This window comes from Pan troglodytes, chromosome 22, assembly GCF_028858775.2.
Source record: "Pan troglodytes isolate AG18354 chromosome 22, NHGRI_mPanTro3-v2.0_pri, whole genome shotgun sequence".
NCBI classification, from domain to species: Eukaryota; Metazoa; Chordata; class Mammalia; order Primates; family Hominidae; genus Pan; species Pan troglodytes.
Window position 1 is genome coordinate 29,055,437 of NC_072420.2, and position 72,089 is coordinate 29,127,525.

Genomic DNA, 72,089 nt, shown 5'->3' on the forward strand with positions numbered 1-72,089 from the left:
TATATAAAGCTTAATGTAACTATTAAACAATGGATTTCAGGTTTATTTTAGAATTTGATATGATAAAAGCACTGCAAAAAGGGCAGTTAAAATGTAGCCTACATATTCTCACTCCGGATACTATAAGAAATGAAAAATACCTTGTAAATTACAAGGTAACCCTTGATATATTTGTTTAGTATGCATTTATTTATAATAATTGTATAAACACCTATTTTTTAATTAAAACGCTTATTGAAGACACTATGAACCATGGCATGCAAAAGGCATCAGGATACAACAATGAGACAGAGATTAAACTCTCAAGGGTTCATAGTGAGAGGGCAGACAGACAAATATCATTATAATTCAATGTTGAAATTGGGTCAGAGCTATGTGCTCATGGAGAGTTCTATGCCAAAGTCTATAAAACACAGTTCCAGTCCAAAGAACTTAAAAATGTAACGACAAAGTGAAATCCATATCAACTTTAAAAACAAAATTCCACATTAATTTCTATAAAACTTGTAATTCATGGTAACTAAAGTTTAAATGTCCTATATTTTAAATTTGGTATAATCAATTCATTGCAGTCTCTGTATTGTTATCTCAGTGTGTATGTGTGTGTGTATATTAAATGCAAAACAATCCAAATGAAAGGCACGAGAAAGATAATATTTTTGTCATATATTTTCTACTCTCAAACTTCCCAAATAAATGCCTGTTAATGATTTCAGGTTTAAAGGGCCTCTTTTCCAAATGCCAGTGAGCATGACAAGTGGCCCACACTTCAAGACTTTATAGCCCTCTGATATACTTGCTCTCAGACACAAACCAGATACTTCACCATCTGCTTTTCTTCTTGCTGATCACTCATGTTTTAGGTTAGATAGCATCCACAGAAAACCATAAACACATCATATATTACATGATAATTATCCTTCCTTAAAGATAACAGAAAAGGAAACCCATTTTCTGATGTCACTTACTCCAAAAAGCTTTAAATCCAAAAGATGAGCAATATCTGTTCCACTGAGAAATAAATTAGAACATAAATGTTGAACACTCAAGAAACCAGAGATAAATTCACATACAATAACTCTGCTGAAATTGTCTTTGTTTGTAGCACAATATTAAATGAGCCCAAAGTGAAGGAAGATAAATAACATTTTTAATTTGTTAGACTATCCCACAGATGCACTGGAGAATGCCGGAATATATAGCACATTAGAAGTGCTTTGTCTGCATCATGATATTGATTCCTCTGATCATAACGGGATATTTTAGCTCAAAATGTGATTTTTATGGTGAGAATACGGAGAAAACACTTATTGATGAGCCCACTATTTGCCAAACATAGTATATTAAGAAGGAAGATGTTATATTAGTCCGTTTTCAGCCTGCTTATATAAAGACATACCCAAAACCGGGTAATATATAAATAAATTAGGTTTAATGAACTCACAGTTTCACGTGGCTGTGGAGGCCTCACAATCATGGCAGAAGGCAAAAGGCACATCTTACATGGCAGCAGGCAAGAGAGAGAATGAGAACCAAGTGAACGGGGTTTCCCCTTATACAACCATCAGATCTCGTGAGACTTACTCACTACCACGAGAACAGTATGGGGGAAATTGCCCTCATGATTCAATTATCTCCCACTAGTTTCCTCCTACAACACGTGGGAATTATGGGAGCTGCAATTCAAATGATATTTGGGTCGGCACACAGCCAAACCATATCAGATACCCTGAACTATATAAGTCTAAAAGCGAAAAATTCAGGTTTTGCAGTCTGTCCATTCAGTGACCATTTTTAGATAACTAGAGTGATTTGCTGCCTTTATGCTACTTCCCCCACTCATTCTCTAATTTCAAAGGTGTCTTAGACTTTATCATGAATCACACTATAAATTGTTTTATAAAACTATATTGTTCTTCACTTTTTAAAGATGTCTTCAACCTTTACTCCCCCATAGTCATACAGATATGGTAACAAGATCCTACAACAAAAATTACCAGATGTCAAGCTCTGCATTTGACTCTGTGCATTTTGAGATCATCAAGTATGTCTTATTCAGCTTCAGTTTCCCAGCCTGACAGAGAACCGAGGACTCAAAAATCTATTGGTTGAATGAAGGAAACCATAATTAGGAGTGCATTAGTCCCCTGGAAGAAACTCATTTATAATTGTATGGTACAGTGTGCTCCCACATGAAAAGGATTAAGAAAAACAATGCCTACATATTCGCCTCATTTCTCTCCAGTTACAGTTTTACAGCTTTAACTTTCCCTTTACATCAAATTTCTGGAAAGCTTTGTCTAATTTCTGTATGAATTATGATGTCTTGGATTTCACCCTAGCTGGCTATTTTTTCTGTCTCTTTTAAAAGCATCTACTCTTCCTGTCACTAAACTCATGGCCCCAATCTAAGCCCTCTTTCCTTTCCACTCCACACTTTCAAAAGAGTTAATTTCACCCATGTCCAAATCTTCAATAATAACGTTCACAGATAACTTATGTGTGAAATAATTTATCTATACAACAATTACTTAATATCTCACAAACACATAAACAAACTTGATCTTGTTATTTTATCTTCCAATGTTCCAATGCTAGCTAATTCATCATCACCCATCCAATAATGAAAAACAGAGAATTAAGAGTTTCCCTGTTCAATACAAGAAAGAGCTACTACATAGTGTGGGGGTTCTGAGAAGGTAGCAGGGGCTAGGACCTCAAGCACAGGGTGCAAGTGGCCTCAAACACAAGGTATATGGGAAATCTTTTTATTATAGTAACAGAGTCAGGTTTGATATCAGAAAAATGAGAAATTCTCTACTGAATGGCTTTTGTTTTCAGTGTAAATTACAACATGAATTCATCTACCAAAAATGAATAGGAAAAGTTGGTTGAATTTTTATGAGACACAAGAGAAACTTGATAGAAATGCCAGGTGGTTTCAAGGTCTCCTTTGAGCATCATGATTATTGACATATAATCAAACCATTTGCCCTGTGGTTGCAGCTTTCTCCATCAGCACTCAGTTTCTTATGAAAATAAGTGAGGGAAGAAAAATGGGACAGAAGTAGGTTTACAATTCCTTATCCATGATTCCAAACTCCAAAATGTCCTGAAAACCATTTTTTTCCAAATTATTTTGGCTGCAAACCAATTTTCTGATAAGAACTCATGTATAGTCTATATTTATTTAAATTAGAGTACATGTAATACATTTTGCTAAATATATCTATTGTTTTATATTATGGGGTACTATCTCAGACTGTTAGAGGTGTTATGTAATGTTTTAAAAATTTGAATTCTGAATCATGTTTAGTTTTAAGGGCTTTTTGACAAAGGTTTGTAGATTCAGCATAAGCATCCATTCAGATTTGACATTTTGCCAGAGGGCTTAATTTTTCCATAACTTTTTGACAACCTTACCTCAGGAATAATGCCATGTGTGTGCTGAAAATTAAAAGGTAAATTATTAAGTTATGCATTTATATTTGATCTACTATTAATTTTATGAGAAAATAAAGCACTTTTCTGAAGTTTCCCAGAATGCAATGTGACCAAAACCTTTATGGGAAAAGTTTTTAAAGTGATAATTTGGCTCTGAAATTCCCTTTTGTGTTTTTATGGAGAATGGATTTATATAATGGCAATGTAATTTTTCATTTAACATATTTTTCAATATGTTACATGAGAACTGCTTACCTCATGTTTTGATTACTATTCCTGTATGAAATACTTTAATGGCTTAAAACATAACACTTATTTTATTAATATCAGCTCTCAAGGATTTTGTGGGTCAGGAGAAAGGCTGCAGCTGAGCGCTTCTGGCTTGGAGTCTCTCATGATGTTCACTCAGATGGTAGCTGGGCCTGGTGCAGTAGGCCTAGAAATATCTTTCTTTCTATGTTTTCTCAAGCCATCTTCATATGGTCTCTCTATGTGAGCTATTTGGGCTTCCTCACAGCATAACAGCTCAAGGCTCTTGCACAACGGTTCCAGCAACTAAAGTGAAACTAATCTTTTTTGAACTAACCACAAAAGTCACACAGCATCCCTTCTACCACTTTTATTTGTTATAAGCAAGTCATAAGCCTGACATTACAAGAAGGGAATAATAATCAGAGAGGTACTTTGCTACACCTTAATTTCTGTTAAACTCTCCTGTCTTATACCTAGAGGAGCTTTAATATGATCCATATAGCTAAACTTGTGAATCACTACTTAGAGCCCCATTACTTCATAGTTCGGCAGCTTTTGATACAGCTGCCAACTTTCTCCTTTCTGAAGCATTTCCTTCCCTTGGCTTCCATGACACCACACTTCTCCTTCTTCTCTGTTTATATCTTGTTTCTTCATCAATTCAACCTCCCATAGAGGGCTTGATATGTTGAAGTTTCTCAAGAACCCAGGCCCTCTTGCCTTCTCACCTTGAAATTTCATCCTAGACATTTGTGTTGATTTCCTGAAGTTGCTATAACAAATCAGCACAAATTTGCTAGCTTAAAACACGAAATGAATTCTCTCACAGCTCTGGAGGACGGAAGCCTGGAATACTTCCTCCAGAGGATCAAAGGGAGCTTCTGTTTCTTGTTTGTTCCAGCCTTTGGTGGCTCCAGATATTCCTGGGCTTTTGGCTGCATTACTCCAATCTCTGCTTCCATCTTCATATGGCCTTCTTCTCTGGGTCTAGGTATTTTATAAAGTTACTTGGCATTAGTTTTAGGGCCCACCTGGATAATCCTAGATGATCTTATTTTGAGATCCTTCACTTAGTTATACCTAAAAAACCAATTTTCCAAATAAGTTAACATTCACAAGTCCTAGGGATAAGGACACAGACATATTTGGTTTGGGGTGGTGACCGTAAACACCATTCAGTCCACTTCAGCATACTGAGCCTATTCTGTGGATTTAATTGCCATCTACTTAGAAATTCATATCTCCAGCTTTCTGGGTATCTCTTCTGAGTTCTACATCTATATATTTATAAACATGAAAACCTGTTTCACATCTCCTTTAGATATCAGAAAGATTCCTAACACAGTTGTTCAAAATGAATCTCCCTGTAGATGCCCCTGAATCTGCTCCTCCAGTTCTTATCTCAAAAATGGCATCATAATTCACCTTGTTTTGCATGTGTTTACGGATGTTAATTATTTTATTCACAATCTGCATATACAAAGATGTCCTGTATTTAATACTTCTTAAATATTTCACCAGTTTCCCCACTTCTAACCATTCTCAATGCTATCACTCTACTAGAACACGAAATCACCCACTAAGAGTAAAGGAGAACATTGCAACTTTAAGGATGAAGTGTCCATTATCAGAAGTCTGGATCCCATCACCGCCATCCACTCTGAAAAATAAGGCTGGCCTTCACTACCTTCAATGACCTCTCAAGTCTTTCCACTTCCATTAGTTTCCACTGTCACTGTTCTAGTGCAGTCACCATTATTTTTCCCCTGAATGATTGTAGAAGCGCCTAAGTGAATCCCAGCCTCACCATCAATCACCCCTCAAGCTACCCTCCACCTTGCAAAAACAGTGAGCTTACAAAACACAAAACTAGTTTGATCACACAAGTGCCTAAAGCCTTTATGGCTTTTCAATGACTTCACAATAAAGTCCAAAATACATAACATGGCCTTTCAGCAAGCGACCACTCTCTACCTCTCTAGGCTCATTGCCCAACACAGCCCTACTTGCTCTAGACCATGACACCTTCTTTCATATGGGCCTCTACACAGAATGCTTCTCTGGCTTGCAATGACCACCCGCTCTACTTCATCAGTAAGTGAAACCCTGATTATCTGTAAAGTTTTGTCTATAACGCTACTTAATTTTATCTTAATGCCACTTCTTCTGGATAGCTCTCTCTAAATTATAGGCCTAAATTTATCTCTCCATTTTTTACTTTCATTCCATTTCGTACTTCTTTATATCGCAAATGCAATTGTGCTAATTATCACTACACTTCATCAAATCTAAGTCTACGTTATTTAATAAAACTATTGCCAATCAAACTGTGACATTCACATTCTTATTAGTTAGAATTTTTGTTTTATCTTAAAGAATGAGCTGTTTAGCCCTATCTACTTGTATTTTATAATATTACATTCTTTTGTACTTTGCATTCTTTGTTCGAAAAACAAAAATGTTGATTAAAGTATTTATAAAATATCTTCATTATCCCTCAGAGCCCAAATAATCTGCACTACTTTTCCAGTCAGAATGGTTGATGCCTGTGCTTGCTCATACAATAATATCTGCTGTGTCATCAGGAGTATTGATAGTGTAGTACTTCTTAAAAGTGTTTTCCACTTTTGTCTCTGGGAAATTGCTGTCATCCATTCTGAAAATTTTCATGCTTATGCATGGGCAATTAATCGCAACTACCATGGCACAACTACTGGCAAGCCATCAATAATTGTGAGATGCAATACTATTACAGAGATGTTAAAAGAGAAGAAAGAATAATGTAAATTTTAGAATCTAGCAATTTGATACATATTTATATAATTATTTGATTAATTCCTATCCCTACTGATAAATTTTCACATCTGCCCAAGCAGATTTTGTATGTTTATGGAGCCTTCCATTTCATTGCGTCAATCTTCACCAAGAATATTACAAAAAATCTGTATCTAGCAGACCTTCCTCTAGAACTCTCTCCTGTTGGGGAGTTTCTGATTACATGCCTGCTTGGAGGACAGGTATAAGAAATCAGCTAACACCTCCAAGGACTTACTGTGAGTCAGAGAAGAGCAAAGAAAAACTCCTTTCAATTGTGCCCTTCTGAGCAGGTGAAGGTGCTGCCTGAGTCCACCACCACACACAGTGCAAGAAATTGCTCATGAAATTGCACAAGCCTGTTGTTTTCACCTCACCTGGTTCACGGCATCAAATGGAATACCTGTATCTCCCTCAGCACACCACTGTGTTCCCTCTTTGGGCTCCTTCATTCGTTGCTGCCTATGTGGACACCTCTTCCTCCCTAATATTTCTTTCCAATGTTTTCAGCTCTTAGACTGCATTACTAAATCACCAGTGTTTTTAATTGTTGGCCTATCTCTTTGCATATATCAAAACAAGACTCCAGCCCCCGACAATGAGGGATGAGGCAGGACCTCCTGATGAGTGCTGAGCTGGTAATGCTAGGGGAGCGCTCCAGCATCCTGCTATCCAAATTAAGCCTGAAGCCACTCTTAGTCAAAGAGCCATCTGAGGCATGGGAAATGCTTACATTCCTCCAGACCAAGCAAGGTACACGGATGAAAGCAGTGAGGAACCAAGCTCTGGAAAAGAGAGTTTTGAAAATGGGAGACCAGTGAAGGACATGATAAATCTCAAGAAGAAAGGTGCAATCTGAAATAACTCGGCTTTGGAAAACTTAGGGACCCAGCATAGGGCACTAGCTTCTAATCCAGCACTGGTACTAACTGGATACCTGAGCTCAGACTTTGTTGTAACAAAAGATCACCATAGACTGGGTGGCCTGTGAACAATATAAATTTATTTATTATAGTCCTGGAGGCTGAAAGCCTGAGATCAGAATGTCTGCATGGTTGAGTTCTGATAAGGGCCCTCTTTCAGGTTGCAGATCACCAACTTCTCATTGCATCCTCCTATGACAGAGAGAGAGCTAGCTCTCTGCACTACATATAATGGCACTAACCCATTCATGAGAGCTGCACCCTCAAGACCTAATTACTTCTCAAAGGCCCCACCTCTAAATATCATCACATTGGGATTAGGGTTTCAATATATGAATTTGGAGTAGGAGGGAGATACAAACATTCAATCATTTGATTTGGTCAATAATTGTTTGTTGAATAAATAAAAGCCTGAAATATGATGATTCAACATAGTGAGACATATAAGAAGAAAGCAAGAAATAAAATATTCTGAGACAATGCAAAACAAATAAGGCATCACCGCACAGACTCATAAAATAATTACGTGGAATTGAATACCCTCTATATGCCAGGTTGTATGTTAAGAGCTTATTTCAATGCTAGACTGAGGCACTAATTATGACTCCCATTTTATACATGATGAAAAGGAGACTTAGAGTGTATAGTACACAGAATAATGTTCTCTCAAAGACATGCCTGTCCTGATCAGCAGAATTTGTGAATATATTACTTTACATGGCAAAATGGATATTGCAGGCATGATTTAAGTTAAGGGTCTTGAGATAGAAAAGTTATTTTGAATTATCCAGGTGTGCCAATGTTATCACAAAATCCCTTATAAGGTAATGAGAGGAGGAAGAAGATGTGATGAGAGGAGCAGAGTTCAGAGAGAAAGAGTAAGAGAGAGTTAAAGTTGCTATGCTGCTGATCTTGAAGACAGAGAGTGGGGCTGTGAGCCAAGGAATGTAGGTGGCCTCCAGAAGCTGGAAAAGGCAAGGGAACAGATGTTGCCCTGGTGCCTTCAAAAGCAACGCCAGCCCTGACAATATCTGGATTTTAGGGCTCTGACCTCCACAAACATAATACAATGAATTTGTATTGTTTTATATTTCAAAGTTTATAGTAATTTGTTACAGCAACAATAGGAAATTAATTCCTTAATACAGAAGGATTAAGGAATTTTCTCAATGATCTCATTTTCTCAGTGAGGGTCAGCTGAAACCCAGGCATCTCTGACACTGAGTTTTGTCATTTCTCCCATCTTAGTAGCAGGAAAGTCACTCAGAAAATAGATAAATCCACACTTGTAAAATGGAAGTGTCTCAACCTACTTAACAGGAATTAGGCATTTTTAACATGCTGCCAATAATGGTGAAAAAAATGAACCAGATAAATCTATATGACTGAAAAACTGCTACCTGTTTCTAAGTACCGAGAGAAAAACTGTTCATCCAATTTTGTTAAGCTTAAATTCTCACCAGACATATATCCTTTTACTGTGGACTCAAATTTGATCACTATTCAAGTCTTTTTCAATGTCTTCTCTATGGTTGGCTTACCTCCTAAGCAGATAAAAATTGATTTTCTAATTCTGTATGACTTGTTGCACAATATATCTTTTTGTATGTACACAAAACTCTGAAAGCTTACTTAAACTCTGTTAGCTCATGGTTAGCCTCAAATTTACACCAACTTAAGAATTATTTTTTCTACTAAATGTTGTTTAATAATCATTGTTTTATTTTTATTGCCAAATTCTAGTTTTAAAAATGCTTGGTAGGAATGTAAATTAGTTCAACCCCTATGAAACACAGTATAGAGAAATCGCAAAGCACTAAAAATAGAACTACCATTCCACCAGCAATTACATTACTTGGCATCTCCCCAAAGAAAAAGAAAGCATTATATAAAAAAAGACAACTGCATTTGGATGTTTATTGCAGCACTATTCACAATAGAGAAGTCATGGAACCACCCTAAGTGCCCATCAATGGTTGCTTGGATAATGGAATATCATACAGCCATAATAAACAATAAGATCATATCCTTTGCAGCAGCATGAATGGAGCTAGAGGCCATTATCCTGAGTAAACTAACTCAGAAGCAGAAGATCAAATATCATGTATTCTCCCTTATAAGTAGAAGCTTAGCAATGGGCAGACATGAACATCAAGATGGAGATAATAGACACTGGGAACTCCAAAAGCGTAGACAATAAGAGGTGAGTGAGGATTGAAAAATTGCCTATTTGGTACAATGTTTAATACTTGGGTGATGGGCACACTAGAAGTGCGTTCCCCACAATTACCCATGTAATACCCATATAAGAAACAAGTACATGTAGCCCCTGAGCCTAAAATAAAATAAAATTTTTAAGTCCTCAATATAATCTATTTCTGAGTTAAATAAAATATTTTAAGAGAGATAAATGTTTCAACAAAAATATATTTGTACATATCAGCATTTTTATTAATAAAAATATTTGCCTTATTTTGACTTAATAATGTATATAATATCAGAGATATTAAAATGTACAATATACAATTAAGATATACAATATAAAATTAAGATATACAATATCTGAGATACTTTCTCAGATTTTACTGGGGCTTGGAGTGAGTGAAGAATCCAATCCATAGCCCTTGTTTTCAAGGAGTTTGGTTAGGAAATCAGAATATATTGTCGAAATACAATTCATAAACAAATCCCTGAATCCAAAATATCCTAAAGGTACTATACCCTCTCTTGAAACCATTCTCCAAACTGCAATCATAACAAGTCAGATTCCAGTTTTGTTTTACTTCCGTATCTTTTTTGGAAGAGTCAGCTTAAGGTTTCATTGCACAACTGGGAGCTGAAATGTTGAAGAAAAGGATGTTGAGTCCCTGAATATGGAATACGGGCAATGGTATAAGGCACACGACTCGGTCAGTGGGTGACAGACTTTAGTAAATGCAGTGTATAAGGGGAAAGGGACCTGTGATTGGACAGGGGGGTCAAGATCACAGAAAAGCCTGAACACTGCACTCTGTGATTAGTATTTGATTCTTCTATGTTTAAGACATTATTTTCTCAAAAATGTTTAGCACGATATAGAACTTAAGAGTACAGGGAGGAAAGCCAGCTTGCTTGGTTCTTTGCCTTAATTTCCTCATCTTGAAAATGGGATTATATATAGATCTTATCCTAATACAGTGGCTGTGAAGATAAAATGTGTTAATATAGAAAAGTGTCTAGAAGAATGACTGGCACATAAAAAGTGCTAAAGAAATGTTTTTTACTATTCCACACAACACAGATGTTGAAAAGAGTTCAGGCAAAGCTATATGTGATTTCCCTTTACAGATTATTATTTCAACAGCTTTGAGAAATTTAGTAGGGAAAATTTGTTTTCCATGTTTATTTTAGTACTATTCACAATAGCTGAGATATGGAATCAAACTAGGTGCTCAACAGCAGATAAATGGATAAAGAAAATGGATAAAAAAGTACTACTGAGCCATAAAAAGAATAAAATACTGTCATTGTGGCAACATGAATGGAACTGGAGGATGTTATATTAAGTGAATTAAGCCAGGAACAGAAAGTTAAATACCACATGCTCTGTCATACGTGGAAGTTAAAAAAAAAAAAAAAAGGTTGATTTCATAGAAGTAAAAAGTAGAACAGAGGATACCAGAGGCTGGGAAAGATAGAAGGAAAGGAAGAGATTTGTTAAAGGGTACAAAATTACAGTTAGATAGGAGGAATATATTCTAGTATTCTATACCACTGTAAGATGACTATAATTGACAACAATATATTACTATATATTATATAGAGTCAAATGGCTAAAACGAGGAATGCATTGAACATTCCCAACATAAAGAAATGATAAATGTTTGATATAATAGGTATGCTAATTACCCTAATCTGATTACTATACATTATATATATTGAAACAATGTTAGGTACCTTCCATGAATATGCACAATTATTATTATTTGTCAATTGAAAAATTAAAGGAAAAAAAAGAAAGAATAGGTAAGTGTGGTGGCTCATGTCTGTAATCCCCGCGCTTTGAGAGGCCACAGGAGAGGATAGCTTGAGGCTAGCAGTTTAAGACCAGTCTGCAACATAGTGAGACCCCATCTCTACAGGAAAATAAATATATTAGCTTGGTGTGATGTTGCATGCCTGTAGTCCCAGTTACTCTGGAGGTTGAGATAGGAAGATCGCTTGAGCCCAGGAGTTGAGGCTGGAGTGAACTATGATCGCACCACTGTACTCCAGCTGGGATGGCAGCAAAACCCTGTTTCTCAAAATAAAAATCCAGAAGAAAGAAAGAAAAAGTAATTTAATTTTACTTTAGCCAGCGTTTTACAAAATTATGGGATTTCAGATTTTTGTTATTATTTATTTCTTTATTATTTGATTGAAGAACTAAGAATTTTAATAGCACTTATTAATATTCTGTGATACAGTTTGGGAAATCTGCTTTGGAGAATAGAGAGTATTTCTTTCATATCTAAGACAAATACAGTCAATTCTTACTATTTGCTGTAATGGGTTCTATAAAGCCACCATGAACACTGAATTAGAAAATACTAAACTACTGCTCCTAGGGTAATCCAGAGTTATTTTCCCACAAGCCTCTGCTCAAGACATTTTCCTCAACCTAAACACCATTTGTAGTATAAATATTTGTTTGTCAACATCCTCCTAAAACTAGTCAGTCTCATAAGAACAGAAAACCTGCTCTCCCACCTAATCCTATTTCTGTATCCCATTTAGCAGGTATTCTTAAAATTCTTCCACAGCATCCTAAGCTGCAGAACCTGCCTCACCTGAAAATTTAACATATTCATGATACATTGCCTTTCAAAATATGTAAACTTCTCAGCGTGAGCCACAAAGAGCTTAACATTGTCCTGACCCTGGGTTACATGACCATAGTTTTTTGACTTTCAGCCTCACAACAAAACTGTCCCCTACACATTTTTACTGGTTGTCATCTCATGAGCCCACAAATTTAGCCAGTTTTCCATCTTTTCTATAGTTTCATTATGAACTATAAATGTTAACTTTAGCTCTTTCCAGAGTAACCTCTTATCGAGATAAGAAAATTTTCTCTTCCTTTTTCTGGATGTACTATGCTGTTGATTCATTAACATTGAACTGACAGCCAAGGGTACTATAACACATGCCTGAATGAAGCCTTTTTAACACACATATATTCTCCAGAAGGCACACCTTTTGCACTTAGAAACACTAGATAGCAGTTCAGCATTACATTTGAGGGGCCAATTTAAACAGACAAATTACCGACAAAAAGCACAAAAATGTGAAAAACATGACGCTAAAAAAGATCAGGAAAAAGACACTCATTTACTAAAAGCAGGGCTGCAAAGAGGTGGCAGAGCATCACCTTTTTCAACATCAGCTGGGAACCTGTGAAACCTGTGGAGTGACTTAATTTTTCTCTCTGTGTATGTCCACAAATGCCTATGAAAGCACTGCAAGTGTTGATTTTGGGGTTGCAAATACATTTTAACAAGTAGGCTTCCAGCTTCATCCATGTCCCTACAAAGGACATGAACTCAACCTTTTTCATGGCTGCATAGTATTCCATGGTGTATATGTGCCACATTTTCTTAACCCAGTCTATCATTGATCGACATTTGGGTTGGTTCCAAGTCTTTGCTATCGTGGGGTGGGGGCAGTGGGGAGGGAAAGCATTAGGAGATATACCTAATGTAAATGATGAGTTAATGGGTGAAGTACATGAACATGGCACATGTATACATATGTAACAAACCTGCACGTTGTGCACATGTACCCTAGAACTTAAAGTATAATAAAAATCAATAAATAAATAAAATAAAGTAACAAGTAGGCAAATTCAGGAATAATGAAGATTAACTGTATACCGACGACATTGTGTGCAAGAGACTTTTTGAATGGAGGAAGAAGATACTGCCCAGTAAGAATATAGATGAAGAGATTGTGACCTCTTTACACGTCTCTGATTTCCGTAAAGACTACAAGATCAATATTACACAAGACTAATCTCAGTAGCCTGTATTTGCATGCGTTACAATCGTATGGTCACTTTATAAGGGAATGACTTATTAACGTCCTTGGTTCCTTCAGGGGAGATCTAATAAAGAGAAATAGCTGATGGCTGGACTAATACAATAGCATTATCTGTGATGCTAGTCACTTTCGTAAAGGGCTGTGTTCATTAAGAGTGGTATCATCAAGACACATCAGGTGGTGTGTAGCCTAATCTAACATTCAGTTTGTCTAAAGCAGAAATCCAGTCCCAGTATAGTTTGGTCATAAAATCTATATATTTACAGAACAATTCAATATTTATTATAAAATCATATAGTTTAAATATGAATGGAAGCTATTTATGAAAAACAAACTTATGAGTCATATGAATATAAATCATTGGAAATTATACCTGTCAATCTCATATCATCCATCCATAAGATATTTCCCAAAAAGGAATAGATGATGGATACTTACTTTTCGGTAAGTCTCAAATATTGTTTCTAAAACATTTTTCAAATCAGTCTCTCATTTTAATCCTGCTACCACTTCCCTGGTATAGATTTTCTTTAGCCCTATTCTGATCTTATTCAATAGCTTATCACAAGTTGGTAAAAAACCTCCAAGATCGAGCAACACCGGCAGACGGAGCTGGCAGCTGAAGGGCCAGAGAAAGCCAGCTCTCGCTTGGACAGACACCAACCTGCAAAGACACTTATATGCCTCCACTTTACATACTGAGAAAGGGGTTTCTGATGGTTAAGGGTCTCTGAATTTATCTTCTTTATTAAACAAGTTATGATCATATTCCCTAAAATCTAAAACATTTAATGTTTGGACTTGGGCAACATAGTTAACCTCATTAAGTCTGGGCTTTTCTCATCTGTAAAGCAAGTATAGTAATATGGGCCCAGCCTGCTCTCTGTCCTTTTCTGTGCTTAAAATGGGGAAAGTAAATGTAAAAATCAAGTTAATGAGATGAGTTATGGCATGGGATTCACTTGTAGGATTTACATTGGCTTTCAAGTCAGGGCTTTGCAATGTTAATTTTGGCTATTCAAATACTTTTCGCTCCTGGATTTCAAGCTCCTGGCAGTGCTACATAGAGATTTTTAGATCTCTGTGCCTCAAATATGTGGGATATTAATTATGCTCTGGTCATGCCTGCATGGAAAGGCAGTTACACTTCAGTGTGCGGCAGTCAAGACCCCTACTTGATCATTAGCATCAAAAATCAATTCGCATTTGAGATAAATATTTCATGTTTTAAATATTTAGAAGAGGTACGTTTATTTATCTTTTTTAAAATAATACCATAAGTGGTAAAGTTTTTTAGTAAACACCTTTGGTTTGTACACTTCTGAACAAAAATCATTTTAAACATAATGGAAATTGGATCAGTTTAACTGCAACAAAAGCTTCCTCCTTGTTTGATTTTAAAGGGAATGCATCTCGTTATGCGTTCTGTCCAATGCAAGTTTCTTCTCACTCCACCAAGTCTTTGTAACCTTTCATCTCTAATGTTTTCTTCAAAGCAGGAAATTTCTTTAACAAAAGGAGGAACTATTTAGATATCGGACAAATTGACCCAGTAGCTGAGAAGTTGCAAAATAGCTTTTGGATGTGATTTTTCATGATTGGCTAGAGAGTGTGTGCCCCTTAAGTGCTTTCATATCTGTCTTTCTGAGGAAAGATAAACTGTTCTCTGGCCCAAAGATGAGATAACACTCCTGGTTGTGAACAATAGGCGAGGAGCTCCGGCAGGATTGCTAAATAATTCTTCAGTAACTTTGAACAGACTCCACAGGCTTGCTTTGATTAGCAGGAAGGATCATGAAGCAGAGTGGAACTATGTGACAATGTGATGTTAGAACTGGCGAGGCAGAATCTACTCTGACCTTTTGACCTTACACACAGGCAGTCTGGGAGACGGGAAAGAAAAAGCTCTTGGCAAATTTCCTATAATAACTTATTTAAAGGCATATCTAATTTTGGCTGTGTTTTTTACTATATTTATTTACTTGGCAAGGCATTGAATTCCATAAAGGCAGAAGTCAGCCAGTCTGCCAGCACATTTGACATGATGGATTGTCTGTCTACTGTACAATACTCTGAACATCAGCATTTTGGGGGAGGTTGGGCAGAAGATAAAAAGATCTAGATTTAGTAGTTATTGTTGTATTGTTACAAGAAAAAGTGGTGCCAGCTCCTAAAGATATAAATAGTAAAGGAATTGAGGCCTGAGGGCCAGGGGTGAATGGTTGTCTAAGCTGAAGCCCTGTCAGTGTTGTATTGTAGCTATTTATATGATGAAATTAATCACTTGAAAACAGGTCAAGGTGAAGTCAGAGTGCTTGAATCAATTGTTTGTACTTTATCAAAGACAGGTTTTTCTTCTTCCATCAGTCAACATCCACATGAAAGCCATTGAGATTTGAAAGAAATCTCACCTGTGCCACTAGCCGCTGCTAGCTAAGTCTCAGGTTTTCCTAGTAGTCTGTAATTCTAGAAATATCAAATAGAAAACAGTGTTACTTAGATAATGATATTTTGGCAGGGTATAAATTTGTTTGGATCTTCCAAGTATTTCTCTTTCCTTTTTGTGTACCTATTTAGACTGCAGATTTTCAGTGAAAATGCCATATTTGTGTTGATATTGTTGAAATCCTTTTTTACCTAAACATAATTGTAATCAACTTTGAATTCTGAAAGGGTTTGTACTATAAATAGGAAAAACCTAGATTTCTACATAACATGATACACACCTACACACACACACACGTGTACACTACGTCAATTAAAAACCATAAAATTTCTAGAGAAAATGTAATAGAATATCTTTGTAGCAGGATCTTAGAATGGTATCTTAAACAAAAATACCAAAAACACAAATATAAGACAAAAAAGATAATTTTCAATATGCCGAAATGCAGATTTATAGTCTATGAATCATAACATAGACAAAAGTTAAGAAACAGATGGAAAAATGGAAGAAGATATTTAATTCAAAAAAGAAACAAAAAGGAAGATTATATAAGTCTATAAATCAACAAGAATAAAGATGCTCCTGAAGAAAAAAAGCAAAAATCATGAAAAAGAAATTAACAGCACATAAAGACACACTCAAAATCACTAGATCATTAGTAATGAGAGAAATGTCAATTAAAACAAGGTGTTACTTTGCACCTTTTAAACAAAGATTAGTAATGAGAGAAATGTCAATTAAAACAAGGTGTTACTTTGCACCTTTTAAACAAAGATTAGGAAGCTAGAATGTCATGTATTGGTGGAAATTCAAGGACATAGGAGCCCTCAAGCACTGTTAGTGAAAAATGCTATTTTGGAGAGCAAATCTATTTCTCTCTAGATATGCAGGATAGAAAGGATATAGCCCGCACAGCTCTGCAATTCTCCTGCTGGATACATGACTCAAAGATAGTCTCACACAGGTTCACAGGGGATACTTGTAAGGTGTTCATTGTAGTGTTAGAATTGGGAGGCAACCTGGGAGTCTAACCCTGGGAGAATGACCAGGTAAAACGTGATGAATGGACACCATGCAATGTCAATCAGTAGTTATGCACAATGGATTCATTACTCAAAACACTATGATTGAATTTTAAAATATAGTTTTTAGTGAAAAAAGCATGAAAATAATAGTATATATGAACACAATACATTTATATAAATTAAAATTTCATGTACACAAAGCATGCACATTTTGCAAAAGCACTTATACAAAACATGGTGCACATTAAACACGTTACAAAGGAAGTTTATGGAAAATTGGAGCCAGGATTGAAGAAAAAAAGGTGAAAGGGGCAAAACAAATCAATGAATTAATTTTTAAGATATATGAGCAGGAGAAAATGGGGGATGAGCATGAATTCTGGAAGGTTGAATAGAAAATATTCATCTTCCTTCTTGGTTTGTCATGTTGGCGCATTCTTGTACATTGTGGGGCACACAAGACTCCAGCGCGGTTATTACATAAACCAAAAACTCGGCAGGAATTTGTCCTTTGGAACATAGGTACTCTCTTTTCATTTGGTCTTTATGTGTGTCTTTTATTCACATATCCAAACTCAGGGATCAGCCACAGAAGTAAGATGAGATGGATGAATTGTTGCTATTGTGGAGGAAAGCCACACGGTATTAAATATCTGTAAATTAGTACAACCACTATGAAAAACAGTATGGTTTCCAAAAATATTTAAAACATAACTACCACATCATTCAGCAATCCCACTACTGAGTATATATACAAAGGAAAATAAGTCAGTATGTCAAAAAAAATCTGTACACCCGTGCTTATTACAGCACTATTCACAATAGCCAAGATATGCAACCAACCTATCCATCAGTGGATAAATGAATAAAGAAAATGTGGTATGTTTATACAATAGAATACTACTCAGCCATAAAAAGTAGGAAATTCTGTCATTTGTGGCAACATGGATGGAACTAGAAGACCTTATGTTAAGTAAATCAGACACATAAACGTGAATACTGCATGTTCTCCCTCATTTGTTGGAATTACAAATGTTGATCTCAAAGAAGAAAAGAATAGAATAGTGGTTACCAGTGATTACAAAAGGTAAAGGAAGGCTAGGAAAAAGTTGGCTTACAGATAAAAAAAATACAGCAAGATAGGAGGAATAAGTTCTAGTGACTAACAGCATTATAGGGTGACTATAGTTAACAATAATTTATTGTATAATTTCAAATAAAGGAGAGGATTTTGAGTGTTTCTGGCATGAAGAAATAATACATATTTGAGGTGATGGATATGCTATTTTTGGGGTATTGGATATACCCCAATTTTATCATTACACATAGTATATATGTATTGAAATATCACACCTTACCCCAAAAATATGGACAATTACGGTGTCCATATTTGGACACAATGCAATATTCTTTTTCTGTTGGCAGTGCATCTTCTTACATGTATGGTTCCTCAGTAATTTTCAAATGCTCCATTAACCAGAGGGCAGTATGTGGCATTTTTCACTTACCAAATATAATTCAGATATCTGAATATCCTCAATCTTTAAGTGTTCTTGTCCAAAAAGCATCTCACATGTTTTATGCCCTCTGAGTTAAGACTATGTCCAGGTAGATGGAGATCAATGGGGTGTTGGGGAATTTTGGAAAGCTGTTAGCTCGAGATTGTAGTACCAAGTGGGAGCCTGCAGGTCAGCTACCCTAAACATCCTTGGGGTTCACTCTATTCTCTCATTAAACCTAAGCCTGTAATCAAGAGGAAGGAGGGCCACTGTCACATCCTGCATAAAAAATGTAGCTACTAATTTTAGTCCACTTCTGCCTGATGGAACCTTAAGATCAAAGTCCCATAATTGAAAGAAGCAAGATTGTAAATAGATTGTTGTTTTGCTTGCCCAAGGACTGTGAGAACAGTTAAAGAGAGAGAGAGAAAAGTAAGAGAGAATGCTTTCTTTTTTCTTTTGGAAAAAAGAGGGAGAAAAGAAAGAGAGAATGCTTTCTTTTTTTCCTCTTGGAAAAAAGAGAGGCTGTTTTTGCTCTCTTTGAAAATCCTCACGGACTCATTCAAACTAGAATCCTCAAACTCACACTGACTGTGATGAGTTTTCCAGAATGAAAATTATAATACCAGCATGCGTTCCATATCTTCTTTCTCTTTCCTGCCTCCACCTGCAGCAAGCCCTCAAGTATCTATCAAGCTCCCCTTTCTAACAGATGAACCCGCTGGGCTAGCTCTCCTCTTCTGGTTCCAGGATGGAATCAGTCTTGTCTTTCTAACTTCATGCCTGGAATGGCAATAGGTTTCCATTATCTATGTCCCCCTTTTGCTCACCTTTGGCTGTTATCTAGTCTGGTGTCTGAATTCCTTTTGTCCACATCTTCTTCCGTAGTGACTGCATAGCTTGTCCAGGTTGTTTCTCCCTCACATCAGTTCTTGCAATCTTCTGACTTTTATGCAGGTTTTTTTGATCGTCTGTGTTTTTTTTTCTAGGACCTATATGCACCTGCCTGTTACAGAATTTTTCTATGCTCTAGTTTTTCACTTGCCAGTGTAGTTTAACCCAATAATTTGTTCAATAGGCACTGAATGCAATTACTCGTGGATTTTCTTCCTCCAACTTCAGCATTTAGAAAAAGATATTCTTTCAAACCTAGCTCATTATCATGAGGCTTTTCTGCCTTCTTTCTTAAACATTTAATTCTCCCTCCCATGTCCACTCTGGTTTCTAGGTTAACACAGACAATGCAATTTCCCACAAAGCCTCTGCTGCAACCTCTTCATTTCTTTCTAGGAATTATTCATGCCATACAGAGTCCCAACTCTGTTTATTCTGATACCTAATCCAGGAAGACATATCCTGGAATAAGTAGTAGATAAACTATGCTTCCGATTTCTCCTTAATCTAGATGATTAAGTGTAGAACTTAATCATTTATAGGAATAAAATCCCCCATTTATTTTCCATAAAATAAGAATACAGATGAAAATGAAGAAGAAAAAATAAAGTAAAATTACAATCAGGTCACCAGCTGTTAGAAGTTAAATTGTGCCCTTCCATTCACCACTGGCAAAAAAAAAAAAAAAAAAATACACACACAAATACACACATATGTATATATTTAATGTGTGTATATATAATATATATTCTATATATATATTAAAGATTATATATATTAGAAACCAAATTCCTAGTACCTCAGAATGCAGAGTGTGACCTTATTTGGAAATAGGGTCGTTGCAAAGGTTATTAGTTAAGATAAAGTCATAACTTGAGTAGGATTTTTTTTTTTTTTTTTTTAGATGAAGTTTGCTCTTGGAAGCATGGAAGGCATGCTCTTGTTGCCCAAGCTGGAGTGGAGTGCAATGGTGCAATCTTGGCTCACTGCAACCTCCACCTCCTAGGTCCAAGTGATTCTCCTGCCTCAGCCTCCCAAGTTGCTGGGATTACAGGCACTCACTGCCACACCCAGCTAAGTGTTTGCATTTTTAGTAGAGACGGGGTTTTGCCATGTTGGCCAGGCTGGTCTCAAACTCCTGACTTCAGGTGGTCCATCCACCTCAGCCTCCCAAAGTGCTGGGATTACAGGTGTGAGCCACCGTGCCTGGCCAGGATAGGTTCTTAATACAATATAACTGATGTCCTTATACAAAGACAACAATGTGAAGACACACAAACACAGAGAGAACTTATGTTAGTTCATTTTCACCCTGCTAATAAAGATATAATCAAGACTGGGTAATTCATAAGGAAAAAGAGGTTTAATGGATTCACAGTTTCACATGGCTGGGGAGGCTTCACAATCATGGTAGAAGGCAAAGGAGGAAAAAGGCACATCTTACATGGTGGCAGGCAAGAGACAGCATGTGCAGGGGAAGTGTCCCTGATAAAACCAGCAGATTTTGTGAGACTTATTCACTGTCACAAGAACAGCATGAGAAAAACTCACCCCCATGATTCAGTTACCTCCCACATGGTCCCTCCCATAACACAAGGGAATTATTACAATTCAAGGTGAGATTTGGGTAGGGACACAGAGCAAAACCATATCATTTCATCTGTGGCTCCTCCAACTCCCAAATCTTATGTCCTCACATTTCAAAACAAATTATGCCTTCCTAGCAGTCCCCCAAAGTCTTAACTCATTTCAGCATTAACTCAAAAGTCTACAGTCCAAAGTCTCATCTGAGGCAAGGCAAGTCCCTTCTGCCTATGAGCCTGTAAAATCTAAAGCACGTTTGTTACTTCTTAGATACAATGGGGGTATGGTAATTGGGTAAATATACACATTGCAAATGGAATAAATAGGCCAAAATGAATGGGCTATAGGCCCCTTGCAAGACTGAAATCCAGAGAAGCAGTCAAATCTTGAAGCTTCAAAATGATCTCCTTTGACTCCATGTCTCACATCCAGGTCACGCTGATGCAAGAAGTGGGCTCCCACAGCCTTGGGTAGCTCGGGCCCTGTGGCTTTGGAGGTTACAGTCTCCCTCCCACCCAGCTGCTTTCATGGGCTGTCATTGAGTGTCTGTGGCTTTTCCAAGCACACGGTGGAAGCTGTTGGTGGATCTACCATTCTGGGGTCAGAAGGATGATGGCCCTCATCTCACAGCTCCACTAGGCAGTGCCCTAGTGGGGACTCTGTGTGTGTGCTGAGACCCCACATTTCCCTTCCACACTGCCCTAACAGAGGCTCTCTATGAGGGTCCTTTCCCGGCAGCAAACTTCTGCTGGATATCCAAGCATTTCTATACATCCTCTGAAATCTAGGCAGAGGTTTCCAAACCTCAATTCGTGACTTCTGTGCACACACAGGCTCAACATCACATGGAAGCTGCCAAGGCTTGGGGCTTGCACCTTCTGAAGCCATGGGCCAAGTGAACCTTCACTCCTTTTAGCCACAGCTGTACTGGCTGGGACGCAGGCACCAAGTCCCTAGGCTGCACACAGCAGGGGGACCCTGGGCCTGGCCTATGAAACTGTTTTTTCTTCCTAGGCCTCCTGGCCTATGATGGGAGTGGCTGCAGTGAAGCTCTCTGACATGCCCTGGAGATATTTTCCTGATTGTCTTGGCAATTAACATTTGACTCCTAGTTACTTATGCAAATTTCTGCAGCCAGCTTGAATTTCTCCTCAGAAAATAAATTTTTCATTTGTCTTGTATCTTCAGGCTGCAAATTTTCCAAAGTTTTATGCTCTGCTTCCCTTTTAAATGTAAGTTCCAATTCCAAACAATATCTTTGTAAATACATAAAACTGAATGCTTTTAACAGCACCCAAGTCACCTCTTGAATGCTTTGTTGCTTAGAAATTTCTTCTCCCAGATACCCTAAATCATCTTTCTCAGGTTCAAAATTCCACAGATCTCTAGGGCAGGGACAACATACCACCAGTCTCTCTGCTAAAACATAGCAAGAGTCACCTTTATTCCAGTTCTCAACAAGTTCCTCATCTCCATCTAAAACCACCTCAACCTGGACTTCATTGTTCATGTCACTATCAGCATTTTGGTCAAAGCCATTCAACGAGTCCCTGGGAAGTTTCAAACTTTCTGACATCTTCCTGTCTTCTTCTGAGCCCTCCAAACTGTTCCAACCTCTGCCTGTTACCCAGTTCCAAAGTTGCTTCCACATTTCTAGGTATCTTCACAGCAGCACCCCGCTACCCAGTAACAATATCTGTATTAGTCAGGGTTCTCTACAGGGACAGAACTAATAGGATAGAAGAATATATGAAGAGGAGTTTATTAGGGTGATTGACTCACATGATCACAAGGTGAAGTCCCACAATAGGCCACAAGCTGAGGAGCCAGGAAGCCAGTCCAAGCCTCAAAACCTCAAAAGTAGGGAAGCTGATGGTGGAGCCTTCAGTCTGTGGCTGAAGGCCTGAGGGCCCCTGGCAAATCACTGGTGTATGCCCAAGAGTCCAAAAGCTGAAGAACATGGAGTCTGATGTTCGAGGGCAGGAAGCACCCAGCATGGGACAAAGATGGAGGCCAGAAGACTTAGCTAGTCTAGTCCTTCCACATTCTTCTGCCAGCTTTTGTTCTGGCCCTCCTGGCAGCCGATTGGATTATGCCCACCCAAATTGAGGGTGGGTCTGCCTCTCCCAGTCCACTAACTCAAGTGTTAATCTCCTGTGGCAACCCCCTCACAGACACACTCGGGAACAATACCTTGCATTCTTCAGTCCAATTAAGTTGACATTCAATATTAGCCATCACAGAACTCCATGTGAAGATGAGGAAAGGATTGGAGTGATACATATACAAGCCAAGAAATGCCAAGGATTCCTGGTCATTGCCAGAAGCTAGGAAAGAGGCAAGAAATAGATTCTCCTTAAGCACCCTCAGGAGTCAACCCTGCCAACACCTTGATCTTGGACTTCTGACTTTCAGAACTATGAGACAGTAAATATCTATTGTTTAAGTCACCTAGTTTGTGCTACTTTGTTGCAGTAGCCCTAGGAAACGAATACTCCAGCTCTGACTGATTCAAGAAACAAAATATTTAGGGGTACTAATATTGAATTAATAGGTTGCTCAATTATTAAAATGAAGAATAAGACTGTTACCAACATGAAAATTAAGTTCCAATTTGCATAGAAATAAGTGCTGTCCCTTGTAGTCCTGTTCCAACTGAATGTCATGATTTAGGAAGAACAAAACTGTTTCTTCTCTATAAAATATATTTTTCCACATCATAAAACTTAGATATTCTATTATTAAGGAATAAACATTCCCAGCAACTTATTTGATTTCATGTAATAGTGAAACACCCAGTAGAGGAAAGAATGCATTTTATCATAGCTACATGATCCACTTTTTAAATTGAATTCATAATATAACCAGTCTGTTACTAGGAAAAAAAAAGTGAAAACATGCTGATCAATTATCACATCTCCCTGCTGCTTCAGTCTCTTCAGTGTACTCAAGCATGTGTATGAGAGAGAGAGAGAGAGAGAGAGAGAGAGAATAAACTCACATTCCTAACTGTAAGATATATATGATAGAATATAATTTGATTTTTTTAAATTGTAGAAATGTGGATGATATGGATTCTCCAATTTATTCTGAACTACGTCTCACAACCTGCTTTTTTACTATGAACTTACAGCAAGATTATAAAAAGATGTCTGTGGATTCTCTAAAGGCTGCAGAATCGTGTGATAATTGCTCATTTCTCTTTCTCTACAGGCTCTCTGAGACTGGGTCCTTAGTTATAGTAGTGCAATAACTACCATTCCTTGAAGACTTACTATGTGCCAGTCACACTGCTAAGATTTCAATCATTGGTGCATTAAACAGCAAATACAACAGGTTTGATTGGCATAGGTGCCCATTGTTCCAGGTGTTTATGTACCGGAAGCCACTTTAAACTACACGATTGATACCAGATTAAATTTTTCTGACATCCCAATGTGTTTTCAAAATGGTGAAGAATACCAGACAGTTTATTATTCCAAGGTAGTGTTTGTTTTGCTTTACAGACATATCCTGACTTTTAGTACAACAACTTTGAGGCTTGGAATCCTCCTTTTCACCACTGAACTCATTTTGCAACATGCAATTGCCAATAGCTGGCAGTCATATAATTTTGAATTGATATTCAAAATTATTTGTCAGTTTGGTCCAAGAACTGTTAAATATAAGAAAAATGTTTACTCATTTTTCCTTTCTCCAGAAGAATTTGAAGAATTTCTAATACAGTGACTTAAGAGGAAATTAAATAAAGTCCAAATCACATTTTTGTTTTCTATTTTTTAATATTTGGGAATGCTCACTTATGTTATTCTTCAGATTCATTTCTTTACTCTGAAATTGACACAAATTCTAAGAAACAATGTATCTTACACTTCACTTCCTAAATCCCAACAAATATACTGCAATAAAAACATTCACCTCTGTTAATTTGGTCATGAGCAAATTATATCTATTGGAACTACATAAATATTGATGACCAGATTTGGGTATAAGTTTGGCTTAAATTATATATAGTTATAAAATCTGTTTTAGTAATTTCTTTCTATATGACTTGATTCTTTCTATATGACTTGATGACTGAGTTTAATTGCCTTCCACTGCCTGTTTCATCTGTATTAATATTGTTCTTACAATTGGACTAATGGCTTCACAGGTAAGTTATCAGAAGTACTAATGGAATTCAGACATTTGTAGAATGTTTTCTACTTCAAAAAATGACTGTATATAATTGTATTTAGGTCTCAAAGAACACTGTCTCTACTTGACCAGGGAAAAAAATGAGAAAAGTTGAATTATTGCAATGGTCACAAAATCAACAACTGATAGAATTGGAACAAGATCTATATTCTATGCTCTTTGTAACACCTTCTACTTCTGCTGTATTCTCTGTTACTCACACCCAGGATAACCATAAAATCTAACACATTGCTTTTCATAGCATTTATTTTTTAAAAAGTCTTGGGAGAGAAATAGACCTTAATATCACCCCTTTCTTCTAGCAGGTAAGATATTCTTTCCTATTTTACAAACAGAGAAGACAGAGGCCCATAGAAATTATGATTTGTCTTAAATTAATGTGTGATGAAATGTAAATTATATTAAAGTTTTCCTTCTTCTGGCTATACTATGCACTATCATTTTAGCCAAAATTTATTTTTGTTTAATGTTTATCAGTGAAAGACTAAAATGCTGTTCATATTTGAGGAAAATAAAATTTCCCCCAAAAAAGACATTATTTCAAAAGTAAAAATTATACATGGCATTTTGTGTTCTTTTCACTGGCAGGCAATCTACAGGAAATTATTTAACCATGAGCCAAACTGAAGTGTCAACTTCCTGTTATCAGGACAACAAAAACATTATGGAAACAAATTCTTGGTTTTGAAATTTTTATGGCATGAGTACTCATGACTATAAACCAAACTTTTAAGATAAGAAGACTAACTTGTTTCTCAACATCAAATAAAATCACCTTATTACATGTATTTATCTTCTCTCAGTTTTTTCTGTGCTTTGTGAAGCCTCCTCGAGCCATGGTCACCTTAAAAATGGATCACAGTTATATAGGGAAAAAATTAAAAGTCAAATTGTCATTTATCTTAAATATTGAATGATAATTGATATCTTGGTTTGTCCCATGTGATGAGTTGTATGACTCTTGGAATATAATAGGCTTTCTGAATGACTGTAAATAAATTTGGAACAAAAGTCAGTAAAGAAAAAAGTGGGAGTCATACTTTTTGTCATTATCATATCAAACAAACACAAACGCTTTTAACCATACCTAAAAAAGTTGAGTTTCCCAGATTTAGGGAAACTGCACAATCTGAAAACACAGTCACAAGACTATCCTCACTTCAGGTACCAGCTGTCTTTGAATGTCCCCAGGACCGCCCTTATTTCAGACCAGTTGGTAACAAATTCAGAGGTTACCACAGCCACCTTGGGTTCAAAATTTCACCAGAAAGACTTACAGAACTCACTGAAAATAATTGTACTCACAATTGCATTAATCAGAGGTCTAGGATACAAATTAAGACCAGCCAAAGGAAGAAGCACATAGACCAACTCCACAGCAACCCCATGGGATTGGGGAATGGGCACCAAGAAAAAAACAATATAGACCTGGACTTAATTCTGCCTACTGGCTAGTGACTAGTAACTAAAGTCTAGTAAAGACTAGTAAACTCTGCCTTCTTCCAGCAACCAGGCAACTGTGGCAAGCTAACTTATGATTGGTTAAAATTTCAAATCCTTCATAGTTCCTGACACTAGTTACTGCCAGTAAAGTGGTAAGCTCATGAACTGATAACTCTAAATATTTTGTACATATATTTGTTTATGTGCATATGTATTTTATGCACTTTTATTTTCTCACTTCTAATTCATTTCTTATCAGATTTTCTGCTCACCACCACTCTAATAAAATAACTCTTTCAAAGGTCTCCAATGGCTTCCAAATTGCCAAATCTAGCAATCTATGTTCAGTCTCATCCTGCTTGACCTTGCCAAGTTATTAATATGTTCTCCATTTCTGTAAGACCAACTCTTACTCTTCTCCTTCTTCTCAGCCTACTCAATATGAAGGCAAAGAGGACAAAGATCTTTGGGATAATCACTTCTGTAACATACAAAATATGTGGTAATTGCCTATGTTATTGGTAAGGCTTCCAGTCAACAGGAGGCTATTAGTTAAGTTTTAGGGGAGTCGAAAGTTATGTGTGGGTTTTTGACTGTGAGGAGGTGCTGCTAACGCCACCTTACTCAAGGATCAACTGAATTTATCCCAGAATCCCCTTTCGTACGTGGTCTGGATTTGAGTTAGATAAAAGAGAAGCTTTCTTGAGTGAAGAGGGCATTTATTTTGGAAGACTGTGGTGGGAGGCCAGGGTGAGAGAAAGTCCCAGGGTGTTCACTGGGCTCTAGTTTCAGCTCATCTTTCTACTGTTTTCATCAACCAACAGCAGCCCCAAGCCAACCACCAAGCTCTAGCAAGGTGATAGCTTCAACAGACCTCTCTTCAAGAACTGCCTTATTTAAGTCCCAATTCAGTGGCCAAGGATGCACATCTTCTGGAACTTTTCTGCAATCTCTGACCTGGCCATCCACAACAGGCTGTCACGGTTAGTGACTTTTGCTGAATATCACTTTCCTGTTCCCGATCTTCACATGCCCAGTTCTTTCCACATGATTGTAATATTTAATTTCCATAAAAAATTTCTTCTACTTATAATATTTCTTGTGCTTTTTTTTAGACTGAATGCTAAGGGATAGATGTGTGAAATTTCAATTATTGTTTTTAGCAAATAAACCAAAACTTCATATTCTATGGCTAAAAGTGTGGTGTTCCTCTTACACGTGATGAAAGGCAGGGACTGACTCAAAATATGTATGCCTTTCAAAACTCTAAAAATAAAGCATGTCATCAGGCTGTGACAGGGATAAACATATAATGAGCACATATAGAATCCCAAGAGTTACCTTCACTGGTCACATATGTAGCCTTATGCTATCGACTGAATTGTGCCCCACTCTAATTAATGTGTTGAAGCCCAAACCCAGTATGACTGTACAAAGAGACATTGTCTTTAGAAGGCAATGGAAGTTTATTTAGGTCATAAGTGTGGGGTCCTAATCTAATAGGACTGCAGAGATTTATAAGAAGGAAAAGATCTCTCTCTCTCTTTATCTCTCTCTCTCTCTTCCTCTCTCTCTCAAGCAGTATCCTAATGTATAAAATAATTCTTACAGAGGGCTAGGTTTCTTTCTGGGAACCCCTTCAACTCTTTTCTGCCCCAATCGCTCATAACATCCCACTTTATACACTTCATAGTCCTCACACTCATCTAAGCCTCCAACCCAATCACCTCCCAGAGTCTATTCTACCTTGTGCAGCTCTAACATCCTAATTTTCAACTTCCACTCTTTTTTTACTGATTTAATACTGCGGAATAAATCCTATATGAAAATATGTACTTACCACTGATCTTCCATGTAAAACTCTGAAACCCTAGTAGTTGACAATTTAGAAATTCTGAATACTTGTGCTCAATTTATATCATAAATTCTAGATTATTATTGACATAAAATAAGCAGACAATATCACAGGACACTTCATCATCTGACCTTGCTTGTCTTTCTCTAACTACATTTCTCCCAGCTCCACTTCTCTGGTCAAAAAGAATCATGCTTTCCTTTCTTTCAAACATGCTTTACATATGCTATTTTCACTGTCTGGAATTCACTCCTGCTGCATTTCCCATGTCTTACTTATCCTTGAGGTCTAAAGTTAACTAAAGCATTTTCCAAAGGATTCCTTGACCTTGAAAGATTGAGTCTTGTTCTTCCTTTACTTTCTGACTTACTATGGATAACCTCTCTAAGCAGACTCTCTACTTTTTAACAGCACATTATTTTCTTGTTTACTAGTGCCCTTTCCAATTTATTTGTTTATTATTTGTAGCATATTAGAGAAATAGCCTGTAAACATTAAGAGAGTAGGGGCCATATATGTCTTATTCACTCTTTTTTGGAATTCAGTTTCTGACACAATGAAGGTACATCTTAAGTTGACTAAATGAATGACAAAATACAGTATGAATGAAGAATTGATTAAATCATTAATAACTATGGTATCAATTTCCCTCCACATTACCTTGAAATCAGCCTTTATTAGTCAATCTTGCACACTGGAAAGCTGGAAGGCAGATGCTGTATCTAGCCAATTATTTTATCACCAATTCCAACAGGAACTCATACTCATAGATACTGTGCTGCTGTTAGAATAGCTGTCCATTATCTCTCAAATCATTTATTTTCTCAACTCTTTGTCTTGCCCTCTTTGTTCTCATTTTTTCTTCCACAACTGACTAGTTTTCATTCATCATGGATTAGTGAAACGCATCTTTCCCATAAAACCTACACTCAAAGTAGAGTGACTTTTCCCTAAATTCCTATTTTTCCCAGCTTTGACACTTGACAATACTCTGTCTTTCAACCTTTTGGGAAGCTATTGTCTTGCATTGTCATCAACTTTTAAACACATGCATAACTTGTTATCTCAATTAAATTGTAATTTTTAAAGGAAAGGCATATAGCATATGACTACCTCTTTTATATTCTTAACAATGTTGAGAATAGTGCAATAAATGTAATAAACATCTTCATTGAATGAATGAATAAACATATCACTTATGGAATCACATTTTTATATTTAATCTTCCAGGGAAATAATTACTTTATTTGACCTTGCCAAAACTTCTTGAAAACAACATATGTAACTTTAAGCCATATTTTTCAATAAATAACATCTTCATTACTCTGAGTGAATTGTAAGAATTGACTCAATTACGAAGATGACCAAGCTAGCTTCAAGGATGTGACCAATACACTGTGAGAATTTGACTCATTGTATACTGGGCTTTTCACTTGGCTGTTTAACAGGAGAAAACAGGAAAGAAGCACACAGTCAAGTGTGCTTGCAGTGGAGAAATTGGTGTCCAGTGTTCTGGACAGGCTTTAAGTCCTCTGGGTTGTATCCAAGCAACACAGCCTCAGAGCTAGATCACAGAATCAAGACACCAGAATTCTACTTCTGTGTCCAACATTTAGTGCAATCAGATGGAATGCAACATTGAAATATGAAATGTAATGTTTTAGTTAAATCAGTGTTCAAGTTGGCAATTTATTATATGCAGCCTGTTCAGAATTGAAAAATTTGCTATTGTCTAGACTGTGCTTCAGACAATCAGCCACAAATCCCAATGTAGAGGTTATTCTGTGGTTGCATAACTTAAATAAATTTCCTACCTCAAAGTCATTGACAAAAAAATACTGGAATAACGAATCCCTAGTAAAGTCAGATCTCGTCAAATAGAACTTATTTATAGTCATATACTGTGATAGATGGCCATATTCAAAGCATTTGATATTAAAAGTCTAAAATCAATCTTACTATGTGTACATAGGAAGTTGTCAAGCTAATTTGACACTATTACACAGCATTTGTTAAGTATGCACCAAGTCTAGAATGTTCAATTAGACAAACTTACAATACCTAAGTAAAGTTATGTTAGTCTAGATAAATCATACTTATTTATTGAAGAATTCTAATTTGAAGAATTCCAGACAGCAAGTTTTATTCTAAAAATAATTTATAATGTTAGCTTCAAATGTCATATATCAATAAGATTGTATAAAAAGCCCTAAATTTTTCATCCTTAGAAAGCAGTTAATCATTGAGACATGATAACACCACCAAAAAAGATTACCCTATGCAGTTCTTGAAGTACATTTTGCTTTTAATAAATTTAAAAAGATAATTTCCACATAAAGGATATATTCAAATCATTGCAATAATAAAAGCTAAGAAGTGCCATGGAATTAATAAGACCTTGCCCACAAAAGCAAAGAGCCAATTGGCAATAACATTGTCTAATGGAGGGGCAGACCGCTGGAACTCTCCTTGCACCGCCAAGAAAGTTAGAAAGTTATGACCAACAATAATTTGGTCAGGGGAAAAAGCTCAAATTGCATAATCTGTGAAACAAAAAAGAAGTCTGTGTGCCATTAGTTAATTTCCTCAAATTATACAAATAAGCTCTACTGAAGTTTAATGACAGACATATTGAGTGAGATTATCTCAAAACTCTTTTCCAACTTTTAAATTTTATGACTTTGTGACTGTCTAGTATATTTAAATCTGAATATAGATCAGGCAGAAATAAATAAAATTCTCTCCATAATGCTGGATATATTTATTTGATTTTTTTCAGAAGCTCAAAAAAGGGAAAATTTATCTTCATTGAACTTTCTTTTTGTGTCTTTTCAGCACTGGAACAGTTAGTACAGAGTTTCCTTCCAAGCAGTATTTTTCAATGACTTTTAAAAAATAAAAGGGAGGAATAAATGACTACCTGATAAGAAACAACCTCCTGATGTGCAATGCCATGAGAAAAATTGATTTTCAAGTATTAAATAAATGTCTAAATATATCGATTATTAAAATAAGAACTATGAGTCCTCATTCACAAAAAATAATTTTATCCTGTCCACTTAAGATAAAAAGAATTGTACTTGAACACTCTTTAGTCATTTTTAATGGGATTAGATTCTATAACTGTATTATTGAGAGGAAAATATAATATTAAACTGTCTAAGATTTGTGGCCAGGTGTTACTCATCAAAAATTTATGAGATCACTTGAAGGTATTCATTTCAAAGTTTATATCCTGTTGAACACAGTCATTTATTTATTTATTTATTTATTTATTTATTTTCTAACCAGCTTTTAAGAAAGAGCATGAGATTTGGAAAGAGAAGTTCTTAGTTCACATTCAGGCTTTGACTTTTACAAGTAATGTATCTTGGGAAAATCACTAATTTTGCTGCAGATAACTTTTTGTGTTTGAGAATTGCTAAGATATTTACATTATGCAAAGATATAATTGCTTTGTAATCTATGAAAATATATTAAAAATGTCAATAGGTAATATGGGAAGAATAGCTGGCTGTCCATCAAAATCTCCTTCCCATTTTTATTGTATATGGTTGTGGTTCCTTAAAGGAGCTAGGTTCCATTTCCAAGACCAACTTGCAGCTAGCTGTGGCCTTGTGACTGGTTAATATCAACAGAATAAGTAATTGTGTATGCCACTTTATGATCAAGGTAATAACATCATTCATCCTCCATACTCACTGTCTCTTTCCACAAAATAAATAAAAATGGTTATAGCCCCATGGGATGACAGAAGATGGGAGAAACTTAGGTTTCTGCATTATGAATATGGAAAAAAATCTGCTCATGGATCAGGAATAACCACCTTGGACTGTTACTATGACAGTGAAAATAGTCTCTTGTGTTGACCCATTATATACTTTGCATGTATATTTTATCAAACCTTAGTGTATGCTTCCTAGTAGAGAAACTGATACCTTAAAGTGAAGTGTTTCTATTTAGTAAACCACTAAAATACAGGACATGGGAATAACAGTTGGGCAGTGGGCAGTGTGGTGGTGAATACTGAGGGTCAACTTGATTGGATTGAAGATGCAAAGTATTGATCCTGGGTGTGTCTGTGAAGGTGTTGCCAAAGGAGATTAACATTTGAGTCAGTGTGCTGGGAAAGGCAGACCCACCCTTAATCTGGATGAGCACAATCTAATCAGCTGCCAGTGCAGCTAGAACAAAAAGCAGGCAGAAGAACGTGAAAAGACTAGACTGGCTTAACTTCCCAGCCTACATCTTTCTTCTGTACTGGATGTTTCCTGCCCTTGAACATCAGACTGCAAGAACTTCAGCTTTGGGACTCAGACTGGCTTCCTTGCTCCTCAGCTTGCAGATAGCCTATTGTGGGAGCTTGTGATCATGTGAGTTAATATTCCTTAATAAACTCACTTTTATTTATGCACTTATCCTATTAGTTCTGTCCCTCTAGAGAACCCTAATACAGATTTTGGTACCAGGAGTGGTTCTAGAGGAATAGAATATTAAGGATGGAGTTCTTTCATTGGTTTGGGGGTTTCTGGAGTTGGCTGCTTAATGTGATTAGACCCAAAAATGCTAAGGACTCTACTTCTTTTTTTTTTTTTTTTTTTTTTTGAGACAGAGTCTCACTCTGTCACCCAGGCTGGAGTGCAGTGGTGCGATCTCGGCTCACTGCAAGCTCCGCCTCCCAGGTTCATGCCGTTCTCCTGCGTCAGCCTCCCAAGTAGCTGGGACCACAGGTGCCCACCACCACGCCCAGCTAATTTTTTATATTTTTAGTACAGATGGGGTTTCACCATGTTAGCCAGGATGGTCTCAATCTCCTGACCTCGTGATCCGCCCGCCTCGGCCTCACAAAGGACTCTACTTCTAATAGTACGGAGAACACTGATAGTCCTTGGCATGAACTGTGTAGATGCATTTGACACTCCTGATTCACTGCACATGAGAGGTGAGGAGTTTAGTGACTCATACATAATACCTTTGACCATATGTGGAGAACCAAAGAACATTATGAAGTTGGTTGGTTGCTTCTAAGTTCACTGGACAAAGTGATGTAAGAAAATTATGAACTCAGGAATTCTAACTCCCAGTTACAGATGCAGATACTGAGCCTCAAATCTCCTAAGATTGCCCTGAGTGAGACTTACCTCCTGTAGAGAAAAAGCTAAAGTTGTGTAAAATCAGACACAGGCTCTTATCATGCGAGCAACTGACCTGCAACAAAAGATGTATGCACAGCCTTGCCAGGTGTCTACTGTTAAAGTGAGGGCATTGATTGGAAAAAAATGAGACCCTGCAACTTGGAATGGGGATGTGTGGGAGGACCCTGATGAAGCTGGGGACACTGAGATTGTAAACTCTGATGAACCTTTTTTGCCAGAAGAAACAGCTTCCCCATCCCCAGTAGTGGCAACATTCCCTCCCCAACCCCAACTGCCATCAGCCTTTCTATCTTTGTCTGAGGAGATAAACCCTGTGCTGCCTGAGGCAACAGTAATGGCCTCCGCTGAGGCAGTTTCCAGGCAAGGTAATGTTGATTCTCCTCAGTACTCACCCTCAACACCCCTGATTGCTTCTAGACCTATAAGTAGACTAAAGTCCCAGCAGGCCCCTAGAGATGAGGTTCAGAGTGTGACCCATGAAGAGGTGCACTACACTCAAAAAGAACTACTTGAGTTTTCTGATTTATATAAGCAGAAATCTGTAGAACAGGTATGGGAATGGATATTAAGGGTGTGGGATAATACTGGAAGGAACATAGAGTTGGATCAGGCCGAATTCATTGATTTGGGCCCCCTAAGTAAGGATTCTGCATTTAATATTGCTGCTCGGGGAGATAAAAAAAGTTCTAATAGTTTGTTTGGTTAACTGAAATATGGATTAAAAGATGGCCCACTGTGAGCAAGCTGGAAATGCCTGATTTCCTCCCTTGATTTAATGTAGAAGAAGGGATCCAAAGGCTTAGGGACATTGGGAAGATGGGGTGGATTAGTCACTTCAGACCTACTCATCTCATCTGGGAGAGAGTCCGGAAGATATACCCTTGACCAATATTGTGTGAAATAGATTTGTGAGGGAAGCACCTGCATCTCTGAGGAGCTCTGTAGGGACTGCTCTTCTCTGTATGCCAGATCTAACAGTGAGAACTGCAGTCACTCAACTATGAAATGTAAATGCAATGCGAATAATTGGATCCTGAGTTGGCAGGGGCCAAGTGGCAACACTCAGCCATCAAAAGCAAGGTGGGCATAGCTACCGTAATGGACATCAGAGGCAAAGCAGCAATCAGAATAGTGTGACTTGTGTAGAACGCTGGCATTGTCTAATTAATCACGGTGTTTCTAGAAGTGAAATTGATAGGAAGCCTACTGCATTCCGACTTAATTTATATAATAAGAAACCATCCAGATCTAGTGGACAAAAAACTAATTTGAATTATAAAAACAAAGAATCATAGCTCCTTAATCAGTTTCCAGACTTGAACTCGTTTAAAGACCCAGAACCCCTTGAATGGAGAGCAGGCTGGGTCCACTACACTACTGACAATTTATGCAGTTATCCTTTCTCCCATCCTTCCCCACAGAGACCTCTGGCCTTTTACCAGGGTAAAGTGCATTGAGGAAAGGAAAATGATTAGACATTTCAGGGACTACTAGATACTGGCTCTGAGCTGACACCGATTCCAGGGAACCCAAAACATCATTGTGGTCCTCCAGTTGAAGTAGGGACTTATAGAGGTCAGGTAATTAATGGAGTTTTAGCCCAGATTCAACTTACAGTGGGTCCAGTGTGTTCCCAGACTCATTGTGTGGTCATTTCCCCAGTGCCAGAATGCATAATTGGCATAGACATACTTAGCAGCTGGCAGAACCCCCACATTGCTTCTCTGACTGGTAGGGTGAAGGCTATTATGGTGGAAAGGCCGAATGGAAGACAATAGAGCTGCCTCTACCTAGAAAAATAGTGAATCAAAAACAATATCGCATCCCTGGAGGGATTGCAGAGATTAGTACCACCATCAAGGAACTGAACGATGCAGGGATGGTAATTCCCACCACATCCCCATTCAACTCTCCTATTTGGCCTGTGCAGAAGATAGATGGATCTTGGAGAATGACAGTGGATTATTGTAAGCTTAACCAAGTAGTGACTCCAATTGCAGCTACCGTACCATATGTGGTTTCATCACTTGAGCAAATTAACCATCTCCTGGTACCTGGTATGTAGCCATTGATTTAGCAAATGCCTTTTTCTCCATTCCTGTACATAAGGCCCACCAGAAGCAATTTGCCTTTAGCTGGTGAAGCCAGCAATATACTTTTATTATCCTACCTCAGGGGTATATCAACTCTCTGGCTTTGTGTCACAGTTTTGTTCAGAGAGACGTTGATCAATTCTCCCTGGGGCCCAGAACAGGAAAAGGTTCTGCAACAGGTCCAGGCTGCTGCACAAGCTGCTCTGCCACTTGGGCCATATGACCCAGCAGATCCAATGTTTCTTGAGGTGTCAGTGGCACATAGGGATGCTCTTTGGTCCAGAGATATGTGGATGTACCTCTCTGAGTGGTCAAAAACTGTGAAGATATTTGTATCCCATGTAAGTTCTCACCAACAGGTGACCTCAGCAGATTCCCACAGATTTCCCCTTCCCAAAAGATATGACACTGGTTGATTTTGTTGAGGATATTATGCTGATTGGATCCAGTAAGTGAGAAGTAGCAAACACACTTGACTTATTGGTGAGACATTTGCATGCCAGAGGACGGGAAATAAATCTGACTAAAATTCTGGGACCTTCTGTGTCAGTAAAATTTCTATGGGTCCAGTGGTGTGGGGCCTATCAAGATATTCTTTCTAAGGTGAAGGATAAGTTGCTGCATTTGACCCCTCCTACAACCAAGAAAGAGGCACAATGCCTAGTGCGCCAATTTGGATTTTGGAGGCAATACATTCCTCATTTGAGTGTGTTACTCCAGCCCATTTATTGAGTGACTCAAAAGGCTGCCAGTTTTGAGTGGAGTCCAGAACAGGAAAAGGCTCTGCAACAGGTCCAGGCTGTTGTGCAAGCTGCTCTGCCACTTGGGCCATATGACCCAGCAGATCCAGTGTTGCTTGAGATGTCAGTGGCAGACAGGGATGCTGTTTGGATCCTTTGGCAGGCCCCCGTAAGTGAATCACAGTGGAGGCCTCCAGGATTTTGGAGCAAGGCCCTGCCATCTTCTGCTGATAACTACTCTCCTTTTGAGAGACAGCTCTTGGCCTGCTACTGGACTTTGGTGGAAACTGAACGTTTGACTATGGGTCATCAAGTCACCATACCACCTGAACTGCCTATCATGAACTGGGTGTTTTCTGACCTATCCAGCCCTAAAATGTGTCATCCACAGCAGCATTCCATCATAAAATAGAAATGGTATATACATGATTGGGCTTGAGCAGGTCCTGAAGGCACAAGTAAGTTACATGAGGAAGTGGTTCAAATGCCCATGGTCTCCACTCCTGACACTCTGCCTTCTCTCCCTGATCCTGCACTGATGGCCTCATGGGGAGTTCCCTATGATCAGTTGACAGAGGAAGGGAAGACTAGGGCCTGGTTCACAGATGGTTCTGAACAACATGCAGGCACCACCTGAAAGTGGACAGCTGTGGCAATGTAGCCCCTCTCTAGGACATCCCTGAAGGACAGTGGTGAAGGGAAATCTTCCCAGTGGGCAGAACTTCAACCAGTGCACCTGGCTGTGCACTTTGCATGGAAGGAGAAATGACCAGATGTGTGGCTGCATACTGATATATGAGCTGCAGCCAATCGTTTGGCTGGATGATGAGGGACTTGGAAGAAGCATGATTGGAAAATTGGTGACAAAGAAATTCGGGGAAGATGTATGTGGATGTACCTCTCTGAGTGGTCAAAAACTGTGAAGATATTTGTATCCTATGTGAGTGCTCACCAATAGGTGACCTCAACAGAGAAGGATTTTAATAATCAATGTTGGATAGGATGACCCATTCTGTGAACACCACTCAGCCTCTCTCCCCAGTCACCTCTGATATCACCCAAAGGGACCATGAACAAAGTGGCCATGGTGGCAGGGGTGGAGGTCACATATGGGCTCAGCAACACGGACTTCCACTCACCAAGGGTGACCTGGCTACAGCCACTGCTGAGTTCCCAATTTGCCAGCAGCAGAGACCAAAACTGAGCCCTCAATATGGCACCATTCCTCGGGGTGATCAGCCAGCTACCTGGTTGCAGATTCATATTGGACCTCTTCCGTCATGCAAAGGGCAGAGGTTTGTCCTCACTGGAATAGACACTTACTCCTGATATAGGTTTGCCTATCCTGCACTCAATGCTTCTGCCAAGACTACCATCCGTGAACTCACAGAATGCCTTATCCACCATCATGGTATTCCACACAGCATCGCCACCAAGCAAGGCAATAATCTTATGGCTAAAGAAGTGTAGGCAGTGGGCTCATGCTCATGGAATTCACTGGTCTTACCATGTTCCCCATCATTCTGAAGCAGCTGGACTGATGGAATGGTGAAATGGCCTTTCAAAGTTGCAATTACAATGCCAACTAGGTGCAATACTTTGCAGGGCTGGGGCAAAGTTCTTCACAAGGCTGAGTGTTCTCTGAATCAGTGTCCAATATATAGTACTATGTTTGAGCATGTTTACACTCATACTAAGAAAATATCTTCATTTTATTTCCTTTTTCATGTACCATAAGATTTATTGACTTCATATCAGAATTTAAGTGTTGTTAACTTTATGTAATAGCATTTGGATTGGGGATTGGTTCATTTCTAGTTTTAAGAAAGATAGCTGTATTATGTTAGGTATAATTATGATAGTTTATTTGAAGATTATGTATGATCTCAGGAGATTTGTATGGGTTCAAGTTGACAAGGGGTGGATGTGTGATGGTTAATACTGAGGGTCAACTTGACTTGATTGAAAGATGCAAAATGCTGGTCCTGGGTGTGTCTGTGAGGGTGTTGTCAAAGGAGATTAACAGTTGAGTCAGTGGGCTGGGAAAGGCAGACCCACCCTTAACTGGGTGGGCACCATCTAATCTGCAGGCAGAAACAGGTGAAAAAGAGAGACTGGCCTAGGCTGCCAGCCTACGTCTTTCTCCCGGGCTGGATACTTTCTGCCCTCGAACATTGGACTCCAAGTTCTTCAGCTTTGGGACTCGGACTGGCTTCCTTCCTCCTCAGCTTGCAGACAGCCTATTATGGAACCTTGTGATTGTGTGTTAATACTCCTTAATAAACTCCTCTTTGTATGTACATCTATCCTGTTAGCTCTGTTCCTCTAGAGAACCCTGACTAGTACAGGCAGTGAGGAATAGCTGATGTAGGCTGGGAAATTGGGGACCTATGCTGTGCAGTATCAAAATATTTGGCTCAACTATTGCCAGAGATAAGTTAGAAGGCCAAAGACATACAATTGTGGTACTAGGGAAATTGTTGGAAGGAGCCAAAATATTAGTGTGTGTTGGCTACACAGACTGCGTTTAGCAAAATATTTCAGGAAAAAGATTAGCTTATATATGACTGACCAACTGGTAGCAGGGCTGGAAAAAGAGAACTCTTGAAGCCCACATAGCATTTGCTCTCCAGAGATTGTTAAGACTTTCCAGAATAAAAAGAATTTAGCCATGTGATAAAGGTCAGGTTAAAGGCATTGTTTTCTCACACAAGTGTATTGTTTTAAATGGTTTTTATTTAGTGGCCACTAAATTTGAAGAAATAGCCATGAGGGAAAGACAGCAAAATTATAAGGCAGATGTAAGAACTATGTCTAGGAAAAATTTCAGGGTATGACTCCAGTCATAATAAACTAACTAGAAGCAAATATTCCTGAAAATCTTGAAAGGGCTGTGCCAAGAAAGAATGCATGATTCTAGGCTGTAAAATCCAGAGACCAATGGGCAAGCCTTAACACTTGGACCCCCAAAATTGAATGAATAAGTAGTCAGCTATGAAAGCTGATCAGTTCTCAAAGGGTCAGAGTTTCTGACATCCACTGCAAATAATGATGTCATGAAGGATTGAACAAGGAGAAACAATCTAGAGGTAATAATCAGGGTCATGAAGAACAAAGGGCAAGATAATTTTTCTATACAAAGAGTGCCTAATCCATAATATATTATAGGGATATTTTAATGCCTGTTCAGCAGAATATGACAAAGGAGTAGTGACTACTGTGAGATTTTTAACATATATTCTACCCTTCTACCATCATATTTGGTGTGGAGGAAGGCAGGGGCAAATAGCTTGTCATTTTGATTAGCAGGTCACTGGACAGGTAGAAGTCATATCTGGTCTATGGAAGCAAATGTACAACTCCCACAGATCATGGATTTTGAGCTGATGCAGTTTCTTAATCAAAATCTGGAATTTTCCTCTTAGTGATGGGATAGGTGTGGTTTTCAAGTGGGAAGAAAGGTGCAATTTTCCCACCCAAAGAACTAAGAGTGAATTTGGCAGTCAGAGAAATGGACGGTAGAAGTATCAATGTCTCCACTAACCTTGCTAGTCACTTGTAGCTGGGAAGCAGCTACCCAGTTAAGAAGTGCATTTATTTACCCCGCTTGCATTCAGATGTGGTCATGTGATTAGTTGTCAACAAAGTTAGGTGAACAGAAAAGATGTGAGCCACTTCCAGGCAAAGGATGTAATTAATTGGTTTGCTTTTGTCCATTCCACTTCCCCTTGTACTCATGGATGCCAATAAGATGAAAGGTGGAGCCACAATCCAGAAGACTGGGACTCTGAGTCACCCATGGCAAAGAGTCACCTTGAATTGTGTGGGCTAGAAATAAACTTTCATTGCATTTGAAGCATGTAGATCATTTTGTTTCTATTTGTTACCACAGTTTAGTATAATCTTCCACATTATAGTTATATTAGTAAGAGATAATATTTATTCAGGGAAAAGCACAACGTTAACAAAGTCATTTTAGTGTTCTTGTAAGAAGAAAAATATGGATATGGAATACACTGCAATATATGATGCATATCTAAGGCATTTTTGTATTTGAAACCGGAGGTGAAAACTCCTTTCATGTAACTTGGCTAGTTTTTGTTATTTAATATTAACAGACTATGCACATATATATGTGTGTATATATATATATGCATATAAATATATATGTGTGTGTATAATTTGTTTAAAAATGAATCTTCTCCTAATATAAATGAAGAAAAACATAAAAGTAGATAATCTTATTTATAATGTAATATGTGAATTTCAGCTTTGCATTTTTGATTGAGTTTTATTTGCTCTTTGACAAAAATTGAGCAGCCATCAGATATGTGATGGGGAAAATATACAAACAAAGCTATGACTTATATAACTCGTGCCTTGAAAATCAAGTAAAAGAAGCCACAGTGCAGTTTTAGGACAACAAATGAGTCAGGAATCAAAAGTTCTAAACTCTGGTTTAGCGTCTACTTGCTAACAATGGATTGGTTCTCAGACATCAATTTTTCCCTATTTCCATTTAGAGAGATAGAAAGCTAAAATGTTCATTTCTCAGACTCCCTCGCAGCTATGGTTTTGGACATAAGATTCTGCCAAGCACAATTCAGAAATTATAATGAGAAGGAAGTCACCTTCCTATGATTACTGTACTAATGTTTTCAGTGTTCTAACCTCAAGCTCTACTTTGTAGTCACCAACTTCGTACAGTAGCAAAAACATGTTCCTGAAGAGTAGTATGAACTTCTGCTCTTCCAGACATCCCTACAATTTTTGAAGTACCTAATTCCCTGAATTAAGTTTCATTCTATTTGAAGCATCTAAAGCGGCTCTTTTTTCCTGTACTGAACATTGAGTGACTCACTAATAATGAGTGATTAATAAACTCTTTGAGCTCAACTGATCATAGATAAACATTAATAGGTAGTATTTCAACTGAGAAACAGTTGAGGACTATGGCCAAGTTTATAGTTTCCAAAGCACTAAAAAGAAAAAAAAAAGAAAATTTATACAAAAATCAGAAAATGAAGAAAGGAAAAACTATAAAATAAAATGGCAGAATGACAAGGGTAAATAATATTAAAATAAACCAGAATGGCCTGATTGTATTCATTTAAATAAAGGAATAAGAAAGTACATCTTTCTCTCTTTTCCTTTAGAGACCCCACTAAAACAAGAAATGTGTTCAAAGTGGAATTTTAAAATAGTATAAACCTGGAAAAGTGAAAATAACGAGAGGGGTTTACAAATAAATCAGAGATGTCAACAAATATGTGAAAGTCATAAAGTGTAAAGAAGTGAGTAAACAAATGAAGGAAGAAGAAATAATCACATCTTCGAATATCAGTGCTACAGAGCCAGTGCAAGTCTATCTCCCTAGTGGAATGTCTGAAGCACGGGGCTCACAGTTGGCAAGAAAGGGAGAGAAAAAGACTGAGAAGTGAGGTTAAAACAGATTTTTAGCACGTTCTGCAAATATGTTTAAGTACATTTTGCTTGTTCTCTGTATCTTCCAGAATGTTTAAAGTAGTCCAACATTTTTTAAATTTAATTCCAAACATTGGAGAAAGGAGAGAGAAAATGGTAAATATATGTGAACCACATAGTCCACATCAGGAATTAACAACTATTTTGCACTTTACTAAAGTAAATAATCCAGAATTATAGGAGTTTACATATGAGAACGGAGACACTGAATCTGGACTTAGAGGAAGATTCATTTTTCTGGCAGATTCTGAGTTCTTTACTACATGTAAGTTTTATATCCTTGGGGATGGAGTTGGTGAATGCCTTCGAAGGCAACAACAAATCAAGAGTGGGAAGATACGTATTTTTTAAAAGAGAGAGTTCCTATAATTTATAATTTTATGAATGGCTCAATCTTCCTTCTTAGCATGTCTAGTTCTGATGGATCTATTTGTTATTCCTGTACATTCCTATCCTGTGCCTCTAGGCCTTTTGGCATCAATAAGCAGGTGTAGCTCCTGCTGCAACAATCAGAGAAGAAATAAGCTTAGGACAAATTACTAACAAATTTTTACTAATACTAACTGGCAATTGGGACATAGGCCTTACCACATATCTCATTAGGGCTCTAACACTTGCAGACAAAACCCTTTTACATAGTTAACCAATTTTCACATATAAAATTCATGCCTTTTTCTGTAAACATTGGGAAACTTAGGCACTAGTTTTTAGATGCAATTGAAATGCAAAAAGCCGAAGCACTTCAGCAGTGTAAAGAACTCTGAAAATCCATTCCTCCATAAGAGCTAAGAAAACACTAGCTGAATTGTTCAAAATCAACATTTTTATAACTCTGGAAGTTAACCAAAGGCTTGCAATAATTAGTAGATTGAAAAAACAAACAAACAAACAAACAAACAAAAAAACAAATCTCAGTAAGAAGAGTGAGGTTTGTGGTATTTCTAATTTCCCCTGTTCCCATCCCTGCTCCTCTGTACCTCAGCAACAGCCTTGAAAACCAGCAGCCTTACAACCATGGTAGCTGTAAGAACCAGCAGTCTAACAGCCACTGAAGGAAGAATGCGTTTGGAGCTCCAAAAACCAGATCTTGAGAGAATTGTTATTTTTTGACCTGTCTGGCACCATTCATAGGGGGCTCATCTTTACATGAAGTAAGTCAGAGCTTACTCACTAGGAAAATCCCTTCCCCAGGTCATTTATCAAAAATTTCACAGAGAATTATATATTACTTCAGCTGTCTGAGGTGTTAATATCATTTGGGGTAAGCAAGAGTCTGGCCAAAAAACTTAACAAGAAAACTTGGAGATGATATGTCCACTGAGCTGTGAAAAGCTCTGTCACGTTCTTGGGAATCTGAAGATCATATACATGTACAGGGCTGTACAATACTCAGAAAAGAACTGAGAAAGTTCTAACCTCTCATTTCTAGTTAATTTTGATACTTTATCCAAGCAGGAAGTAATGGCTGAAGCAAAAATGTGAACTCTCAGAGCATTAAAGACATGCCCAATACACAAACAGAGCCCCTCAGGAGAGTTTAGGGGACTAGTTGGCTCAAAAAGTCTAAGGAAATGAATCATTAGCTGATCACTCAGTTAAATGAGCAGTGACTTCAGTGGTTGCACATGACCAAGAATACAGACTTCAGAGAATTATTTCATGAAAAACCTGAAACGAACAAATAGCAACAGCAAAAACAAAACTAGGGGAAGGAGGAGATCTGATTACCAAAGCTAACACATGATATAATTTTAAGTATCCAGTTTTTAACAAGTAATTATAAGACATCCAAAGAAACAGGAATGTATTATTGTACATGAGAAAAAAAGCAGTCAATAGAAACTGTTCCTGAGGAAGCCCAGATGTTGGATTTATTAGACACATACAGTAGCTATTCCAAATGTGCTCAAAGAACTGAAGAAAATCTTGTGGAAAGAATGAAAATAAAGTTAGAAAAATTCCTCACTCAATATCAATAAAGAGAGAGAAATTATTTTTAAAAAAGAATCAATAGAAATTCTGAAGTTGACAAACAATTTTTATTTTTACTACAGGGGTTTTATAGCACATTTAAGTTATCAAAAGAAGAACAAATAACCTTGTAAACAAGTCCATTGAGATTATCCTGTCTGAGGAACAGAAAAAAATAGCAAGATCTCTGGGATTGGAGTTTCAGGAGGAAAGCATAAAGAGAAAGAGACAGAAAAAAATTTTGAAAAAATACAGGCAAAAACTTTCAAACTTTGATTTAAAAAACACTAACTTACACATCCAAGAAGATCAACAACTTCCAAGTAGGATTAACTCAAAAAGATCCAAGTGTAGACACATTATAATCAGAGTGGCAAAAGCTGAAAACAAAGAGGGTGTTGAAAGCAGCAAGAAAAAAGAGTGTTATAAGGTACAAAGGAATCTCAATAAAATTAACAGGTGACTTTCAACAGAAATCATGGAGGTTATAAGGCAGTAAAACAACATATTCAAAGTGCTTGAAGCAAAAGAATGTCAACCAAGAATTGAATATCCAGCAAAACTAACCTTCAAAAATTAAAGAGAGATTAAGATATCCCCAGGCCAAAAAAAAAGAAAAAAAGAAAAAAAAGGAAATTTGTCACTAACAGACCTATACTACGATAAATACTGAAGCAACTCCTTCAGAATCAAATGAAAAGAAGTTAGACAGTAATTCAAATCCACATGAACATTTTTCAGGCCTGGAAATAGGCACCTGAAAAGGCTTTACCTGGCAGGCCTCATGGGGAAATCTACTCTCCCCACACCAAACTTGACATACAGACCGCGCATTGAAGTCTCTGGCAAAAGTTGCAGCCAAGAACTCAGGCCCCTCTGGCTGGTCATGCTCTTATGTGCATTTTATTCATAGCCAAAGGACCTCTATTAGGAAGTCTCCTTATTGGGAAGCCTCAGCTGAGAGATTCCTCAAGCACTTCTATATTTTTATAATGGGATCGCAAAGATAATTTTTCCACTCTGACTCAGTACTTAGGACTCTTTGAATTTTAGCCCTTACCCTTCCACTTTCCCTAGCCCCAGGTCATAAAATGATAGAAGTCCTTTACTCAAGGCTCTCTTGGCAGTTACATATTTTCTCCATCTGTATTGCTACATTTGACCCTCACACACTGCCATTCCATGGGGTAAATGAGAACATGGAGGGAGCCAGCAGGCCAGCACTCTTTGCTATTTAGCCTCTTATACTATCACAGTAAGTGAAAAACAGCTCAATTATTATTTATAGCTTAGTTTATTGTCTTAATGAATGTGAACACCCAGCAGCTCAGCTTTCTTCAAAAGAATAAAGAGCACTAGCTGGTGCAGTGGCTCATGCCTGTAATCCCAGCACTTTGAGAGGCCGAGGTGGGTGGATCACGAGGTGGGTGGATCACGCGGTCAGGAGCTCAAGACCAGCCTGGCCAATACGGTGAAACCCCGTCTCTAATAAAAATACAAAAATTAGTCAGGCGTGGTGATGTGCACCTGTAGTCTCAGCTGCTCGGGAGGCTGAGGCAGGAGAATCGCTTGAACCTGGGAGGTGGAAGTTGTAGTGAGCTGAGATTGTGCCATTGCACTCCAGTCTGGGTGACAGAATCAGACCCTATCTCAAAAGAAAAAAAAAAAACGGAGCACTAGTAAAAGTAACTACACAGGTAAATATAACAGATGTAATAAATGTATTTTTTGTTTCTAACACTTTTCTTTCCCTATCTGATTTAAAGGGCAAATACATAAAGCAATAATCATGAATATGTGTTCATTGGCCTTAATGCATAAAGGTGTAATTCATATGAAAACAATAGCAAGAAGAATTGTAAGGGAACAAAGCTATATTACAGTGAAATTTTTGTATACCACTGAAAGTTGGTACGCATTAATTTAAAATAGATTGTTGACATTAATTTAAAATTGACAGTAATTTAAAATACATTGTCTTAGTTAAGATGTAAATTTTAAGCCCAGGGCAACCATTAAGAAAATAATGCAAAATAATATAACAAAAGTAACAAAAGGAATTAAAATAGTGTAATACAAATATAGTTAACACAAACAAAGCAGTAATTGAGTAATGGAGGAACAAAAAACATTATATATATGTTATATGTTTAAATATATATTTATATACATATATATATCCCAAGACCAAAAATAAATAAATTAAAGAAGAAATACATCACTAATAGACCTATACTACATGAAATACTGAAGCAAGTCCTTCAGAATCAAATGAAAGGAAACTAGTCAACAACTCAAATCCACATGAACATAAGGAGTCCAGCTCCAGGCCAAAATCATATATGTGATTTTTTAGGCCTAAAAATAGGCACCTGCATATATATATATATATATATATACATACACACGTATAAATCCAACTAGGCACCAAATAAATCCAAAATAGGCACTTACCTACATATATATATATGTGTGTATATATATATATATGCAGATATAAATCCAACTTTATCTATATTGCATTAAACAAAAGTATACTAAACTCTCAAACAAGTGGCAGAGATTGGCAGAATGAATTAGAAATCTGATCCAACTATATGTTGTCTGTAAGAAATACACTCAAGATTCAAAAATAGGTAGGTGGAAAGTTAAAAAGATGGAAAATTATATCATAAAAATAGCAATCAAAAGACAACTGAAATGGTGATACTAATATCAAGCAAAATAGACTTTAAGAAAAATATTATTATTAGAAAAAAGAGAACTATGTTTTATAATGATAAAAGGGTCAATCCTTCAGGAAGACATAACAATTATAAACATATATGCACCTAACAAGAGAGTCCCAAAATACGTGGAGCCAAAACTGACAATACTACAGGGAGACATAGCCATGTCAACAAGAATAATGGGACACTTCTATAGCCTCGATTGCAGTAATGAATAAAAATAAGCTAAGAAGAATTTCAACAAGGAATTAAAGGAGATTTAACAAATCTATAAGCCAACTAGAGCTAACAGATTTTTATGGAACACTCTACACACAATAGAAGAATCCATATTCTTCTAAAGTACACAGGTAATATTCTCTAAGATAAACTATATATTACTTCATTAAAACCACAAAAAATTAAAAAGTTGAAAATATACAAAGTATGTTCTTCAACATTAAAGAAATTAAATTATAAAGGGATAACAAAAGGAATTTTGGGAATTTACAAATATGTAGAAATTAAACAACATGCTCCTAGCCAATGGGTCAAAGAAGACATGATAAGGAAAATTACAAAATACTTTGAGATAAAATATTTATAGAATTCTATTATGTTTCTGCACATTGTGACAGTACACGGATCAAATTCCTTTTTCTCTGGACTATTTTTCTTATAATTTGTACAGAAAACATCCTTGGAAAGCAGCAAAAATGTTATTTATTGTCATCAGTTACACACCATTATGTGACTGTGACTATAAAAAGTGAGGAGAACAATTTTCTATATTATAAAAATACTAATTGTAAAATGGTTACATCTTTCTAATATGTATTAGTGGTATCATAGATTTTTTGAAATAGAATTTCTGTGGAAAATAATACTATCTAGAAGATGTAGCATTTATTGGATTCTGCTCATTTTTATTCATAAATTAGACTTTTGCTACCTTAAATTGTTCTTAATAGTCTAGGTGCTAATGTATGCTTGTTGTTAGTGTAAATCATTGCAGGCCTCAGCTAATCAAATGTTTTATATGATTTTTTCACTACTTTTGGCTTCAAAGAGAAGAAAAATTTCAGTTTATAAAATTTGCCAAGGAATTAACTGGAACCAAGAACTTGATTAAGTATAAAAGAAGGCAAAAATAGGGGAGAGTGATCAAAACAATAAAGCAATTGCTTCTAAAAGAAAATCTCTGGTACTTTGGATTAACTGAGCAAATTTACCCAGAAATAAGCTCAAGGTAATCACAGACTTTTATATATTCAAGTGTGCATAAATATAACATTTTATATATTCAAGTGTACATAAATACAACATTCATAAATTTTTCCCAGGAAAGAGTATATAATGTGCACCTCCAATTTCATGTCAAATCTTTATCACATTTAATAGTAAATTTTATCTCAAAAATAAATGTTGAAAAAATCAGTCAAGCTACACATTTTTTAAATTAAGAAATAAACTTTCATTTGAATAAAAATAGTTATGACACCATTGGATTAACTAATAAGTAATAATTAAAGCCATATTTCTAGGTCTTTACAGTCTACATTTCTGGGAACTTCTGATATTTTAAAAGTAATTTAAGAGGTCTGATATGGTTTGGCTATGTGTGCCCACCCAAATTTCATCTCAAATTGTAATCTCCAGGGCTGGACCTGGTAAGAGGTGACTGGATTATAAGGGCAGTTTTCTTATGCTGTTCTCATGATAGCAAGTGAGTTCTCGTGAGATGTGATGGTTTTACAAGGGGCTCTTCCCCTTTGCTTGTTTGCTCACTGTCACCTGCCGCCATGTAAGACTTGTCTTTGCTTTTTTCTTGCTTTCTGCCATGATTATATGTTTCCTGAGGCCTCCCCAGCCATGTGGAACTGTGGGTAAATTAAACCTATTTCCTTTATTAACTACCAGTCTCAGGTAGGTCTTTATAGCAGTGTGAGAAGAGACTAATACTATAAATTGGTACTGGTAGAGTGGGGTGCTGCTGTAAAGATACCTGAAAATGTGGAAGCAACTTTGAAACTGGGTTAACAGGCAGAGGTTGGAACAGTCTGAAGAGCTCGGAAGAAGACAAGAAGTTGTGGGAAAGTTTGGAACTTCCTAGATACTTGCTGAATGGTTTTAACCAAAATGCTGATAGTGATACATGGACAATGAAGTCTAGGCTGAGGTTGCCTCAGATGGAAATGAGGAACTCCTTGGAAACTGAAGCAAAGGTGACCCTTGCTATGCTTTAGCAAACAGACTGTCAGCAGTTTGCTGCTGCCCTAGAGATCTGTGGAACTTTGAACTTGAGACAGATTATCTGAAATTGGAACTTATATTTAAAGAGAAAGTAAAGCATAAAAGTTTGGCAAATGTGCAACCTGACCATGCAATAGAAAAGCAAAACCTATTTTCTGGGGAGAAATTCAAACTGGTTGCAAAAATTTGCGTAAGTAACCAGGAGCCAAAAGTTGATAGCCAAGACAATGAAAAATATGTCTCCAGGGCTTGCCAGAGAACATCACAGCAGCCCCTTCCATCACAGGCCTGGAGGCCTAAGAGGAAAAAATTGTTTCTTGGGGGTAGGCCCAGGGCCCCACTGCCACTCTGAGCAGCCTTGGAACTTGGCTGTCTGTGTCCCAGCCATTGCCACACCAGCTCCAGCCATGACTAAATAGGGGGATCATAGAACTCAGGCCATTGCTTCAGAGGGTGCAAGCCCCAAGCCTCAGAAGCTTCTATGTGGTGTTGGGCCTGCAGGTAAAAAAAAAACACAAGAATTGAGGTTTGGGAACCTCTGCCTAAATTTGAGGATATATGGAAACGCCTGGATGTCCAGGCAGTTTTCTGCAGGAGTGGAGCCCTCATGGAGAATCTCTGCTAGGACAGTGCATAAGGGAAATGTGGGGTTGGAGACCCCACACAGAGTTCTCACTGCAGCACTGCCTAGTGGAGCTGTGAGAAGAGGGCCACCTCCTTCCAGACCCCAGAATGGTAGATCTACTGACAGCTTGCACTGTGAGCTTGGAAAAGCCACAGACACTCCATGACAGCCCATGAAAGCAGCCGGGTGGGAGGATGACTGTGCCCTGCAAAGCCACAGGGGCAGAGCTATCTCAGACCATGGGAACCCACCTCTTGCATCAGCATGACCTGGATGTGAGACATGAAGTCAAAGCAGATCAATTTAAGCTTTAAGATTTAATTACTGCCTTGCCTGGTTTCAGACTTACATGAGGCCTATAATCCCTTTGTTTTGGCCAATTTCTCCCATTTGGAATAGGAACATTTAGCCAATGCCTGTACCCCATTGTGTCTTGGAAGTAACTAACTTGTTTTTTATTTTACAGGCTCATAGGTGGAAGGGACTTGCCTTGACTCAGATGAGACTTTGGACTGTGGACTTTTGAGTTAATGCTGAAATGAGTTAAGACTTTGGGGGACTGGTGGGGAGGCATGATTGGTTTTGAAATGTGAGGACAGGAGATTTGGGAGGGGCCGGGGTGGAATGATATGGTTTGGCTCTGTGTCCCCACCAAATTCTCATCTCAAGTTATAATCCCCACAATCCCCATGTGTCAAGGGCAGGACCTGGTAGGAGGTGACTAGATCAGGGGAATGATTTCCCCCGTGCTGTTCTCATGATAGTGAGTGGGTTCTCATGAGATCTGATGATGTTATAAGGGGCTCATCTCTCTTAGCTTGTTCACACTCTCTCCCCTGCCTCCATGTCAGATGTGCCTTTGCTTCTCTCTTGCTTTCTGCTATGATTGTAAGTTTCCTGAGGCCTCCCTCCCCAGCCATGCAGAACTGTGAGTAAATTAAACCTCTGTTCTTTATAAATTACCCAGTCTCGGATATGTCTTTATAGCAGTATGAGAAGAGACTAATACAAGGTCTGAATATGCCTTCTAAATTTAATAGACATAATCATCATAATTACATGGTTTTAATTTAACATATGCATTTTATTGGCTAAACAGGTGCACAGTTTATGCTGGGCCCCTCCACAAAAACCATTCTTCCATTTTCTTTGGCTACAAAGGTCATTTCCTTTAAATAACTCATCTGACTTCTAAATCCAAGTTACATGTCTTGTGATATAGGCATTCTGTACATCAAAGCACTTACTATGGTATCTTTGGTTTTATGTTTATTCATCATTATACCCCATAAAAATTGGAAACTTCATGAAGGTGCAACCCACATATGTCACTGATCTTACTCTTGAACAAAGAACACAAAAGTAGAAAATGGAGGAATGAAATAAAAATCGCAGAGATGTGCAAAAAGAGGAGTGTTCAATAATTAATCCACACATAGATAAATTCTTTATACTCAATAAATATGATGAATGTAAATATGATATACTCAATAAATATGATGAATGTAATGAATGCATTATACTCCCAGAATGCACCATTTTCTAGGTACTAGATGATACAGCAGTAACTAAAACACAAAATTTCTGCCATCTAGCTGCATACATTTTAGAATCTAGATGGTTGTTACCTGAGATATATCATAATATATTTTTACCAAAAGAAGCAATGTAAAATAATGTTATTATAATATATTTTATATATATATGTAAAATATAATATAATCATCTAAAAATGTGAGGACACTGGGCACATATGCAGTATGATGAAATAGGAGAAATGCAGGACCAAGCAAATAGACACATGAAATAGGTCATCAGTAGTTTCAGGATGTCTTGTAGATTCATTTATTTGTTCATTATACTCAAATACTAATTTGACAATTTATATAAGCATCCTACTAAAGACTGAGTATTGAGTCCTGAACAAACAGACATGGCTCTGTGCTCATAGCATTCTGATTTATTTTTAACTACTGCATTTTAACCACTGCCTTGGTCTGAATGTTTTTGTTCCCTCTAAAGACGTACATTGAAACTTAGCCTCCAATGCAACAAAATTGAGAGATGGAGCTTAATAGAAGGTGTTTAGGTCAGAATAGGTCTGCCCTCATGAATTAATTAATGCTGCTATGGAAAGGTCTTGTGAAAGTCCATTCTGCCTCTTTTGCTATTTTGCCATGTGAAGAATAGCATTTGTCTCCCTTTTTTGCCTTTCTCCTTCTGCCATGAAAAGTCACAGCAAGAAGTCTCTCATCAAATGCCTGTCTCTTGATCTCGGACTTTCCAGCCTCCAGAAATGCGAGAAAAAATTTTCTGGTTTTTGTAAATTATCAAGTCACAGGTATTTTGTTGTAACAGTACTAAATGGACTTAGACAACCACATATTACCGTAAGTTACACTGACTTTTTAAAACTAAACTTCTTATTAAAAAAAATTAGATTGATATGCAGTTGACAATAATAATAGAAACACCCCATGCACCCTTTGTCCATATTCCTGAGTAACATCTTGCAAAACTGTAGTTCAATATCATAACCATAATATGACATTGACACAATTAAGATACCAAATATTGTCTTTACCACAATGATTTTTCATGGTGCCTCTTGATAACCACACCTACTTCCCTCTGCCATTTCGTAACTCATGAAAATCACTAATCTGTTCTCCGTTGTTATAAATTTTACTATTTCAAAAATATTATGTGTGTACTACACTAGTATATAGCCATTTTGGATTGATTTTGCATATATGGAGATTCTCTTATCCATAAAAATTTCCTTTTTTCTTACTGCTTTCAAAATTCTTTGTTTTTGACTTCTTACAATCTGATTGTTATGTGTCTCTGTGGACTTTTTTGGTTCACCTATTTAGGGTCTTCTTATAGCCCTGGATATAGATTATCATTTTCTTCCTCAGATTTGAGAAGTTTTCAGCCACTATTTTGAATACGCTTTCTGATCTTTCTCCTCTCTTTTTCTGAGGACTTTCATAATGCACACATTTAGATGATGTTCTTTAAATCTTTCAAACTTGTTTCACCATATTTCATTGTTTTACTTTTGTTCCTCTCACTAAATAATATCCAATTATCTGTCTTCAGATTTGCTAAGCCTTTATTCTGTTTGAAACAGTCTGTGGTTGAACTGCTCTAGTGACTTTTTCCATTCAGTTATTATATTCTTCAACTCCATGATTTCTGTCGGAACTCTTTTATATTTTATATCTCTTTATTGAAATTTTCACTTTATTAATGCATTGTTCTCTCAATCTCAGTGGGCATCTTTATTATTGTTTTTAAATTAATTCTATGTCATACAAATTCTCTTTTATGGGGTGGGGGAAGATCACTTGGGATTTTCTATATAGACCATCATGTAATTTGCAAATAAGGACCATTTTATTTATTCTTTTCCTATCTGCATGCCTATTATTTGCTTCGCTTGTTTTACTGTGTTAGCTAGATTTTCCAGCACTATGTGGGATACTGGTGGTGAAAGTGAACATCCTTGTCAGTTTCTAATCTTAGATGTAAAAAAAGTAGTATTTTACCATTAAGTATGATGTTGTATATAAGCTATTTGTAGATATCCTTTAGCAAGTGTAGAGTTTCCCTCTATTGTTATATTTCTGAAAGTTATTATGAGCGGGTGTTGCATTTTATCAAAATGCTTTTGCTGTATTAATGAATATGATCTTGTGATTTTTCTCCTTTTGAGTGTTAACACAGTGGATTACATTGGCTGTCAAATACTGAAGTAGCCTCAAATCACTGGAATAAATCCCATGTGATCATGATGTATATTTTTTCTATATTACTGAATTCTATTTAATAATATTTTAATAAAGTTTATCACATGTCTATATTCGTGACAGACATTGGTCTGTAATTTTCTTTTTTGTTTCTTTCTTAGTTTTTGGTATCAGGGTAATATAAACATCATAAAAAGAATTGGGAACTGTAAACTTATTTTTTCTGGAAGAGATTACATAAAATTGGTGTTAGCTATTTAAAGATTTAGTACAATTATATGGGTAACCATTTGTGCCTGGAGATTTCTTTTTAGTAGTTTTTCAAATTTGACTTAGTTATAATTTAATTTTATTAACAATTATAGGGCTATTCAAATTTATCTACTACATATTGGGTGAGTTGTCACACTTTGTGCTTTTTGAAAAACTGGTCGATTTTTATCAAAGCTAACAAACATGTTTGGGGAGTTCTTGATAGTATTTTCTTATTATCCTTTTGAGCTCGGTAATGGCTGTAGCGGTATCACTCCCAATATTGGCAACTTGTGACCTCTTTTTTAGTCAGTTTTGATGCTTTTAAATTTTACTTATTTTTCAAGGAACTAATTCTTTGCTTATTTTGAATTTTTTATTGCTTTTCTATTTTCAAATTCATTGATTTAAACTATTTTCTTTAATATTTTCTTCCTTCTGCTTGCTTTGGATTTATTTTGTTCTTAAATTATTGAGGTCAGAGATTAGATGATTAATTTGGAACTTTCCTTATTTTCTAATGTATATATTTAGTGCTAGAAATTTCCTTTTGGGGTCGGGTGTAGTGGCTTATGCCTGTAAACCTAGCATGTTAGGAGACCAAGATGGGAGGATCACTTGAGGCCAGAAATTTGAAACCAGCCTGGACACTATAGTGACACCCTGTCTCTACAAAATATTTTTTCATTAGCTGCACATGGTTGCATGCAGCTCTAGTCCAAGCTTTTTGAGGGGCTGAGGCAGGAGGAGCCCTTGAGACCTGAATGGTGAGGCTGCAGTGAGCCATGATCATGCCACTGCACTCCAGCCTGGGTGAAAGAGTGACATGGTCTTAAAAAAAGGAAAAAAAAAAAAAACCCCTTTTGGAACTAATTTTGCTGTGTCCTGAAAAACTTTATATGTTTATATATTCATTTATAATTCATTGAATGTCTTTTTTATTTTACTTGAAACTTCCTCTTTAACCCAGGGATTATTTAGAAATGCATTATTTCATTTCAAAGTGTTTGGAGATCCTCCTATTAACTTTCTGATACTGGTTTCCAGTTTGATCCCATTGTGATTACAGAACACTCCTTATATGATTTCAATTTGCAAAAACTGTGTCTAGGTCTGCTTTATAGCCCAAATATGGTCTATCTTGGTATACTTTCCATGGGTACTTAGAAGAAATGTTTATTTTGCTCTTTGGGGAGTAAAATGTTCCTTAAATGTTGATTAGATACTTATAGCTGGTGGTGTTGAGTTCTTCTATATCTTTACTGATTTTCTGTCTAAATAGCCTATTGATTATTGATAGAAAGATGCTGAAATCTCCAACAAAGCTATGATCTTTGTCTTTTTCTCCTGTCTTTTTAATTACATCAGCTTTTGTTTCACATATCTTGTACCTCTATTGTTTGACATGTACACATTTAGGATTGGTGTCTTTTTGGTGTATAAACCTTTTATCATTATGTAATGTATTTCTCTGTCTCTGGTAATTTTCTTTGTTCTGAAGTCTCCTTAATTTTACAATAATCTAGCCACTCCTGCTTTTTTAAATTAATATTTGCATGGCATATCTTTTCCATCCTTTTAATTTATTTATATTGTATTCGAAGTGAGTTTTTATAGCATATAGCTCAGTCATATATTTTTAATCCACCCTATAAATCTTTGTCTTTTCATGTGTGTATTTATTTACTTTTAATGTCACTGTTAACATGCTGGCATTTAAGTCTACCATGTAAGTTTTATTTTGCTCCCTCTCTTTTCTCTTTGTTCTGTTTCCTGTTTTCTTTTTTCCTGCCTTTTTATGAGCAATGTGACAATTATTTTAGAATATCATTTTGATGCATATACTATAATTTTTACATATCTCTTGTTATAGCATTTTTAGTGGTTGCTCAAGGTATTATATTATAGTACAAAACTTATTATAGTCTACTGATGTTGACATTTTACCAATTAAAGTGAAGCGTTAAAGCTTTCCTCTCATCACATCTTTTTTCCTCTTTCATTTATAAAATAATTGTCTTTAATATTGTTCTAAGCAATTAGAATCACATCAGTTTAATAATTTTTACCTCAACTGTCAATCATGACTTAGAAAACCCAAGAAAAGAAGAAAATATGAGTAAGTCTTTTACTTATCCATATTTTTGCTGTTTCTTGTTGTTTCTTTCTGATATTCCAAAATTTCTTTTTTTATCATTTCATTTCTGTTTAGTGAATGATAAATTCTGACCCAATTTTGAAGTGAATTCTCACTGAATTATGTCCCCTCAAAATTTATATATAAAATTGGTGATTGAGGTCCTAATCACCAATGTGACCGTATTTGAAGACAGGACCTATAAGGAGGTAATTAAGGTTAAATAAAGTTACAAAGTTAGGGCACTTTTACAATACGATTAGTGTGCTTTTAAGAAGGTAGACTAGAAAGCTGTCTCTCTGTCTCTCCCACCCTCTCTGTCTCTGTCTCTCTCTCTTTCTGTGCACACACACACACACACACACACACACAAAGAGATCATGTGACACACAACAATATGGCAGCTGCCTACAAGACGGAAAGAGAAACCTCACCAGAAACCAACCATGCTGGTGTCTTTGTCCGAGACCCCTAGCCTCCAAAACTGTGAGAAAATATGTCTGTTGTTTAAGCCATCCAGACTATGGTATATTAATAGCCTATGCTAACTAACATGGATAATTTCCTTTAGTCATTCTTTTAGAATATATCTGCCGGTGATAGATTCTCTTAGCTTTCCTTCTTCAGAGAATGTCATCATTTAGCTTCGATTCTTAATAGAAATGTAAATGGTATTTAGAATTTTGAGCTGACAGTTTTCTTTCAGCACTTAAAAAAATGCTGATGCACTGATTTCTGATTGAAAAGTTAATATCATTCAAATTGTTTTACTCCTATAGCCAAAATGTCATTTCTCCCTAGTTGCTTCTATCATTTGTATTTGCCTTTAGTTTTTACAAGTTTGAGTATGATATATCTTCATGCAGACTTTTCTGGGTTTATATTGTATGGGTTTTTTCTCAGCTTCTTGAATCTGTAGGTTTATGTATTTTGCCAGATTTGGGAAGTTTTTGGTCATTTTTTTGTGTATTTTTTTTACCCCTCCCTTCTTTGTTCTTTCCTTCTGGAACTCTAATCCTGTTTACTTATCCATCCTTCTATCCTCATTATTCTGCTGTTGAACTAATCCACTGAGTTTTCTATTTTGGTTAGTGTATTTTTTAGCTTTAAAATTTTCATCTCGCTCTTATTTTATCTTCTATTTCTTTACTAAGACTTTTCTCTTTTAATTTATTTCCAGTTATTTGTAATTACTTTCAGAAGCATTTTTATAATGATTTGTCACATAATTCCAGTATCTACATTGTATTGGTGTTGACATCTCTTGATTTCTTTCTTCATTCAGTTAGAAGTATTCCTGGCCATTTCGTGACATGTGATATTCTATTAAAACCTGAACCCTTTGGAACTATGAGACTGGATCCTATGTAAACCTACTCAGTTGGTTTCCTCTACAGGGACAGAAGGCAAGTGAGGATAGAATTTCAAGTTCCCTACTTATCCTCTATTAATAGTCAAAGAGGAGAAAAGCTCCTTGTTACTGTTGGGCAAGTGAGGGATTTTCATGCCCCCACTAGACATTTGCTGATATCATATGGGCATGCTTTTGTTATTGCTCCCCAAGTGGCCTCCACCAACACCATAGGGAGGGGAAAATGGGCAATGATGAAAGTACAGACTCTCCTCTAGGCCTTTTCTACCACCACCAGAAAGAACATTCTTCTTTATTACCAGGTGGGAGTGAAAAGCAAAGCTCCTCAGGTGGTATTCACTGACACAATAGGAGCCACAAGTGTGACTCATTATCCTTAGCAGAGAAAAAAGTTACACCTTCCTACTCAGTCTTCTCTGACATCACCCTAGAGAGAGTTTGAGACACCTCTTTATAGCTTAAAAAGAATGAAAATCTATGCTCCTCATTTAGCTTTTGCCAGCTAAGGTGGAAGTGGACTACAGATTTTTTTCTGTGATATTTGGTCAGGGTGGAAGAGTTATTATATAGAAGTTTTCATTCTTGCTAGTATGTGTCTTTCCTGAAACTTTGACTAGAGCCAGTAGGCTTTTGTTAAGGATTTTTGTTTTTGCATCCTTTGGCATTTCTGGGATTTTCCAGCTTCTGTAGCTCCACGTCTGAAATACGTGAGGCAAAGAGAAAACATAGAAAACCTACCACCATGTCATTCTTTGGTCCTCAAGTTCCTTAGCTAGTTTTCCTACTTCTTTACACTTTTCAGGTCTTCCTAGGTTTGTTTTACATATAATTTTCAAGGTTTTCAGTTGGACTTAGCAGGAATATATCTACTCCATCCTTCTGGAAGCAAAATATCATTAAGAGATATTGATTTTAGAAATGGAAATGACTCATGTGAGAGAACACAAAATGGAATAATTTTACTGAGACAAGAAGGATCAAACCACGGAGAAGATGAAGACTAAATCAGCATGAGCTAAGGTGGTTACAGAGGATAAAGTTACCTGACTGTTATAATCAAGATTCTGGAGCCCAGGGAGGGCAAAACCATGTGATTAGTAGCCCTTCCCAAATTCCATTATCAGTGGGAACAGTCAAATTCCTGGTGGCCACTTCCTTAGTACTGGCTTTTTACCCACAAGATTTAATACTAAGTTGATTGATTCAACTGTGTTTTCTTTGCCTGTTTCATGAGCTGCTCACTTTAATTCTGGATGTTCGACTAGTAAAAAAGATCCATTTCTGTAATTTTGAAAATATGGAAATATGTGAAGTCAAAGTCAATCTCAAACCTTCTTTGTAGAGATGGTAAGTAAAATTAAAGGACTGAAAACCCATTACTGTGCTACAAATCTACTTAAAATTTCTTAATCATTGCTGTTTCTGAGCTCCTCTGAATAATCTCTTAATGTGTGGTACCCTGGCTCATGGCAAGGGCATGACTTAAATTACATGCAAAAATATCTTGAAAGTATTTATTCAGGTAATAGATACTCCCTTTGTGATGAGAAACAGATTTAATACAATGATGACTTGTTCCCAAACAATAATCTGAGTATCAGAAATTGAAGCTTAAGTTATTCCTAAATTTTATTCCTAAAATGGATTTTTTTTTGTTTTTCAGAAGAAACTAGAACATATTAATATACAATTTCACACCCAAAGGAATGTGAAACTTTACTTTCCTGACAAAGAATGTCCACTAATTAAAAATGACTGTGTTGGCAATTTAAAAGTATCTCTTTGCATATTGAATACTTGCTTTGGGTAAGAACTTGGCAAACTAAAAGCATATGGCCATTCTCTTTTTCATGGTTGTACCCAATAAATGTCATCAGAATTTCAAAATGATGAAGAAGGTCTTTAAGTAGAGAAAATGAAATGCCACTTTTGGTTTTCTAAATCACAGAGATTTGAGGGAGGGGCTCTGAGGCACATACGCAGAGACCATTAAGTGATATAGGGACCAGAAATACAGAGCCAAATTCTATACAATAAAGACCAAATATCAAAAGTAGTTTACAATACTAAAACAGGTTATGTCTAATGCCAAGAAATGCTTTCAGTAATACTAGTAATTTTTTATGCCTCTAATCATAATTCATAAGACTGAATTAAAGTAGACAACCCTACATTTAATTTGTCCTTTGAGCAATATTATGTGGTTTCAAAACCATAGCCATAAGAAGAAGAAATTCATTTGCTGTTTCCCTTAGTGTATTACTCAAGTTCAGTCCATTACTAACCACTTTAAATTTTTAAATACCAGCATGTCTTCATTGTAGGAGTACTGGACTAAGAGTAACAAGCTGCAAATCTGAGTTCTTAACTACCACTGACATCACAATGCATTACATTTTTTCTGAATCTCACTTTCCTTATTTGTAAATTAAAATAGTAATAGTAGCTGCTCTGAGTGCCTCACAGGGTAGCTCTAAGGAACAAAAGAAAGAAAATCTTTATAAAGTAGAATTCATACCAAAGTGGTAATTAAACCCTTAAACAGCGAAACTCCAAGTGGATGTACCTGGAGACTGAACTAGCACAAAAGAGCAAGAGGAGACATTTGTTAGTGCAAATGAAGGGGAATAATATGTGAAAAGATACCTGTATTACAGGTAAATTTCCTCAGGAAGCATTCAACTTGGAAGATGTTCTTATTAAAACACCCAGGGTCATCTTGGTATGTGCATGTGCATGCATGCACATGTACATACACACTCATGCAAACACAGATACACACACACACTGGTCTGCATTTATTGAATGCTAATTAAATACCAACTGAATGTCTGCTCTGTGTTTGTCACTGTGCTCAGAACTAGTGATAGAGGAGTAAGTAATTGAGAAACAGTCCCTCCTTTCACAGAGCATATGTTCTGGTAAGGAAGATTACAATATCGTTTCCAAGTGTGCAATGACAACATGATATGTTGTAGAAATGAGAACTATGGTGGTATGAATATTTATTATTGAGACATGAACATATTTGTGTCTAACTGATATTTTAAATTTCCATCCCCCATTTCCATACTATTATAAAATGTTTAATAGTAATTAACTTGATATTTCAATATTTAAGCTCCAGGATATATCAGGGGAAATTCAGCCAGATATCGGGCAAAATTCACCCGATATTTCACATAGGTTCTTTTCTATTTTCCCTAAGCATTGGCTGGTTTGAGAAATAAAGGGACTGAGTACAAAAGAGAGAAATTCTAAAGCTGGGCATCCGGGAGGAGACATCACGTCGGTAGTTTCCATGATGCCCCACAAGCCGCAAAACCAGCAAGTTTTTATTAGGGACTTTCAAAAGGGGAGGGAGTGTACGAATAGGGTGTGGGTCACAGAGATCACGTGCTTCACAAGGTAATAGAATATCACTAGGCAAATGGAGGCAGGGCAAGATCACAGGACCACAGGACTGGGGCAAAATTAAAATTGCTAATGAAGTTTCAGGCACCATTGTCATTGATAACCTCTTATCAGGAGACAGGGTTTGAGAGCAACCAGTCTGACCAAAATTTATTAGGTGGGAATTCCTGTTTCTAATAAGCCTGGGAGACCTATGGGAGACTGGGGTTTATTTCATCCCTACAGTTTCGACCATAGAAGACGGCCACACCCAAGGGGGCTATTTCAGAGACCTACCCTCAGGGGTGCATTCTCTTTCTCAGGGATGTTCCTTGCTGAGAAAAAGAATTCAGCGACATTTCTCCCATTTGCTTTTGAAAGAAGAGAAATATGGCTCTGTTCTGCCTGGCTCACCGGCAGTCAGAGTTTAAAGTTATCTCTCTTATTCCCTGAACATTGCTGTTATGCTGTTCTTTTTTCAAGGTGCCCAGATTTCATATTGTTCGAACACACATGCTCTACTTGTGCAGTTAACGCAATTATCACAGGGTCCTGAGGCAACATACATCCTCCTCAGCTGACAGGATTAAGAGATTAAAGTAAAGACAGGCATAGGAAATCACAAGGGTATTGACTGGGGAAGTGTTAAGTGTCCATGAAATCTTCACAATTTGTGTTTAGAGACTGCAGTAAAGACAGGCATAAGAAATTATAAAAGTATTAATTTGGGGAACTAATAAATGTCCATGAAATCTTCACAATCTATGTTCTTCTGCCATGGCTTCAGCTGGTCCCTCCGTTTGGGATCCCTGACTTCCCGCAACAAGGATATCCAGGAGGAAAAGTGTCTCAGCTAGAAAAGGAAACAGCATTACCCAAAGATGGCCAAAAGGACTTGGTGTTCTCTTGTGGTGAGATGGTTAGTTAGTGTCTGTTCAGTTATTAGGCAGAAACATGATTTTGCTGTCTTTATTTGGAAGTCGAAAGGCTTGTATATGAATATCAGGTTGACAAGGGGCAGACTGTGACAGCTTCGTACAACATCAATTTATTTAAGCCAAAACTAGGTCTTCTGTAATTCTATTTTCTATGTTTTTCTGCGTTAGGGTGAGCCAAAAGAGAAACCGCACAAGATTGGAATGGTAGATGTGAAACAATGGCTATAATCTCTAAAGGTCATTGTAGGGTACCAGGTTCCCCTGTAGCTCACACACATTGTTACTGAGCTGCTAGGCATGTGGAAGCAGCCAGATCTACAGCTTTTTCAGATCCTGCTAGAGCTTCAGGTTTAATTGTTGCTCCCAGGTACAGAGTAGCTAGCTCTTCCTAACACAGAACACTCATATCATCAAGATTGGAGGAGGTAAGATTCAGACAGTATTTCCAATTTTTCCTTATGGATTCCAGTTTGTCCTTGCTGTGTCTCCTATTCCATGTCTAACTTTTTTTCTGAACTACCAGCCTTGACTATCTATAGCAACTTCAGACCCACTGCCAGATACAGTGACAACAGCCTTCTGTAGACTTCTTTGCCAGCTCCCACAATTATATATGTTCTGATTCCAATAATGTTCTTTCTTCTGTGGTGATTATGCTTTCTGATTGAACTCTAACTGATACAATATGCTGCAGCAAAATTAGGGGGAAGTATCAAAAAGAAAGGCAACATCATGCAGTGAGCTGAGATTGTGCCACTGCACTTGAGCCTGGTGACAGAGTGAGACTCCATCTCAAAAAAAAAAAAAAAAAAAGGCAACATCAGAGCACAAAAACAATGAATTAAATAACATAAGAAAATCTGGAATTATTGACCTAGGATGATTGCTTCTGAAATCAGAAAGCCACCAGTTCAGCTAAATTAGAAGGACGTGGACTTTAGAACGAAGGTCTCCAGGCAAAAGGACTGGAGATTTGAGATTAAGTCCACATAAAGAATGGGTTACATGACAGAAAGAAGAGACAAAATCAAGGATATTATCAAAACCTGAAAGAAAATAAAAGAAATCAATCATGAACTTCAGGTAAAACAAGCATCTGCATAAGCAATTATGGTCCACATATCAAGTTATTCCTTCAAATTAGAATAGGAAGCCAGTAAACTTCTAGAGGAAAAATGGACTGGATTTTAGGCAATAGAATGAGTAAAAAGATAGATGATACTGGATACATAACAAAGAAAACATGTTTCCTTTTCTAACAAGAAAAACAAATGAAAATAAAAGCACTTAGAAACTCTACAAAGAACCAAGAAAAGAAAAATGGTAAAAACATGAAGGAAGTTAAAATGGGTCATGATTTTGAGAACTTGGAGGAGAGTAATAAAGGAGAATGGATTTGATCTTCATCCAATGAATGTCAATGGGGTTGTCTCAGTGGTGCTATAGAACAGGAGACATAATTCCGTCATCCACTGGGCATTGTTGTCAAGGATATTTACATGGCCATACCAACTTAATTGTAATTTATTGTTTTCAACTTTCAGACTCAGACTGCATAATGCCTAGAAGACCAAATAATTAACACAAAACAGAATATTAATGGAATCAACACTGAGAAAATTAACTGAGTAGAGTCGCAGAAAAAAGAACAAGGACATCATTTGATGTGCTTCACTTGTTACAAACTTGAGAAAAAAAGCATCTCAATAAAATATAGTATGATGCTTTGCTGAGTTAAGTGTGAGCTAGAGTTAGTAAAATCATCCTGTTTAATTATGCTGTACACTATAAAAACAGTTTAGCATAGAACATAAAACATGGCTTTTCTGTGTTTCTTGAAAACCTGTTATTTCTCTGAACTTGAGTCAGAGAATCTTATGAAGTGAATGACTGTGTGCCCCCCAAATTTGTGTGTTGAAGCTCTAATCCCTAGTATGGCTGTATTTAGAGATGGAGTCTCTAAAGAAATATTTAGGGTCAAATGTGGTCATAAGGGTGGGTCCCTAATCCAATATGGCTGACTTCCTTATGAGAAGATATGCTAGGGAGCTCTCCATGTACCAAGGAAAAGCCATGTGAGGGCACAGCCAGAAGGGGCCATCTACAAACCAGAAAGAGAGCCTCACCAGAAACTAAATCAGCCAGAACCTTGATGTGGGCCTTCTAGCCTCCAGAACAACGAAAAAATACTTTTTTGTTGTTTAAGCCATCTAGTCTACAGTATTTTGTTATGCCAGCCAAGCTGACTAAGGCAGAGACCAATGGTGGGGTTAAAGAAGAGGTGAAGAGAAGCTAAATGCCTCGTGTTTCTAGTTCAATCATATTAGCTTCGTGTTTATTTATTTTATAATTGTTGTTTATTGTATTTGATATCAGATTTTCCCCGACGAAAGAAAAAAGAGTTCTAAACCATCAACTAGCACCCCTGAAGAAATAGAATGTCAAAAGCATCTAAATACTAAATAATTTATGTTTCCTACTCAAATATTACTGATTTTCCTTCATGCCACCATTTTTATGCATTGTTTGATATTTTATTTTAAAATAAATTTTAAACTCACAGGAAGGTTTTTAAATAGTTACATAAAACTCACATTCATAGCTATATTCAACAACTATCAACATTTTGCCAAAATTTCTCACACATACTCTATTTCTATTCCTCTTCTCCCTTCCCTCTCTCTTTACACATATAAAATAATATAGACATAGAAATCTAAATCTTTGGGATTAAATGCAGATATCGTACTTCCGTATCTCCTAAATACTTAAACATGTATTACAGCAAAACAAGGGCATTCTCTCTTTAATCACCTTCACAACATTTTTTGAACTTCCTTTTTTCTTTCTGTACTTCTTGCCCATAACTTATCTTGATTGCATTTGGTTACTTTTTTCATATTCATAAATACATACTAGTATTCTGAATGAGATAAGCTAGGTAGAAAGGGGAAAGACTGTTGTTTCTAGAAGAAACTGTTGAATTCAGTTGCCATGGTGGGATTATGAAAACAGTTTTGATAAAAATTCAAGCAGAAATAAACATGCATGATCTTCTCCATTTAGAATTGTACAAAAAGCTGTGTATACTGTCTGCTTTGAGATGAAACAATAGTCTTGTGCATTGTCATGTCAAACACAAATAACTCTTTATTCTATTTTGTTTTTCTTGTTTTGCCTTCCAGTCCTGCATGAAAGATATCCAAAAACTGATCTTCACTGAAAAACAACAGTAAAATCAAGCAGAAGATTGTTTTTGGCAAAACATATTGAGCTGATAAAACACTAATTAGTATATTTGAGTCTAGGCCTCAGGACATTTTCTTCAAATGTTTTCATTTTTATTCATAATTTATAATGTAATTCTCTTTTATTTTGAAATACACACTTGTTTTGGAGGAAAACTCTGGCAATATACCAAGGAAGAAGTTATACCTAAATGATTTAAATAGCGTTTGCTAAGCATCTTTGGTAACTGTTTTTCTCCCTTAGAACTATAAAATCTAACAAACATAATTTATGGAGATGTTTAGTCTTGAACAGAGATGTTATAGTTTTGAACCGGATTAAATTTCAAAAGTACCTTTCTATATCTTGAGACTTTTTGGTAATATAAATCAAAATAAAACATCCATAAAACATAAAATTCTGTTTCTTTCATCTCTTAAGTTTCTGTGCTCTAATAAACTGTTAGGGGTGTTTGTACACCAACTGTACACACATTTACTCATGGATACAATGGGAAGCTGAGAATTTTTGAGTTGCACAATTAGGATGCAAGAAGATTCTTCAAATACTTCGTCATAGTCCAAAGACTGAGGAATGCATACTATCTCAAAGACAAAAATTAAATAAGGCTCACTTATCTTTCAAATTAGATTGACAGGCTATTAGCATAAGTAAAATTGTGTCATATTAATTATTGATCTGTAGGATGTTAGAGATTGTGCTAGAAAACTTAATGTGAGGACATGATACTCTTACTCACGCCTGGAGAGTTAGCAGTAATGTTAGTGTTATCCTGGCCCACTCTGTCTTTTTTCACCCTAAATCATTTTCCCATCAACCACTGATGAGAAATTCTGCTAATGAAGACATATTCCTTTGTGTAAAACCCACACATGAACGAGATCATGATTTTTATGCAATCAGTATTAGTCACCACAGAATAGTCTTGCAATAAATGTTGTTTAAATGTTTCTGAATATAGAAAAAAGAGACAAAAGTCAGTAAGCAGATGACGAAGTCCTACTTATAGAGACTAAACCTTTTGGGCTTCATGATGGCGTTTCTGCCTTATAGAGTTATTATGTGAAGCTACTCCAACGTAAAGGAATACAAAAATTAACACATCACATAGAACATGGTATGTCCTCAATAAATTGAACTGCCTTTCCCCTCACACATGTCCTTTATATCTCCCACACCAAAGTGGCCAAATGGGACATTGTTCTATATAAATACATATACATATATATATGTACATTTATATATATATATATACTCATTTTTTTATATATACATATATGTAAAACAGCCTTGTATGGTGGCTCACACCTATAATCCCAGAACTTTGGGAGGCCAAGACTGGAGGGTCCCTTGAGCCCAGGAGTTTGAGACTAGACTGGGCAACACAGGGAGTCCCCATCTTCTCTCTTAAAAAATTTAAAAATTAGTCAGGCATGGTGCCATGCACCTGTGGTTCCAGTGACTCAGAAGGCTGAGGTGGGAGGATAACTTATGCCCACGTTGAGGCTCCAGTGAGCTTTCATAGCACCACTGCACTCCAGCCTGAGCGACAGAGCAAGACCTTGTCTTAAAAGAGAGAAAAAAAAATCATCTGTCACTTTTCTATATATGACAGTCCATATACAGTTATCATATATTGACCACTCTAAATCTAGCCTTCAGATAATCTGACTTTGTTTTTAAATATAAATTGTGCACTGGCAAATCTAAATCTACCTTTCAAAGTACATGTAGTTTTATTTTTTTTAAGACACTATCTGATTATTAAAAAATTTGAACAAATTTGTCATGTGGCTGAGGATGAGGGGCTGGGAGAGGGGAGTGGAACTGCCCCTACACCAGATCATTTGATAGTATTTGTGAACAAAGATCAATGTCAAGCGAAAGGACCTTTTTCTCCACCTGGTCTATAAAGGACCCACCAAGGCACCTGAAATTCCCTTGCTCCGGTGGGACACTAGGAGCTGCTGTCCTCTTTCCTACTTCAAAGCCCCCTCCACCTGTTTCCTCTGGGATAGGGGTAGAATTACCATAATGTTAAGAAGCAAAGGAATTGTCCAAAATAATCCCCTCTTCATGTAAGGTGGCCAAAACAGGCCCAAAACTCACTGACCAAGCTGCAAGGGGGAGGTAGAAACACATGCTCTGTTATCCCTGCTCTGTGTAAAGTAGGTAACCTGATGATGAAGTTAAGAGATTGGGAGCTGCCTGCATCACTACCTCTGCCCATTGGAGAGGTTGGAGCTCAAGGGAGCAGCTGCTGACTGAGAAAGAACAAATGCCCCACTGGTTTCCCCAGTAATCAGTAATTGGTATGTGAGTATTGATCCCCTCCACTGAAGCTGATTCCTGGTACATCCAGGGGCTCTCATTCACCCAATGGATGGTCCAGTCCTGAAGGACACTACCTCCTTTCACTCCCAAATTAAGGAAGGATTAGCATTTTTCAGATATCAGAAATTTAACTCTCCTGATAGTCTCTAAGTCTATTGTTCTACTTCCAGACATTATACCTCTAATTGCCTTTTTATAAACACCCACCATTAATTAAAATGGAGGCTGTCTATAGTTGTTCAATCATTGGCCAATTTTTTGGAGTTCTGTTAATCCTAAAGCTTCCAACAATCTCTGCTACAATATAAAAATGTTTAAATATTTTGCAGGTGGCAGTGTCTAATAAATATCTAATAAATGATTTAGTACTTTCAGATAAATTCAATAAAATAATTCTTGCATTATGTCTACTAGAATAATTTTATTATAGTTATAATAATTCTTAAATACTAGCCTTTTGAAGGCATGTGATCTTCACATCATATTTTGTTGCTGTCTCTTCCATAATGGTATGATGTTTTAACATATTTGTGTGATAAATAAAATTTAATTTTTTAGATGAGAAAATCTGGTTTCAACATACATTTCACTGAAACAATGGCTGAAATTTCACCTGAAACAATATATTAAAATGATATCTGTTGAGTGTATCCTTTCTAAATTCAAATATTAAAACCACTATTGCAACTTGTTAAAATGTAAAAGTAACTCAGATTATAGAAAGAATTCACTAAATGATGCTCTAGTAACTTACTAAAGACATTTTTAATGAAGTCAATCAATATTTTCACTTATCTTTATGAGAGTTCCAAAAAGCTAGCATAATGAGCTTTTCACAATATATATTTTGTTTCATTATGCATAATATCACCTTAATGTTTGTGAGAATTTAGTGTTTCAACAATTCCTCTTACTATCTGTTGCTGTTTAGAAATTTTTCTAAATTTTAAGTTATTTAAAGATCAGTGATTTAAAAAGAGCAATTCTGCCACCTTGTGTTGTGTAAAACCAGGATAGCTGCTTGCTTCCGGGAAATCGCCAGTACTTTCTTATCAAACTTGAAAGTTGTAACTCTGAATCAGAATTCTAGAATGATAATCAGCTGTGCCCGTCCCCCTGTTTATTTTCTTCCAAGTTTGCATGTACTGATCATGGAAGCTGGTTACTTAAGCTGTACCTGTGCCAGAGTTAGGACTCATTCCTCAGGATTTCTACTAAGGTTTGTAAAGCCAAACAACAAAACTTTAATTGCAACCATATGTCACTCTGTTTAAATTTTATATATATATATTTCAAATTTAGGATATATGTGTACATCAGAATTACTGAAATGCTAGTTGATACTCAGCTATATAGGTTATATTATACTCTGTTTTAAAACAATAATAACAACACAAAATAAGCTTACAATGTTTAAAAACATACAACTTTTAAGAGGTAAGAAAAGTTGCTTGTGGTTTTTTGAAGTCAGATAATTAATAGAAGAAAACTTTCAAACTTTTGGTAAAATACAACTTTTAATCAGAAGATTAGAAATTAAACAGAAAAGGACCTACTGCTAATAAAATAATCATTAACCTATTGATGTGTCTCTTTCTTATAACGGAAAGTGCTAGGAATACACAATACATTGTTTAAAGTTTTGCAATTTATCATTCTTCCCTAGAAAGGTAGAAGATGAAATGCCATCAAAAGCCTCAACTTCTGAGTCTGTCCTTCTCTTGTAACTTGGATTACTGAACTCTTTGTATCATCTGTTCCCTTTGTGGATTTATTTTCAAGAGAAAAATATACGTTAGTCTTCACAGGACTAAACTTTTTAAGTCTACGAAAAGACTTCATCAGAAATTTATATACTTAGTGGTTGGAGTGAAGAGAGACCATCATTTTAATCAGATTCTCAAAGGCGTCTATGTCCCCACCTTCCCAAAAGGATAAAAATTACCATAAAAAGTCTCTGATTTGAATTACACAACTCTATTCCCTATGAGTAAATCATAAAATTTAGGTGGCATGTTACTGCCATCTTGTGTCTAGCGAGTATCTCTTTCAGTTTCCATTAAGTGTGCTAGTTGGAGTGATCAATAAAGAAACATTCTAAATTCAACCTGTAGGATTCTGCAGGGACTTACATGAACAAAACATGGAAAAACAATGAACTTCAAGCTATAGGTCCCTTAAAGCATTATTAGAATTATTGTCTAAAAGAGTTTTAATAAATTATAGGGCTGCTCATGATTAAAGATTTCTCCTTAATAGTTTTAGTCTTAAACAACTCATACTTAGAGCAGGAATTAGAATTGGCAGGAATCTCATAAGAAAGGACACCTAGATAATAATTTTTCTGCAACCGAAGGCAAGGAAATATCACTAATTCATTGAGATGTTGCAATTAGTTTTTAAATCTTGGATTCTTAAGGTGAATTTCTCCAAGTTTCTGAGTATTCCATCCCACATGTGCCAAACTTCAAAACTTTCTAAAGTTTAGGCATTTCAACTTGAAAAAAAAATTTAAAAGCACAAACATAAAAGGAAAACGCTGTGATGTATTACACAAAATCAGAATAATTTTTCAGCATTGTGATTTTTAGTTATCTGGCCAAACTGTCTGTGTTGATTTCACATACAATTTAAGAACTAAAATCGCTTTTTGAACACTTATGTATAAAAAGTGATTGTAATTCTAAAATAATCCAGAAATTTAAGAAATGGAGGATTAGTTACAGACACCAGAAAGAAAACACAAAAGTTCCAATGCTAACTAGCCAATCCAGCATGAACTTTTGAATATTATCAACTTCCCAACTGCACGGGAAGATGATTGGAGAGAGCTGGCAACTGCTTTTGAGTAATAAGTATATTTTGGAGCTCAATGGAAAGAAGAACTATTAATTTTCTTTCTCACTAGTGTGACTACAAAATTCTTAGTTGTAGAGGCATTCGCAGATATTATGAGGGTATTTCTAGCTAACAAATAATTTCTAGTTTAGAGGGAATTCAAAGTAACCCTTTGGTTAAAAGAGGATTTGGAAGCTGGTCTTGAAGCTGATTTTGAATAGCAGGGACACTGATCTGGTGACTTTGTGGGGAGAGCATCACTTAATACTGCTTTTGATAGATTGAAAACTGCTCTTTGAGAGAGGAAGAATTTGATCTCATGATATAGCACTTCAGTAAAAAAAAAAAAAGCAGAAATAAGTAGTATAAAAATAAGCACCAATAAAGTTACCTTTTCAGGAGAAATTTTCTTCATATTATATTTTTATCTGGTTGGGGGGTTGGGGGTTGGAGACAGATGAGTTTAATTCAAATTCTCCAATTGACAAGCATTACTCATATTATCTGGATCAACTCACGTTGTTTGAGTCTTTGATCATACAGCTGGCTTCCTAAACATGACAGGATTTCCTAAGACACCTAAGATATACTTCTAACAGGACCCTCAGTTAAAATAAATTATGCATGTTTCCAGGATCTGTTTCTGAGCCACTCAGATTCTTCTATTAACAAGCATATCTGAAGTCAGTGCCCTATACCCATTTTTAGACTCTCTTACCCGAGGGCAGCCTAGCTCTCTGAATTGGCAGAACTATTGTTAGCATACTGCATTGTTCTGGGTTTGCCCATCTGATATGCCTATTCCAGAGGAAGAGCTGCAGGAACTGATAGAAGTTTGGAGAGCCATGTTTCCTTCCACTCCATGCTTCTTGACCAATTAAAACAAAGCGCAGAAGCGGAAAAATCAGTAATCACATTACAAAAGAACACAGGCATAAAAATCTTTCATTTTGGACAGTGGAAACTCAATTTTGCTATATCTTCCTCAAAATTTGCTTAGAAATGACCACAAGAAAAAAAAACAACAACAAAAACACAGAACCAGAAAAGACCTCATAAGGACATGTGAGGGGCTTCCGGCCAGTTTTATGTGCCCCTTGTGTCTCTGGCCACACCTGACTGAGAGCATAGATGTTCTCTTTGGCAATCTTTCCTGCTCTTTCACTCCAGTGGCAGCTGGTCTCCCCACTTCTCTTTGTGTTTACCCGATTCTATAGCAGCAGCATTCCCCCTTCTCTCACTGACATTGGCTGGACTTTGACTTGAAACTTGTTCTGTGCTTGTAGTGACCTCTGATGTTGACCTGTTACATTCTTCCATTAAAATGCTTCCCAATGAGCTTCCAGTCCCTGCTGGCACTTCTTTAGCCCTAAGGGGCGAGGATCCCTTCTCAATACCAGTACCTCCCTAGTATCAGCACCCTGAACATCAACCCATTACAAAAAATGATAAACTTCTCAACGACATTTCTAGCTTCCTCTCTTGAAAACTTTTGGAATGTTTTTCCAAGGGCTTGACCGGGGTACATTGACCAACACCACAAAGTGTTACAACGAGAGTACCCATTCCTCCACTCCCAGTGTTATCCTGTGGCCGGGATCAAGTCTAGGCAGCTCAGTTACTTTCCCACTCAAGATAAGCTCCCTTCTCATCCAAAGCACCTTGGAGAAATTGAAATAACCTTTGACCCCACCCTGGGTGGAGGTGTCTTAAGCCTGCCTTCTAGATAAAAATGCTAGTTCCAGTGTTTTCTGCAACATTTCTCCTAGGGGAGTCATTAATTTTTCATGAAGATCGTAGTGGCTTTTATTCCTAAGCTGAAATCAATAAAGTTAATATGTAAAACAAGCCTGTCCCGTGGGATATTTGTGTCACTTAAAATGCGGAACTACAAGCATGAATGGTAAAATTGGAATTTTTCCTAAATTTTTAAAGTTGAAATAAGGAGTAGTTTCTGTTTAACTATGTCTCATATTCATTCCAAATTAGTGAAATGCACATAAATATTTTCTAAGCACTCTGTATTTTTTTTAAAAATTTCTTTTGTTGTTACTTATTTACCCCAAAATCACATTTTATGACTTCAAATCATCTTCATTCTTTAAAGCTGTCATGGATTTGGCTCTTTCAGATTGATCTCAATATATTTCTGACTGTGGCAACGTCAAAAGCCAATATCGATTTCTTTCAAAAAATACTGAAGAAAACACTCTCTATTCCAATAAAATAATTTTTAAAAATCATTTCTCTCTTAAACTAGTGTATTTTTAAAGAAGAATTTAAATAAAAAGCAAGGCAAGCATTTCTACCCTTATATATGACTACAATTCAAAAGCTTCGACAAAGTTGAAATTTTCT